Source organism: Molothrus ater, chromosome Z, assembly GCF_012460135.2.
Source record: "Molothrus ater isolate BHLD 08-10-18 breed brown headed cowbird chromosome Z, BPBGC_Mater_1.1, whole genome shotgun sequence".
In the NCBI taxonomy this organism is placed as follows: Eukaryota; Metazoa; Chordata; class Aves; order Passeriformes; family Icteridae; genus Molothrus; species Molothrus ater.
In genome coordinates this window covers 46,934,532-47,006,620 of record NC_050511.2, presented here as the reverse complement: position 1 = coordinate 47,006,620, position 72,089 = coordinate 46,934,532, and the positions used below count along the sequence as shown (strand labels likewise).

The 72,089-nt window shown below is 42.0% G+C and overlaps 2 protein-coding genes across 2 annotated transcripts; one reads left to right on the top strand and one right to left on the bottom strand.

The window, feature by feature from the left end:
* The first annotated feature begins 27,626 nt into the window (after positions 1-27,626).
* LOC118699305 (cyclin-dependent kinase 4 inhibitor B-like) lies at positions 27,627-31,544 on the top strand. Its single transcript, XM_036403239.2, has 2 exons — positions 27,627-27,803; positions 30,109-31,544. Exons 1-2 carry the CDS (start codon positions 27,666-27,668, stop codon positions 30,403-30,405), a joined length of 435 nt encoding a protein of 144 aa, XP_036259132.1. The 5' UTR covers positions 27,627-27,665; the 3' UTR covers positions 30,406-31,544.
* Positions 31,545-39,500: 7,956 nt separating this feature from the next.
* MTAP (methylthioadenosine phosphorylase) lies at positions 39,501-71,738 on the bottom strand. The gene is made up of 8 exons (XM_036404025.2): positions 71,685-71,738; positions 66,655-66,741; positions 59,179-59,237; positions 56,730-56,897; positions 51,505-51,607; positions 46,558-46,797; positions 45,903-46,025; positions 39,501-40,413 (listed from the first exon to the last, which is right to left on the bottom strand). Exons 1-8 carry the CDS (start codon positions 71,721-71,723, stop codon positions 40,375-40,377), a joined length of 858 nt encoding a protein of 285 aa, XP_036259918.1. The 5' UTR covers positions 71,724-71,738; the 3' UTR covers positions 39,501-40,374.
* Between the last annotated feature and the right edge of the window lie 351 nt (positions 71,739-72,089).

Sequence of the window (72,089 nt, the reverse complement as noted above, 5' to 3'; positions counted from 1 at the left end):
TATGGATCCTAATTTCAGTTTATACTTTTTTTATCTTATGTTCCTTTTTATTCCTTCCAAGTCCTAACTTGCATTAAATTTTCTTTTCTAGAAGAAAATTCTTTAGTCTGTAGGGATATATGAGATGCTATTTCAACTCAAGCTGGCCCCTGCTGATCTTCATCTTGTTCATACCCCTCCTTCAGGGCATCAGTGTCTTCTTGTTGAACGCCTTGTTGTTTCAGCTTACAAATCATAGCCACATAAAGATCCTTAAACATGTTAAAAAATCCATTCTTTTCCCCACAAATCAGAGACAGAGTTAGAAGTTAAATAGCCTGAAACATTTTAATCTCTCCCAGGGGCGCTGCTCTGCTTTATGAAAATAAGAACCTGTCTCATTTCCTGATGGAGCCTTTCCTTTCAGTACCAGAGGCACTGTCATTGAACCTAGGGACTGGGAGATAGGAACAGCTAAGGACCTCCAAGGTCTTTTACCTTAACCTCTAAGTCTTAAAAATTTGTAAGCAAGCATCACAAAAACATAAATTTGGCACTGAAGTAACCATGACACCTTACTGTGCTCATTTTCAAATGACAGCCAGCTGGAAAAGCTGGGAAATAAAAGCCAGCTGTCTTTCTGGGAAGGACAGAAACAGGAACACAGTGGGCTGTGTCAAGATGACGTACATCTTCCTCCAGCATGTGTGTTACTGCTTAAGAAAGTCTCACAGCATTTCCAAATTCACAGTTTTCACCGCAGTTTTCACCAGGTTGCAGAAGGCCAAAGAGTAGTCTGCAAGACTTGAATTTCATCCAGCAACAGGTGGACTTTGTTTCATTATAATCTAATTGTTATCTCTTCATGACAAAATTAAGTAGCATGAGCCACAAGTAATAATGATCTAAGCCCCTACAGTATGTGTTGGTTTTGAAAGTGTCTTTTTTCTATTTAAGATGCCTTTCCTGACACATAGAAATATGTCTATGACACTTTAAAAACAGAAAAAGCAGAGAATTGGGATTGTAGGCTCTATCTTCCCAAACTTTATGCTTTAGAGGTGATATATAAAATCTGGAAGTGGGAAACATTGGGCTGGGTCCCTAGCTAGTCTGCATTAGCCTAGGCCTGTGTTAGCTTCCACCACAGTTTACACCATCTGATGGTCTGCATGGCATTCTGTGGGGACACTGCCACTTTCACTTTACCCACGAACACAGCCTTGACACATTTTACTCACCACAGTAACTGATTCTGCTTGGCACACACATACATCAAAACTAGCTATCCAGAACAAGATTGTCACAGTATTTACTCAGCTATCATTGCAATCCCAGGTGCCAATAGAAACAAGGAAACGTACGAGTTCCCATCTCTCTGACTGGGGAACATCAGCTAGTAAGCAACACAAAGGTACACAAAAAGTACCACTCATTTCCACTGAAGCCACCCAAATGAAAAAGAAGGTAGGTTTGGTTAAGTCATGTTGTAATCTGCCCACTGATTGATGCACCTTTTAACAATCCTGGCTGGACTAGAGGTGTATCTAAAATGGGTGAAAAAATGGGGTTTAAGTTGGACTGGGAGATTTTTAAAGCACATGGTAAGGTTGTTTCTCTGGAAAGAAGGGCCAAAACTTGCTATTCCAAATCATATTTAGGGCTTTTTTGATCTATAATCTAGTTTCTAATTTTTGAAGTTTCTCTCCTTCCAGCTGAACCACTATGAGTCCCACAAAAAGAAAACAGCAAAAAGAAGATAAGAAATCATCAGAGAGATAAAAGCATGCAGTTTCAGAACAAGATTGTGTGAGAAGAAAGTTTTAAAAAAGGAAAAGGGCTTTAATACATGGCTCTGAAACAATTTTTTTTTAATTAACTAACGACTTTCAAAGAAAGCATGCAAAAAGCAACTTCTTTCTTGTTTGCTACTCACTGGGACAAATTTTGAGTTCTTTGTTTTCAGATGTTCTCAGAGTATGAATGAGCAAAAGCGAGACAGACTTTTACACTGGGGAATCAGGAGCAAAATTGGTGTGTGCAGCTTTTCCAAAAGCATCTGGTAAGGGTATTTGATCATTCTTCAGAGTGCTTGCAAGGCTGACTTTCCAGGAGCCCTGAGCATGTACAAATCAGCAAAGAATGAGGAAACACAGTAGGATATAATTGCTGACAGAAAGAGAGAAGACAACACCCTGTGCTCTGTGATCACTTAACCAAAGGGAACTCTGAAATCTTGAGGAGGAACCTGCCATGCAGTTTTCTGATGCAGTATCTGTCCTCAACATCTTGCACATTAAATACATTTTTTATGAGCATATTAGCACATGCGGTGGTAACTCCAGGCACTCAGAAAAAAATAATCAAATTCAGCTCTCCCATTCCAAATCGCATTGTGGTTATGGCCCTATGTTAAAAAGGTGTTTGTTATGGATTCCAGCTCCCCTGCTGTCAAATCCTTCACTCTTCCTGCACCTCAACCCCATCAAGGGCTAAATCCAAGAATTACTGCTGAATAAAGCAGTTTTGTGCCCACACAATGAGTATTTTGTTCTAATTGTGTGGGCACAATTTAAGACATATTTTACAACAAATCCTTTCATTATCAGAGGTATTTTAAAAATGTTTCACCTTTAGTCACACTTTGCAGGTACACTATGTATAATATTAAGTTTGGTATTAGATGCACAACCCTTTATTTTTCCTTAAATGCTTAATCATTTTTAAACCACCCCATGTTGCTAAACATTACTAGTCATGGATAAGTAAATATTTTTGTCCACAGCAGATTTTCATATTTAATCCTATTTACTTAGTATGCGATCAATTCTTTTTCAGAATAGAAAGTAAAGAAATTATGTCTGTATGTGTAAATCTGCTTTAAAGCATTGGTTTCTTTATGGCATTTCCCTGTGAATTTTGGGGTTTTTTTTAAGATCAACCATTGTGTATTCTAAATGGGAGCTGTGGCATGCCCTTTTTACTTAATTAATATTCAACTAAGAATCTACCTTTGAGATGCACACAGACCTAGAGATAATTATGCCACTGATCTTGCAAAAAACATTTCCTGCAATTTTTTTTTTCTTACAGTCCTACAAGCCCCCACACATCTTGCTTGCAGAAGCAAGTCTGGCTTGTTGAAACCAAACATGGTACAAACAGAAAGTATTACTTAGACTTCAAAATTAATGTAATTTTAATTTACTTCTCTGCTGAGCTTTGTCTCTTTTGTTACTGCAAATCAAAATAAAACCAAACTCCAACCTAAGTTCCTAGTGGGTGCCTCCTCTAAATTCCATATTGGCCCAGAAGGTGTGCTTGGAAATAATGAAGTGAACTGACCAATGTCAAAATTATCTTTTCTCCAGAAAGATATAGGATCAAAGTAATTGAGTTGAAAACTCTGCCTGCTGATGTAGGACCCAGGATGGATTAATAGAAGGACCCCATTTCCCTGTGTGGAAAGCCTTCCTTCTGTTAAAAAGAGAAAGGGATACCCCAATCCCCCACCTCCCCTCCCCTGCCTCCCAATCTAATTTCTGATAATAAACCTGACCCAGAGATGACTTCATCTGCAATGCCATCTGACAAAGAGGTGCTAGGAAGAAATACGGAGTTGTAGGCACCTCCTCTTCTTCTGATGACTCCTTTACTCATGACTTGACCACTTATCTTCTAAGAACTAAATTTATCCTACATTCTCTTCTAAGAAGTGAATCTGTCACCTTGTCATGCTGGGGAGGCTGCATTTTTCTTCTCTGCAGCAGGAAGCCGAACTTCACATCTGCCCTACACACAACAGAAAACAGACTCTATGCTGCGTACAGGGAGAAACCACTTGTGTGTCCATGCTCTCAGACTTGCTTTACATGGCTTTTGCCTCATATGAGCATGAGAAGCAATGAATACAGCAGAAGAATAATTAAATACTTAGCAATGAAATGCACTTTCACACTGACTTCAGTAGGCAAGCCAGACTGCTCCCAGGTAGTGCAAGTAAGTCTGTGGTCTGTGTGTGCCACCTGATGCTGTGCAGAGATGTTCTAGAATGCCAGGATGCTCTCACAAGGTATCTGCTTTTGCAAGAGCAACTGCCCAATATTACTTCTTGCTGCTGTGCAGTGTCCCAGATGCAGGTTCTTTTGCTGCTGCACAGGGTGATACTGAGCAGCTGCAGATCTGGCCTGCCCCCGTGGACTGTGACCTCATTAAATAGGGCAGAGTAAATTGGTGGGGTTGGGGGGAGGCTGTTTGTTCCCCTTATGCAGATGGAGAAGCTTCATCACATTTGCGCCAGTTAGAAAGTATCATGCACTAGAAGACAAGTCACGAGTTGTCACCTGAGCTTGTCCTTCTGTTTTTGCACCTTCCTCAGCTTCTGACAGTGAGCAAGGGACGTACCTACAGGACAAAGTACTTCACATTCCTTGCTGTTAATTGGTTTACAATTTGCAGTAAACACTTGGAAAATTCGTGGTATCAAACAGTCACTGAGATGTTATAAAGTGTCCTTTCGAACAGAACCCTTGTTGTGAGGTTGATGTCATTCAAATGAAGTCACAGAGAAAACCAAGCCAAATATACACTGATCCTTGTTAGTCATCCCCTAGTATTAGTTAATTATCAGAGAAGTCATGATAGGTTTCAAAATGTGAATAGACTGTACTGCATATTAACTATTATTCAAGATTTTTTTTTTTGCAAGCAATATGGCAATGAGCTTTAGGGAAAATTTTCAGTTCTTTAAAGTCATTGAGTCACAATAGTTTCAATTGAAAAATCTTCTAATGTGACAACAAATTCAGGAGAAAGTTATCTAATACAACAAGCTGTTTGTCTGTTTTTTGTCTGTTGTCTGTTGATTGTCTGTTGATTGCTGTTTTGCAGCAACAATCACAAATTAATTTCACTATGCCTCAGCTTTTACATGTCTTCAAGGAGCCAGTGCTTAGTAGACTTTGAATTAACAAGATCTAACTTCCTCTCTCCTCCTTCAACTTTAATATAAGGCCCCGGGATGGGACAGTTCCTTTAACAAGGTAAATTCATTAAAACTTTGATTGGAAAACATCCAACTGACCTTGTCAGGCAATGACTGCCACTCTGAAACCTCGCTCTGCAGTTGTGGCAGTGCCTGAAGATTCACACCTGCAGTATTTGAGGGTTTCTTACCCGCAGGAAATGTTATGCACATCACACAGATTCATCTTGCTGTCATAGTTGAAAAAGTTTTTGTTTTTTTTTTTTTGCTGCCTTACAAGATCTGGGGTACAGGGAATGAGGTTATGAGGTTCTGTCACCTGCTCTCAAGGTGCTCACACCCTCACAAACAACCATTTCTGAACTTTCTGTCTACTGATGAAAGCTGATACATGCCAGAAGCCTCCGATTGTGCAACATTCAAAAAACAAAGACATGGCAAGAAGGCAGGATGAAATCTAGTTTTGCCAGGTCAGAACTGTTTCTTGCTGCATGCTAGGAACTGAACAGCATTAATAAATGCCAGGGCTACTAAAATATGCAAACAGGCATTCCCTCTTTTACTGGAATAGAAAAGAATACCTCATTCTTAGTGTTTTTTCATAGGGATATGCAAAATCTTTGCACACACAGAGGTATAGCACGCCATTTACTGAGGTTTCCCAAGGGGATTCAGTCGCCAATGAGTGATGGGGGGGTTTTTTGCAGGTTCCCATGTTCATTTCAGTTTGCTCCAAAACCACAGCGCTGCGCGTCCCGTCTCTGTCTCCCCTCAGGCGGCAGCGCTTCCTCTAGATGGCACACGTACCTCTCCTAAAACTGCACTCGCCTCCGACATGGCATTTGCCAGCTTTTCCAGCTTGCGAATTTTAAAACAAATAGAAAGCAGCAGATCCGCCGCCCCGGCAGGGAGTGAGGCTGCAGACTCCGCAGGGAGAGGCAGGCCAGCAGGTGTGGTATGAGGCACCGTGCTGGATATCCCCTGGTAAAAGCAATGATTGCAAAGAGTAAAGGCCTTCCTCAAAAAGCATATGCTTGAAAAATTGCAGTTGGCTTTGAAATCTGGGGGTAGGGCATGGAAACGGTTGGACTGTTAAAGTCAGTCTTACATGGAAGACTGACTTACATTAAAATATAACCACGTGAAGATTATGGGAAAGCCTAGTTCTGCCCTAGAGCTGTCTCAGAGCAACCTTCCATCTCCCACAGACATGGAGAGGTCTGCTTACCATCAGCCCCAAAAGCAGAGCCACGCCTTCTGGAACTGGAGTGTGCCAAGCCAGCACGTGCTTTTACATGTGCTGGTCCTGCCTGGACTATTTTTGCAACCCAGACAGCCCATGGTTGCATCTGACACAGGTATAAACACCACTCATCCATTAAAAACAGTATCCCATTGCTTGCAGGCATTACCCATGGATAAACATCACATTGACCACATGCGCCGTCTCTCCACCACTGGGAGTTCCTCTCTTGCAGTAATCTTGTTGATCACTTCCTCACTGTACTCTTTCCTCTGTGTTTGGAAGTCCTGGTGCTTACTACTGATGTTTGAATATATGCTGTTAAAAATATAGGGGTTCTAGGGGGAGAAGGGGCAAACAAATAAGCAAACAGCCACATTATATTTATTTTACTCATACAGCTTTATTCATACAACACTCACAGTAATAGTGCTCTGCTTTGCTGTCACCTCAAAGGAACACCAGACATATAGTAGCACATAAAACTAGGATGGCCACAGGCCATAACCATCATGGGCCATATAGGTATGCATACAATCAGAAAATGCAAAGGGATGAACTTAAGATTATAAGGTACAATTCACAAAGTCTTCCAAAATTCTCCATTTTCTCAGTGCTGACTGTTAAGCAACTCTTCTGTCTTTTAAAATTTGCTTTTTCAAAATCTGCATAAAACTTTGCTAGTCAGAAGCCCTCACATTCAACTGGGTGGATGGAAAATCTATATTCAGCACACGTGGAGGAAATCACATGCTTGATACACGCTGTAAAGACCTGAAAATGACACCAACCAAAACTAACCCATTCTTGGGAGGCCAGCACTGCACCTGCTGCAGCAGGTGGTACACTCCGGCACCCAAGGTTTCTGCCTCTCAGCTTGGTACAGTCACTGATTTGGAGCAGAAGGGCTGATGCAAGCCTGATGAATGAAGACATGGCAAGCAGGTCCTAGGCTGGGATTTAATGGCTTTCCTCTGCAAAGAAGGCTGTCCTGCCAGCTGCAGAAACCCTGTCATTACTCTGAGGAATCAGACAGGAAGTTGCACTTCAGATAATGAAGTTTTGCTGTGTGAGTAATAGAAGAAGGGATCCTGAGCTGTAGAATGTTAGACTTGAAGGGAGCAGCTAGCACAATCAAGCAGATGTACTGCATTAGTACATTACGGGTCACTGCAAGATTCCACAGCGCGTGGAAGATCATTAAACATGAGAGAAATTAGTAACTGAAAGGGAAGTAAAACAAAAACAAACCCTCAGCTTTCCCTTATTGTAAATAAAACCTTCTTTCCTTTTCAGAAGAAACTTTCAATCAAATTTCGTACTTAAATAAAACTAGGAGTTAATAAATACAGCTTTATAGAGAACTGCACAGTGGTTAAGGATATCTGAGACTTTAGGAATGGTAACTTATGTGCAAGTATCCTATGACAGGAGGGCACAGTGCCATTCCAGAGGCAAGAGAAAGCAAAGCACCTGTGTTTCCTAAGCAGAAGCCTTTTGTGAATATGTAACTTGAAAACAAACACATGTCCAAATGTGCTTGACAGCAGCCATCATAGGCTGTCCCCAGTCCCCAATAAAACAGAATGTGGTAATTCATTGTACCACACACAGCAGCTTGCACTGCAGCATCCACAGAGCATCAAAAGCAGCAGATTAGGTACATACTCCTGCTATGCTCAGCAGCTGCTGCATGGCTAACTACTCAGCCTCTGCAGGAAAGCAATGAAAGAATCAGAAGCTATTCTGCCCCTGAAATGGGATGTGAATGGTTGTTTGGCATCAAAATCACCCTGAGCTTTTTTTTCTTTTCTTTTTTTGTTTTGTTTGTTTTTTTTTTCTCACAAAAAACCGCCAACACAGACTAGTAAATATATTGTCTTTTTCTCACTCTGAGCACCCTCTGTGGCTCACAAACAGATGGTTGTGCTTTTGCTGGATTAATTTCACCAAAGTCTGTGGTGCTACAGTGACTATGTGTAACCAAGATAAACAGAAATATGAAGAGAAATAATGAAATACAGCATCACGAGAAACAAGGCTAGTCAGGTGACTCAGCTTTTAAGAAAGCACCTTAAGGCTGCAAGTAGTGAGGAGTCTGCTATCACTCTTCACATAAAATCTCCAGAATCACAGTGCCTCCTGGACCATGAGAAAACTGTACTAACTGTACTTGTTCATAAACAAAAATGTCTCAACCTACATTTCCATGGGATTGTTCTTTGACAGGTAGTCTTACCAAAGTATTTCTAGAAAATGCTGCTTACATAAGAAATTTAAAATGCAATGTGACACAAGGCTTTCACAGGCTTTAGCACTACAATTTAAAAAAAAATTAAATAGCCAAAAAGGAGTTTTAATGACAGAAATCTTACAGCTTAACCAGTCTAATAAAAAAAAGATAAAACACATACAACAGAGATCTCCTCAGGCAGAAACAGTTTAGTTTGAAACCATATCATACTCTCTTTTTTGTATAAAACCATGTAGTCTATGTATGTCTTACAAAATATGCCATTCTATTTGACGAGATCATATGTGCACAAGAATTCCAGCACTGCCATAAATTTGAGGTTACTTTAAAACATTTGTGTCAAAATACTAAGATTTTACTGAGCTTGCCTTAAAATACTTGATACTTAAAAGACACTTATTATCCCATCTACTCACTGACTGTTTGATGAATTCCAAGGCAAAACTCTTTCATTTTTCTATTTAGAGAAAGCGTCTGTGTTCTCATGTTAAAAATAAACCTACTTTATCTTCAGTCTAAGGTCATGGCCTTTTAGAAACCAGCAGAATATCAAGGTAACTCTTTCCTGATCACATGGTGTCTCCTTGTAGTTTATTATGGATAAACAATAAACTAAAAATAATAAAAATGTTTTATAGATGAATTTTGTGTTTTGAGATTCTTGTATAGAAAACAACATCAGTAAATACTAAAATAACTGTACACGTGTAACATCAGATTTGATTGCCTTATTAGTCCTGTTTTTCTGTGGAAGATATTAACTTTCACCACCAGTTGTGCCTACAGACACAAACATAAACAAGCATCCCCTGAAATTGTTAAAGAGAAGAAAACCTTACCAATAAAACAGAGTGTTTAACAGTTGAAACTGTAGAACCCTAGAAAGGTTCTAGAAAGCAATCACAGAAAGGATACACTTCAGGTCACAACACATGAATCAGAAACACCAGTGAACACATTAAAGTGGAATACAGACAAAGACTAAATCGTGTTTTAGAAATGTAGAGAAGATATCTTTCCACTGCCTGATTCATCCATCATCAACATTTCTGCAGTAAATACACACTCTACAAAGCACATGTTAAATGGATCAATACTGCACACAAAAGATGCACTCACCATTTTACTGAAGATTATTTTATTTGTGTAAACACTTTGCAAACAAATTATCTGGATAATGAGTCCTCCTGGGTGGTGCTGTACATAAAAACTGCAGAATAATAAAGAAATCCAAACTTCAAACACCATTCCATCATCAGTCCTCCTAAATACTGAATGTCTTCAATCAGATCTACCATATCCCTAGGTTTGGTCTTGGTCCAGGTTCAGACCCAAAACTCATCCCTTGACACTGGAGCTATCTGATGTTACTTTTGGCAGCATATCCTGAAGCTATAATACATATTTTTAAAAAAAACAAAACTGATAAGAAAGTAAGGAAAAACTGTCCATATTCAAAAGTGGAATAGATAGAATCTAAAGCTAGATAGAATCTAAAATTCCAGCCTATGCTTCCTTTTCCAAGGCAAAAGAGATTTGCCTTGTAATTTATCAAAGAGTCAGTTAGTAGGTGGAAAAGTAAGTGTATTTTAAGTATCAAATATTTTAAGGTAAGTTCAGTGAGATCAGAGTGCCTTGACACAAATGTTTTAAAGTCACTTCAACAGTACCATCCCTTTTGCAGCACAGAAACTCATACCTTTGCCTGCCTAAGAGTGAGGTTTGATTAAAGCCTCAGGCATCATCTGCATATCCATGTTTCCATTTTCTAGCTATTGCAAAAGGGCTTTGAATGGCAAATAACAAAAGACCAAGCTAGTGGGAAGACTTGGTTTTGATGTCTGAGAGACATCAGGTAAAGTTGACTTATCAGAGTAAACACCTCCTTTATTTTGGAAGACTGTATGAAGCCTGATGAATAGGGGAAATTATGACATGACAAGAAGCAAGAAAATTCAATATTTGGAATAAAACTGCTTATGGATTTGAAAATACTCTAGTTTTCAGCTAAACACCTACTTCCAGCACTTAATGAATGTTCTGAAGAAAGAATGCCATGGTTATAATAAAGCCAATGCTTCACCATTCTGGTGAATTTTTACATGCTTTGGTGTGACCAGTCTGTGTGGGAAGAGATAGGAGCTGTGCTGTGGGGCTGTGGGATGCCTCTTCAGAAGCATCTGGCAGCACAAAGGAGCACACAGTGGCACAGAGAGGCACCTGGCAGCACAGAGAGGTCTGTCTGCACCTGACCTTGGGGGGAAGTGCCACTGGGCAGATCCCCATGGGAGAGCCGCCTATCCAAAGGTGACAGATGAGTGAAGAGGGCATGATCACCCCATAGATGGACATTTAGAAAGCTGACGTGGCAACATGGGATAGATCACGTAGTGAGAATTACCATGTAAGGAAGTATTGTGCCTTGAAATAATGTATAAAAACAGGTTCTGTCTATCAATGAGTGATTCAGATGCCCTGCCAGTCTGAGTTCATGTCTCAGTTGCTGACAAGTCTGGGCAGTGACATTATCCTGTTTCCTGCTTTTTTGATAGTCAGTTTATAGGTCTGTGTGATTAGGTAAAAGAAAGATCCTAGATTCATGAAACAGGTTTGAAAACATGACCACAGGAGATGATAAAATTAAGAGAAAAGCTAAAGATCACCAAAATTGCTGGGAGTTATAATGTGATAATCTAAAGCATGTCATTTAGTGACTCATACCTTGGGTTTTTAATACCTGTACTGAATAGAGACTCCTCCTCTCCTCAGTAGTCTGCCAAACAGGTTGGGAAGATCAAGTTTGGTATTCCTAACAACTAATGTTCTAGCTGACCTACAAAGCAAATTGGGCTAGAGGGAAAGAAAACTCCTAATGCTTCTCTTTTTCTTCAAACTTCATGGGCCTTACAAAAGTGGGACGAAACTAATTTAATACAAATTCTTTGCAGGTCAGCTTCTAAAAGATATCCTAATCTTCTCCCTGTGTTCCTTACTTAAGCGTAGAACAAGCACAGCTGCCAAAAACTTCAGAAACATTCACTAAACACTCAGCCAGCAAAGCTCACTTTGCAACCAGCTGACATATGGTCTGGATAAAGATTGAAAAAAGTAAGTAATCCTTGATGTCTCTTGGCTCAAGTAAATAAAATTTCTGTATAGTGTAATAATGTACTAAATTGCTCTGCCTCTGACCCCCCCAGCCCCATTTGGAATAATTCAACATGAGCTGAATACAAGTTGACTGTAACTGGGAAATCTTTTTCCTTTGTTCCCTGTGGTGATATAAGTACATAGCAATAAAGATGCAACAATCATTAAGGATAGTTTACTACCAGATTAAATTGAATCTACAGAATCTCAGTGTGCTTGTATGCAGCCCAACTGTAGTGAGAAATCAATAGCTTTTTGCTGATTTTGGCCACCATACTTTTGATCAAAATGGAAAAAGCTTGTGCAATGGGACTGATTCTCCAATGCAAGCTGATTGGTGTGTTGCAGCTTTGGCAGAAGTCTTAACAATGGTTATACCAGTACATACACTTGGGGAGCTGATTAAATGCTTAATTCATGCTAACTGTGAATTTTATGTAACTTTGAAACATAGTTGTTGATTATGGAAGCTGCCTGATACCTGCCTGAAGCTTGGCTTAGCCCTCAGCACACTGCCTGACTCACACTCTTCTTCAGACAGTGGATGACTGTTCCCTGGAATTGCAGAATCACAAAGCCCATGGGCAGTGTGTATGGAAAGTTTTAGTTTTACTTTTTATATTGAAAACATATAAAATTCAGTAGTTTTTCTCCCACTGTCCTTCAGGTCTATGACCACAATCCTTACATGTATATGTGAGCCAGAGACAGAGGGATTTGCTCAGCATTGTACAGTTAAAATGACGGGGACATGACAATTATTACTTAGATTCTAGGAACTTTTGCTGTAATTGCCACAGATGCAAAGCTGGGGGTGTGCAAGACTTGGGGAACTTAATAATGTGTCCTAGATTCTGCATTCATGTCTTTCTCTGCAGCCAGCTGAATCTCTGAATGTGAAGGCATATAAAATGAAAGCAAGTGATAGTTTACAGACAAGGTAGCTGGCTAGAATCTGGTTTTGGTGTTTTGGTAGCTTCCAGTTCTTCAACATAAGAAAGTGATTCAGGTTTTTTGTTTGGTTTGGTTTGGTTTGGTTTGGTTTGGTTTGGTTTGGTTTGGTTTGGTTTGGTTGGGGTTTTTGGCTGCATTTGTTTGTTTGTGTTGACGTTTTTGTTGGGTGTTTTTAGGGGTTTTCTGTTTGCTTTTTTTGGGAGGGCGCCATTGGTTTTGTTGCTGTTGGTTTTCTAACAGATTACTTTTTCTACCACTGATTAGGCTATCCTGGGAGAATATTTTAACAAAGAGCCACAAGAAAGCAAATTACATATCCAACATGATAAGCAAATGTGGGAGCAAGCTTCAAGGTAAATTTGAAAAAAACTTTCATCTGTGAAACTTACAATTTCAGTAATAGTGCACATAGAGGGCTCATTGCAAATACAGTTGGGCAAATAGCCATAAAATTTCCAAAAGGCTTTCTATGCAGTGTTTTGTAGCACTGATGTCCACTTCCTTTGAAATAAGATAGAACAACATAAAGAACAACTGGGTAAGAAAGAGAAAATAAACTTCCAAAACACTGTCAATACTATAACAAAGAGACAAACTAAATTAGAGTTAATGATTTTATGCTTCCACTTGAAAGAAGTGCAAAACAGGATGTTTTTCTGTTCTGGCTTATTTGCATATTTCTTTTGATCCAGAAAAGGAAGGTTAGTGTTGTCTATTTTCCCACTTCCCAGAGAAAGAGACCCAGCTAAGGGAAAAACAGAGCCTTCTATTCCAAATGTAACTACTTAAAAGGTGTCAGTTAGAAGAAAATATATGTGGGACAAACTGCCAATATTTTTTTTCCTCAGCAGGAAAAATTAGGCTGGTATTTTTGAGCAATACTAAGTTGATAACACATTATGTGTACTAATGAGCATCTTCTTGAATCTCTCAATGTGTCTCTTTCCTGTGTTTGATTGTAGGAAATTGTACTGTTGCAGTGCTTGCAAGGTCTTTCTACTTGCCAAGAGATTTGTATTTATTTGGCATTTTGTCACTCTCCATATACATAACTAATAATCCTACAGCACAGAAAGGTGTGATGCCTCTCTAAAGGATTGTTTTGAGGTCATGATTGTACAATTTACCTTTCCAATATTAACTTTGAAAGAGGAAGACATCACTTCCAACTGTGTGCAGCTTCTTTAAAGCTACTATCAACTGGACAGTGAAATTGTCCTTCAGACAGTAAACGCATATTCAGAACAAAAGGAAAACTGTCTGAAATTCCAGCTCCAAGGCAAGCAGTTTCCAGCTAAAATATCTAATTTTTTGCTAATGGACAGGGTTTCCTTTCTTGGTCAGGAAAATGAATATTTATGAATTTACAAAAGGGAGAAGGGAACATTTATGAATTTGCTGGAGGGAAGTCTTCCCTAATGGCACAGTGTGGGTTTTTCTGATCTGCAGGAAAAATTATGAAGGAGTCCTTAATTTGTCATTCATATATATTTGACAGTGCTACCTAATGAGGTTGGTAGGAAATGCCACCCTTTTCTGAAAGCAATGCAAAGGAATATTTTGGTTATCTTATTTACCACATAGTTAAACAAATCAGTGGAAAAACAAGTTAAACAAATAAGTAGAAAGCTTATCTTTCTTTAGATATAATTTTCATGCTTTTACTTTGTTAAAATAAAGTGCCCCACCTAAATCTTTCACACAATTCCAGTACACATGAACCGAATTTTTTTACCTTATGGATATATCACTGGCATCAAAGCCTTGTAGGAATCCTTTTCCTTTATTGTTTGTCCTGTAGCTGAGAATCAGGATCAATACACTACCTCTGTAAAACTGATTCTATAATATTGCTCTTTACTGCTGCTGCTGCAAAGATCATCTTACAGTGTTTTCAAGGCTTAACTACACCGCTCCCAGCTTGGGTGTTTCCATCATACGGTGATCTACATACTAGGGTGTATAGATTAAACTATTCCACTTGTTTCCTTTTATATAATATGGAGTTCTGAAATATCATTATTTTCACATTTGTATGGTATCCAGTATTTGAATGGAAAACCCATTAGTAAAGAGCAAAAAAAAAAAAAACCAAAAAACAAAACCAAGCCAAACCAACCAACCAACCAAAAAGCTAAACTCAAACACAAGGAAATCACCAGACCGTGTTTAAATGCTCAGTTATTTAACCTTAGAAGCAACAATTTATATCAATAAGCTCTTTATTGCAAGTGAAACTTCCCCCATTTCTGAGCAAAGTGTAATGATGAAGAAGAATTTGGCACGAGGCCGCTACAGTTTTAGGAACATGCCGGACGCGGCCCGACATCGCACTTGACTCGTGCGCACATGCGGGGCGTTTAGAACGGCCGCTCTTAGGGACGGGTCCGGAGGCGGGGGTGCCGCGGAGCGAGGAAGGGCAGCAGCGGTGGGCAGCGGGCCGGCGGCGGCGGGAGCTGTCCCTGGTGCTGCCGGCACCCCCCGCCCGAGCGCTCCGCCCCAGCCCGCCCGTGCCGCCGGGAGGCGGGCGCTGAAACCCTGCCCTGGCGGCGCAGAGCGTGCTTGCTCCCAGAGGCCTTTGTTTGGCTTGTAACTTCTTTAAGGAAAAAAAAAAAAAAAAGAAGAAGAAGAAGAAGAAAAGGGGTTTAGGCGGTAGGGTGAAGACGTCGCAGCCGCGATTCGTGTCTCAGTGAAGGCTGTGGGCACCGCTGAACTCGCTGTCTTTCCAAGCGTCCCTGCCAACTAAAAAAGCAGAGACAGGAGCTCGCAGCTCACCCAGGGGAAGGGAAGGAGGGGAGGCCACCTCCGCCTTCTGCGCCTCGGGTGCCGATGGGTGTCCCGAGAGGGCGAGGGGGCAGCGCCGGGGGCCGGGGCCCTGCGGACATTAGGCCGCGGTCCTGGGGCCATTCTCCTTATGTCCCGCTCTCGTTAAAGTTTTTTGCTACTTTTGCTCCTCCCCTTCCCCTATCCCTGCTTCCCTCGTGGCGGTCAGGCACTGGTGCAGACGCTGCTGCCCTCAGGAGAATAAAATAATAGACGAACATAAAAGAGGAGAGAGAGCCCGTCCCGCGGCCCGCCTGGGAGCCCGGCCCTCTCTGTCGCCGAAGAGCTGCGCAGTCGCTCCGCCTCGTCAGGGTGAGGCCAGCGAAGATACCGAGATGGGCCGGGTGGCACCAGCTGGGTGAACAAAACGGGAGCCGGGAGCCTCCGCGCATCCTGGCAGGTGGAGGCGGCCTCGGTGACAGCACCGCGCAGGAACCTCCGGACCGGGACCGCCGCCAGGGGCGGGGCCGGGCGCTCCCATGGGCAAGGCCCTCGATTCCCATGGGATCACCGCCAGTCCCGGGCACCGCGGGGCGGCCGAGTGGCGGCTGCGGCGCCGTGCGGGGCGCGGCGGGCCGGGACGTGGCGCGGCAGCGGATGAGCTGGCCAGCGCCGCCGCCCGCGGGGACCCGCAGCGCCTCGGGGAGCTGCTGGACGGAGCGGCCGACCCCAACGCCTGTCCTACGGCAGGACCCCCATCCAGGTAGGGAGGCGGACTGTTTGCAGCTGGGCGAGGGCAGCGGCCCTCCGTGCCCTGCCCGAGGGGGCGGCGGCAGCCCCGGGCAGCAGCGGGCCCTCCGGTGCCCCGGAAGCGGCCGCCCCCCGTCACTGTGCTCGGCCGCTGTCGAGGTGGTGCGGCACAGGGGTTTTTCTCGCCTCTCTGGGAATGAGAAAGTCTTCTTTGCGGTGACGGCCGCAACAGGGAGGTTTTAGTCTTAGCAACCCTTTACTTTATTTGAACCAACTGAGATAGGATGACTCAAATCCGAGAACTTTAATGCTTATCAAGCAATAAACGTGCAATAAAATGTAACAAGTCACGTTTGTAGAAATAATCTCTCTTTCGTTATTCCTTGTCTTCTGCTTTATATGACTGTATGTTTTGTCTCCTCTCCTGTGGAAAAAAAAAAAAAAAAAAAAGAGAAAAGAAAAAGATATTCGGTGGCTCTCACGAACAGAAATACCCGGTCGCGATAACCTTGCCCAGGTGACGCTGCAGGTAGACAACGAGCAATCCCTGTGGGGCTCAGTCTGCTCACATTTTACACTTCCCTGAACGTGTGGGTAGACGTAGCGCCCGGAGGTGTAGTAGACGTTACCTTTATAAAAGGTGAGTTCGTTTTCGAGGTTGTTCTAGACAGCTTTTTCTTAAAATTTCAAAATAAAACGAAACTGGAATTATCTGAGAAGCTATATTTAAGTTTTGCAGCCAGTGCTTGCAAAACACTCTCCGACTCAAAATGTCGGTGAAGCATTTCGCTCGAAACAGGTATTTGTTGCCGTCCTGCAGTGCTTTTTCTTTTTTTGTTTTGGGGATTTTTTTCCCCCAGTCTTCGCGGCAGGGACTTATCCCTTGTGCTGAACGCACTGGTGGATGGGCTAGGGAAGCCCAGCTAAGAAAACAGCGAGGCCGATGGGGAGGGCTGCCGGGCACGTTCGTACTGCCCTGGACACGCGGGTGAGGCTAAAGGTTCATTCCGTCCTGACGGTGAGGGAAGACGTGGTGGGTTCCCTGCATTACGCGCTCCCCTTGCCAAGGACACTCTAGGGAAGTGTCACGATGCCATCGGAACGACGGCGGCCCCCGCGAGCCGCTGCACTGGCACGGTTCCGCGGGGACCGGTGCAAAGCGACTCGGGACTTGACCTGGGTTTCTCTGGGAGCGCTCCGGGAGAAGGGCGAGCCCCTTCGCCCGATTCGTCTGCTCCGAGCATACCGACGCTTCTGTCGCGGAGCAACCCCAGTGTGCATCCAGACGCCCCGACCGCTACAGGACTCCCGCACCTCTCTGCCCCACCTGTTCTCTCCTGTCCCCTAGCATGGGTAAAGGAGAGTTTTCCAATGCGGCACAATTCCCCCGACGGGTGCGTGTTCGTGACACGTCCAGAGCCGATCTCTACGCCTCGCCGGCGGATTTTCTTCTCCTTTCCATTGTGGATCTCCATTCCTTCCGGGCCGAGCGAGAAAGCCTAAGCTCTATGGCGGGCGCTGACCCTGTCTCTCCCCGCAGGTGATGATGCTGGGCAGCCCGCGGGTGGCCGAGCTGCTGCTGCGGCACGGAGCCGACCCCAACCGCCCCGACCCGCGCACCGGCTGCCTCCCGGTGCACGACGCGGCCCGCGCCGGCTTTCTGGGGACGCTGGCGGCGCTGCATCGGGCCGGGGCGCGCCTCGACCTCCCCATGGCCGCGGCGTGGCAGCGGGGCGGTACCTGCGCGACCCCTCGCCCTGTGCCCCAACCTCTTGGGGAGGGCCATCCCCTCCCCAAACTTATTGCCCGCGCCCAACTCGGGGGACACCAAGTGGAACAGCACTCATGCGATGTTGTGAATAACCCCGGGTCGCGTTTCCCTGCTGGATGCACGAAGGGCAATATTCTTTGCTCATGACTGTATATTATCCTGCACTGGAAATACTATGGCCGTCCCCAGGCCCCTTTTTTCACACAAGAGTCCAAACACTGAAGAGAAATATGAAATATGAAGTGAGAAAGTACTAAATGTGAAAATATTAAACAGCAGATATTGAATATTAAATATGAAGGAAAATCCCCGCAAAGAGATACGGTACTATAAACCTTTCCTCTGTTCTGATGGGGCTGCATCTGGACTTTCTGCTCCCCCGTGGCTCCCTGCTCACGCTTGCTAGCCCTCCATCTGAAGAAGATGGGGGAGGTCTCAGGGTCTCTCTGACCTGACAGCTTCCTGTTTGATTTTGGTTAAAGCGATCTGAAGGAGTGCTGAAGCCAATCTGCTTTTCTCTGGCAAATGCTTCCTGGTGTGATTGCAGCTTTGGTAAATACCTTATTAAAAGCACGTAGGATGCTGTGCATGTCTGTACACGTACTCACAGCTCCATATTAGTAGTTTTCCTTGTGTAGGCTGCAACTATAGGAGCTGGAAAGAGAAAATAAAGAGAAATTTGTGTCTCTGCAAGCCTGATACGACATGTATCCTCAGTTGAAGTATCCTCGTTATTTTAACAATTTGCAAGTGACCTCTTCTGAGTTATAGTACTTCTAAAAAATCACGTGATTGTGAAACCAAGGCAGCCATAAACGAAAAATTAAAAATCATACATCTGAGCTCAACTCCAGTGCTTCCCAAGATGCCCGGAGTTGACATATTTGGTGAAGAAACAAGGAAACCTTTGAAACAGCTCTGCTGCTGGCAGGGGAACGAGGAGGGGGGCTATCTGCTATTTCTATGACAGCCGATACATGTTTCACTGGCTGCTTCGGCGCGGGGGAATTGGATACGAGCACCCCAGGAAAAAGATACGGCGGCAGCCCAGGCTCTGCCGAGGTGAAAGGAGGAGGTGGTGAGAGCCGATCTCACGGCAGCGAGTCCCCAGGCCCCCAGGGAGGTGTGCTTGCGGGAGCGCACAGACAGCAGCGAGCCGGGCGGTGAGGCAGGGACGCTGCTCCCAGCCGGTGCGAGACAAGAGATAGACCCTGCCTCCCTCCATGGAACACAAGTGGGGTTGTGCTCACACGTCCTCCGCCTTAGGGGCTGAGAAAGAGAAGCCAGGCAAAGCAGTGACAGAGTTCAGGTGTCGTACCCCAGCGCTAATCCTGGGCACTTTGCAGAGCTACCTGTAGAAAAGGTGAAAAAGATTTATCTTGGTTTTGCATTCCTACTGAGTATCCAACCCCTAGGTATCTCATATAGAAACAGGAAAATAATGTATATACCTTTTTTGTAATATGTTGTTTATTATAATGCAATTTCATACAATGCTTGCTTTATAATTACTTCGTGTCTGTTGTCATGCTATAAAATATTTAGTTATGTCATTCACGTATATAATGCATCTATGTAATATCTATATGAAATATACATGATACACATATAGAACACACATATATAAAACGTTATGATTATGCATCAACGTGATATATTTGATTATTAATTATTTTTATATGCAATATGCTTAGTTGTTTAACTATGCTTCTTGGTTTAATTAAAACAAAATTTTACATATATAAAACATGTACGAAACATTTATGTTACCTTTAGTCTATATTCACACTTTTTCATTATTAGAATGCCTAAAACATATATTTTATAAATATCTATAAATAAAAAACATGTAACCTTATAATAACAACATATAATATGTTATTATAACACCTTATTAATTTGCGCTGCACTCTGCCCTAGATCATGGCATAGCTGAACCAAGGACAACACTGGGGATATAGCATTTTTGTGCCTGCATCCCATGCCTGTGGGAACCAGAATGGAGCTGCGACCAGATGTGGAGATGGGGGAAAGCTAGAGCCTGACCACATTCCTTACAGAACAGTAAGGTTCTGTTAAACTGTACTTCCGTCTTCAATTGGACTTGTATATCTGTTTTAAATCGTCATTTTCTTCAAGAACCAGATTTTATTTCAATTTTTTAGCATTTCCATTAAGGCTTATGAAACTACAACGACTAAAATAGTAATATTATATAACTACTGTTACTGTCTGTAAAGTTGGCAGGGAAACAGCACAATTTGCTAGGCTGACCGCACCAAATAAGCAGAGTATGCCCTCAAAACTCAGCAAGGTTAAATACCTAATTGTTATAAATCTGCCTCACGGAGTAGGTCCGGAGCCCCTTCCCAAGACAAACACATGGTGGGGAATACTCACTCCATGGAAGGATGGGGATCACCGGCGAGGTCCCACTTGGCTGCAGGAGCTTCCACGGACACCTTTTTTTCTGGCAGCAGCAGCGGCTCCAGGGCTTGCAGTCCTCCTTGAAAAGAAGAATAGTAACAATTAACAACAAACAGCAGCAGCAGTACGCTTTATCAAGAAAGCCCTAAAAGCATTATATTTAAGATGGCAGAGTACTTATTTTTAATATTGTCGCTGTAACCGAGTACATGTGTGAGCACACCTACACCCTTCTGCAGCAGGGTTTGCACCCTGTGCACGACGAGCCCCGGATCGGCCGTGCATTCAGCGTTGGTGGGTATTCGGTTTCTATTGCCAAAGCTGTCGGTCCGTCCTCTCACCACTGCTCCGACACCTGCATCCCACAGCCAGGTAGGCATTCATTTCTCTGAATTTTGCCTTGTCGGTCAGGAAGCAGAAGTCATCGCAGGGGAGAAGGGGAGGAAAAAATAACTGGGGGAGGGGAAAAAAAAAAGCTTCTCTCGAAAGGTGCTTTCATTTCGAAATGGCCGATTCCGATTTTGCTCATCCAGTTTCCCAGGCTTGAAATCGCACTTGAAAAGAAACGATTATAGGCTTTTCCTTATCAGCATTGTTGTTAGGGTTACTCCGAGCCGAGGCAGGAGAAACCTTCCGTTGACATTTGGACTTTTTGCCCATCTGAGAGGAGGAGGCGTTTGTTGTGAGAGGGTGTTGCACACGCTTATGTTCACCATCCCTCCCCTCCCAGGCGCTGCCACTCTGCGTCCCCACCTGGCGCCTTTCCCGCGGCTCCCCGCAGTCCCGGAGCTAACCCGATCCCTCTCCCCGCCGCCTCCAGCCGTGACCATCCGAGCCGGGCACCGCCGTGCCCGGGGAGGGGGAAGATGCGCCAGCAGAAATGACGCTCTCCCTGCCCATCGCTCTTCTCACTCCTAGCACGGAGGTACCCCGCACCCGGGAGGGGGGCAGCGCAGGCAGAAGGATTCTTGGGGTGGGGAGTGAGACGGGGAGGTAGCAGTAAGCCCTCCACCGCCCAGGGCGGCAGAGCCGGCTCAGCACCCGCTGTCGCGGGTCTCGGCAGCTCACCGGTGCTTCCTGGAGCCGGGTGGGCAGGGGAGCGCCAGCAGGTGGACTGGGGCTTCCCAGCGACCCTCCGCTGCTCCCCCCACCCCTCTCCAAAACCTCACCCTTCAAAAGGAAAGCGAAGAGGTCCGACACCGCGGAGCACGGTCGCGGAGAAGGCCCGGGGCTGGGCGGGAACCGTTCATTACACGTTTCGGTGTCCGGCGCGGGGAAATAGAGATCCTCTTTTCTTTCCTCTCCCCCCTCCCGGCGCCCCCCCTCCCCCGCCTCGCTACGCAACGCTCCCGCGTCGCGTTCAAATGGCCATGTGACAAGGAAATAGCTGCTCGCCCGGGCCAACAGTGGCCCGCGCTTTCCAAGCGGCAGCGATCCGCTAGCCGGCTCTCACGAGTGCCAGCGCGGCGCTCCGAGCCGCCGCAGGCCCCCTTTCCCGTCGGGGTTTTCCCGGGGGCAGTGCGGTCCGGGAGCAACTGAACAGCAAGAAAAAAACCCAAACGGAGCGGGAGGCGGTGTGTTTGGAGGGACAGAGCGGGGGGAGGGCAAGGAGATGTCGTCAAGGCTTTATTTGAAAGCCTCGGAGCGCCCTGCGATTGGCCGGTCCCCACGCCCGTCTGGTGGCGGTGCTCTTCCCCGGCGATCTTCTCCCTCCCCCCCCCTCCCCCCCCAATCTTCCTTTGCCCGCTTTTCGAGGCGGGAGCCATCATCGTGGGAGGAGTTTAGAGCGGGGTGTAGGGGAGGGGGGAGAGCGGAGGGGGTGTGAAGCGAAATGGGGAGTCGAAATTAGTTGAACGGAAAAGAAAAAAAAAATGAACGAATAAAAAAGAGATAAATAAAATCTTCTCCAATGAATGGAGGCTGAGAGGGCCGATTCACCGGTGGGGCCCCGCTGGGGAGGTATTTGTAGCATGACGCGCCCGCGGCTTCCCCGCACCCATGTCCCCGCGGCGGATAAGGTGCACCATCCACTTTCGGCGCGCCCGCAGCCGACCCCGGGCCTGGGCGCTGGGCTGGCGCATCCTCCGCCGCCTTCTCGGGGCGCTGGGGCGGCGCTGGCCGCGGCGCCTTGCCCTGCAGCTGGTTCTGCGGCGGAGGCGCCGCGGGAGCCCCCGGCCCAGGTAGGACGGCGGGAGCGGGGCCGCTCGGGGGCGGCGCGGGCGGCCCGACGGGGCAGCGGGAGCGGGAGGCGGCGGCCCAGGGCCCGTGGCAGCGCCGCGGGGACTCCTGACCCCTCCGCGCCACATGCTCAGATGGCACCGGGAAACACGTTAGGTTTCTACAGGCAGGGTGTCTCCGTGCTGGTGGGGTTTTTTGTTTGGTTTTTTTTTGTTTGTTTTTGTTTTTTTTTTTACGCAGTAGAAAATGTCCAGTTCTTGAAAAGTTACTGTAACTTATTTCTGCCTTGCCTCCCACTTTTTGAGGCGTTTTCTGTATAGTTTATTGCGAAAATATAAATCCACCACCCCTTCCCATCCTTTTCAGACAGTTTCTTGCAAACAAGGAACATAGCTATTGCTCTGAAGAGAGAAAATGGCCACTGTTTTCCGACCGTGTATTATTTCCACTCTTGAAAACGACAGTGAAATACAGTGGCGTACTTTTCCTTCCCTTGCTGTTACAAAAATATGGGAAATAAGGGTCAGAGCAGACGAGCAGTGTCAGAAGGAGTAATTAAAATACACTCGTATGAAGGACCTTGAAAGACATCCGAGGCTCGGGCAGTTTTAGACATTTTCCTTATTGCAGAGTGTAGAATCAGATTGTTGTGGCATTGATTATCACACATAAAAAACAACAATAATAATTAGACATGCACTGAAGCTAAAGTGAATATTAATTTTGCTGAGAATGTGAGGATTGTTCTGCAAAATCCTCGTAGAAAGTTATCAGAGCATTCCACAACCTCCTTTAATACACAGCACAGCCTGGAAAGAAGAGAGGTGGAAGAGAAGTAGAAATATTTGCCTCAAAATTACTTCAAAAATAGACACCATTTATTTTATACACGTATAAATAGATGTATAAATTTTTAACCTTTCAAGCTCTAAGACTCAGGGTGTGGAGATAAAGTAATTCAGAGTTTTCTAGCTCACACTCTGTTGAGATTGCTTCCAGTGCTATTTTAATAAAAAGTGTGGGGCATACACACAGATATACGCACATGACTTATGCGTGTATATATATATATATATATATATATATATATATATATATATAATATTATATATATAAATCAGAAAATATAGACAATTTTCCTTGTTGCCTTCAAATTGCCTCATTTTTTGCATTTTTAGTAGGCCTCATTTTTTCATTCTATACTAAATGGGGGAAAAAGAAACTATAAGCTCTGTCTGACCTGAAAAACATTAATCTCAAATGCAAACATAAGTATGAGGGTGCTAATCACCACGAAGGTGAAGTACGAGGGTGCTAATCACCAACTCTCTGTAGCAAGGAAAAAAGCCCTCATGGATCCAAAAGTATGGCTATTATTTTCTCACTCTATTTCCACACTTGCCATAAATAATTCTTTTTTTTAAATTCCCTTCCCCTGAGCTTTTAATCAGGCAGAATAAGCTTTTATAAAATGCCAGTTAGCTCTAGACTGCAAATCGCATTTTAAAGGTCTTGGGATGGAGTGAGACACATGTGTGTGTTAAATTTAATTTAAAAAAATAAAACCACAAAATGAAACCAAAAAAACTCTAAGGAAGATGGAGTATCTAGGGATAGTTTTGTAACTATAAGGGTAACACATAATGGAGTGGTGGCTGCCCCATCTCTAGAAGTGTCTGAGACGAGGCTGGATGAGGCAGGGTGGGGGGCAGGATTGGAAGTATTATCTCTGACGTCCTTTCCAACCCTAAACAATCTTTGATTGTAAGATATATTCTGTGAAGTTTTTATTCATTATTACCACAGTTTCTCTGAGATATGTTTGAGCTTTTGTGTGCGGTTTGCTTTTGGCATTGTTTGTTCAGGATAATTTTTCAATCATTTTTAAGTTCAATAGAAACTCCCATGGCACAACTTCTGAACGACTAAAATTAAGGTGATAGATTTTCCCGGTTTTAACCAATATGTGTAATCAGAATAAATATCTTTACAAATATCTGACATTTTAAACTGAAGAAAAGAATGATGTTAAATGATTTCTGTAAACGGTATTGCTTCATTTTTTGTGTAACTCGGAACTACTCAGAACTGTTTCCCCCACTCCCTTTAGATATAAAAGAGGTTTCTTCCATGCAACCTCTCCATTGCACCTCCTACCCCTGCTTCTCTTGTGTGCTTTTTACCTATTTACAAGCTAGGAAATCCCAATATTATGTTCTTTATAATTTGTCTCTTTATAGTATTTATTTAACCCCTGAACCTATTATCCAAATACTTGTTAGATAAAATGTAAATATTTCCATTTTTAGTTGTTGTGGTTATTGAAAGTGTAATACTTGCTAAGCCTTAAATGGGGCATAAGATGGCTGCTTTTTTAACTGAAAGTTACCTCTTCCGTCCTTTATGCTCTTATCAAAACATCTCAGAACAATTTGCAGGATTGCTGCACTGTAGTATTAAAATGGATCTCTTTTCAGTGTCAAAAATCTGTACGGTTGAATAATAATTCTAAAATTAAATAAGAGCAGAAATGTAGGATAGGGACACTGCTTAACATGATTCTTTATATTTTTTTACTCCTTCTCTTAAATCTTTGCTTTTTTATTCTTAACATGATTCTCTTTTTTTTTTGTTTTGATTTTACTTTTATACTGCAAAAAAGATATTTTTAATGAAAATATCTTTGCAGTAAGGTTTGCTGGGGGGAAAAGGTGGATTCTCTTCCCTCCCCCCGAGATACAAGTGCAATACAAGGTTCTTTCTCAAAACACAGTAGCATAGGCTGTATTATTATTACTCTAACTTCAGATATGACTCCGTATTGTTATGTTTTGATTAATTTGAGGTCTTTTGTTGGTACTAGAATTGTATAATATAAGATTTGCTTTTAGAGGGGGAAGAAATCCCATTATTTCAATCATGTAATTTGAAATGTTGTGAGTTAAAAACGTTCTAGTAGTTTGATAAGTGATTTGGGGGGTCGATAATGTTGGGACATACTAATGGGACAGTATTTGTTGTTTTACACTATTAGCTTTTAACATAATATAGTGGAGATAGAGATGGAGATACAGACAGGCCCTCTGACTTGAAGTGACATCTTTATCTGCAAACACATTGACATGTCAGTGTGCATTTTTTTTTCTTCACAGATTTAACTGGGTTGGAAAAGACCTTTAATTAAGGTCATTGACTCCCACATATTTTTATGCTTATATACTCAGAAAAAGATATGTATTCCTGTACTTATACATACAGATGCATAAAATCCATGATCAATACTATTTCACAGAAAACAAGGCTAGGCAGTGATACCTGCAACCTTGCTGTGCATCACTACCGATTTGAAATTTTAAGACACCTGATGGACATAACCAATGAGGTTTTCTCCTTGGATTTATCTCTGTGTGGCTATCATTAATGTCAGAGAGCACAAGAAGAACTGGAAGATAGTCTGCCTTTTGGGTGGGAGATCATCTTACTTTCTTAGACTTTACAGACTTCTAAAAATCCACTCTTTAAACACTATTTATTATTTTTTAATTTTTTAAAATTTATTTATTTATTTGTTTGTTTTAAACTGCCTATCTGTCCCGAGGGCTGCTTTGCACCATGCATTGTAGAAAAAACACGATGTGGTGGGAGTTCACCACCGGTCCCCAGCAAGCGAGGATGTCGCCTCAGATTTTGGACCCTGATCCTGCAATGCCACTTGCCTCAGAAACTTCGCAAGGGAGGCTCCAAGAGCCACTAAACTAAGACATTTTAGTGAACCTCTGACTTGTCTACTCAGGGATAAATCTGTGTTTATTTCTCCTCATCCGAGGATGTCTCTGCTTTTGGCTAATAGTAAATGTAGACATTATCACCGTTTCTCTTTTAGCGATGCAGAGCTCTTCGGGGGTTGTATCTGCACAGCGGATACTTCTACGGCGTGGCACCGGCCGCAAATAAAAAAAAAAAAAGGAGATTAGGGAACTGACATTGGGCGGGGGGCGGGGGTGGAGGGGGTGAAGGGAAAAAAAGGAAAGGACAAACAAAAAAAAAAAGGGAAAACAAAACCCTGAAAAACACCCTTATTCCCCCTGCCTCCTTTGTAAGAGGCAGGAACTTCGAGGTAGCAGAATAAGAACTTCACGGCGCAGGTCGTGGGTGCCGACCACCGCTCCCACTCGGCAGCCCGGGGGCGTCTCTTGGGCCGGGGGGGTGTGTGCAGGCGTGCGTCTGGGCCTGCAGCGGGAGACGCCTGGCGGAAAGCCAAGGGGAGGAGCAGATGCTTGGATTTTGAGGATCTTTCATAGCTGCAAGGCGAGATTCTTCTGCCTAGCCTCCGGCTGCGCGGCTGGAGCTGCACCTTACCCTGCTGGGCTCTCGCCGCGGTTTTCCTATTCCCGGGAGGCTCTGGCAGGGCCCGGCTGAAGCGATCCTCTTCTTCTATGCGCTGCCATTAGGTTGGTCGCAGACTCGCTGCGGGCACGGCTCCCTTCCTCACCCGGTCTGCCAGGTCTCGGCAGGCACAGGTCGGAGGGAAGGACCCCCGACCCACCGCTCGGATGGGCTCGGGCAGGGCAGGACCCCTTTCAGAGACAGAAACTAGAGCCATCACTCGCACAAAGAGTCCCTCTCTGTTCCGGGAAAGTTCAGGTCCTTCGTCCCTTGGTCATGTCGCCGACCCACCTGCCCCACCCGAGGCAGCTGCCGTAGAAGCTGTTTGCCCGTGGGTCTGCGCCCCGCGCCCGCGCCTTCGTAGCCCGGCCCGATGTGGGGAGAGGTTGGGGGCGCAAGGCCGCCGCCCCCACCCCCTCTCCCCGGTGGGAGACAAACCCCGCGAGAACCGCCCGTGCTTGAGGCAGGGATGAGACCAGGCTGCCCTCCGAGGTGCCGTGCTTGGGGACCAGGCTGCCGCCATCCCGCGGTCCTTGGCCGCCCTGCCGGTGCCCCTCGCCCCGGGCGGGTGCGCGCATTTCCCTCAGCCGCTGGAAGCCGGGGCAGAGAGAGCGCGGACACCGCAGCGCCGCTCCGCTGGAGGAGTGCCCGGAGCGGGGAGGGGACGGGCGGGGCGGGAGGGGGAGTGGGTGCGAGGGGGGGTGCTGCCCTCGGGAGAGGAGGAGCTGGGTGATAGTGACGAGCTGGGTCGCAGCGACGGGAGAGATCGCAGCCAGGGGAGAGGGAAAGCCAGCGGCGGCCGTGCGGCTCAGGTCGGCGGGGGGCGATGGAGGGGTCCCCCCGGAGCGACGGCGACCGCCTGTGCAGCGCCGCCGCCCGCGGGGACCACGAAGAGGTGAGGAGGCTGCTGCAAGTAGGCGTGGATCCCAACGGGACCAACCGCTTTGGGAGAACCCCGCTCCAGGTACGGCGTAGGCTGGGTGGGGTGGGGGCAGGGGGGAAGCTGTGCTTTGCCACGTTGGCGGGAAAGGGTGGGCATTTCGTGTTTAGAATGATTTTTTATCGCTATGATCGGAACCGTACTCCAGCCGCAGCTGTCTGAATTCAAACGTGACCTTTATTTTTTACTAAGTCCAGCCGTCCTATAAGCACAAGATGGAGACTAGTGGGGAACCGCTGGCAGCAAACGAATTTTTCTAGAAGATAGTCTAAAGGAGAAGTTGGACTGCAAAATCCGCTTCCAGATAACCTATCCAGATAGGTTTGGGGAATGATCTGCACTTCGAGCAAATTTCTTGATTTTTTAAATATAGCCCGAACAGGTCTTTTTTTCCCCAAGGAAATCGAAGTGGGGTCCCTTTCTAGTACATTCATGAGCAAAGAACCTAGAAACTGTGCTGATAAAAATTGTTACTTGAAACTAGGTATATATTAGTAGTCACCTCTTTTTTTCTTTTAGTAGTAGCAATTTTAACATTCTCTATCAATCAATAGTGGCAGTATTTATTGATAGATGTTAGAAGTACCAGCATGTAGAGTTGCTTTCCAGGCAGTCTGAGAGTTAAAAATGTGTTACATTTATCGACATACTTAAGTAGACACTTTTAAAATGTTCATTGAACGATTAATATTCTGTGATTTAAATTAGAGTTGTGTAACTCAGGAAGATTTTTCGAGTTATTATTTAAAGATATATATTTCATGATTAATCTAATGTTCAGCTAAGCTGAACAGCTATTTTGGTCCTTGCACTTTACATTAATTAAATATTCAGAAATATTTTTCTGAAGTGTATTACCGAGAAAAGCTCTCAGAAAGTTATTCATGTTACTTCCATTTTACGTTCAAATTGCAGATGAAAAGAATCTCCAAACTCTTATAAATTATCTCTTTCCTTTCCCCATTTCAGACTAAGTTCTCTTTCTCTTGTCAGCAACTTGCAAAATGGCTGACACTCGACTGTGTGGACCCTCTTTTTCTTTCTGGAAAAGATTAATATCGGGAATTTAGATATTGTGACATTCATAAGTATTTCACACTTGTACTATAAATAAACCAAATTATTTGAAGTGGACAAACCAAAGTCCGGAGATAGCAATTGATAGAAAACCCTATTGTCTTAAGATATTTTTCATAGTATTAAGTCACAATTTATGGTGGTTAAAATTCCACTGAAAATCACCAGAACAGTAAGGGAAGTAAAACCCCATGTACAAATTTATTTTGGTTTTTGGTTGATGGGGGTTTTTTTGTGGGTTTTGTTCAGTTGTGTATGATCAAGTATTGCCAGAAGTTTTTTTCTGCTACTGGCAGAAAAGCAGACTGTCATTAGGAATTTGCCATTTAGACATTATCATTCGGAATCTTCCATCAGTTAACTTTTGTGCATTGCTTGTGAGTGCTCAGCAGCTGCTCTCACACCTCTGAGAAGAAGACAGAGATGAGAGAGAAAAAAAAAGAAAGAAAAAACATCTTCGTCCGAAACTCAGGAAGGGAAAATTTTAAATATCCACACCGAATGCCGAAAGGAGCCACACCCAGCTGCATTTTCCCATTGCTGTGCTGACCGTTGATTAATCGATAATGCATTCTAAGTGACGACAGCCTTAATGCAAGATCCCTCAGGTCCTTTACTGCCACAAAATACATGCTGTGTATAACAGCATACAAATATTTACAAACTCTTCATATGTATAAATATATTTAATATATTTTTATATATGTGTATGTCTAAATATATTTATAATATAGGTACATGCACTATTTATTATATAATTACATAAACGGTGTCTGTATTGCGTGCATATATCTATACACACACAGAGCTGGTCTGTATCTGTGTATAAATGTGTGTGTACATATATGTGCTTATACACACACCAAAAGTACCATTTATACCATGATGTATATAAATTATATAAATTATATAAATTATATAAATTATATAAATTATATAAATTATATAAATTATATAAATGTGAAGCAGAACACACACATGTGTTATACCTAGTCTGGAAACCACTAGCTAATATTTTTAATTTATCATCTAATCATAGACTATCTCGAGTTGGAAGGGATCCGCACTGATAGTGGCAAACGGCTGTCACAATGTATGCGAATACAAGGAGCCGACACAGCAGAATTACTTCCCAAAAGAGAAGCCGGTCCGGCCGCCGCCAGCCCCGGCTGCCCCCCGGGCTCTCGGCGGAGGCGGCGCCCGTCGGTGCTCGGGGCTCTGTGGCGGGCGCTGACCCTGTCTCTCCCCGCAGGTGATGATGCTGGGCAGCCCGCGGGTGGCCGAGCTGCTGCTGCGGCACGGAGCCGACCCCAACCGCCCCGACCCGCGCACCGGCTGCCTCCCGGTGCACGACGCGGCCCGCGCCGGCTTTCTGGAGACGCTGGCGGCGCTGCACCGGGCCGGGGCGCGCCTCGACCTCCCCGACGGCCGCGGCCGCCTGCCCCTCGACGTGGCAGCGGGGGGCCCGCACGGAGCGGTGGGGCGGTACCTGCGCGACCCTCTGCCCCTGCCGGGAGCCGGGGGGGCCGCCGAGAAGGCTGCGCGCTGACCCGTCCCCGGCCGTCCCGCCGGGTCCTTGTCCCCTCGTCCCTGCAGCCCACCTCCCCCGCGAGCATCCCCGCCGCCGGTCATCAGCGAGCCATCGCGGATGGTGGCGCTCCCGATGTCCGTCTGCTGCTGGCAAGAGTGCTCCTTTGTCCCGTTACCTCCAGGGCTCCTCCCGTGCCCTTCCGGCTCCCGCTTCTGCGAGAAGACACGCGCCGAGATTTTCTCTATTTCCTGAGAAAAAGAGGAAAAAGGTCCAGAACACAATCACGACTAGCGCTCTTGCTTCTCCCTCTCATACTCTTCGGCAGTCAGAGCACAAGCACCAGACGGTCCTTTTGTGCTCTAGTGGGGAGGGAAAAAAAGTAAATGTTCACCTTTTCCTCTTTTTTTTTTTTTCTTTTTTTTACAATAAAGCTGCTTAGAGAAGTGAGAACGCTATATTTCCCTTACTGGCTTGCTCACTGCCCTGCAAATCTTTGTATTTTAGTCATTCCTTGAGATCCTTTTATGTTGGAGTATCCTATGCACTCCAAAATAGTGAAGGCTATGTTTCCCTTACTGGCTTGCTCACTGCCCTGCAAATCTTTGTATTTTAGTTATTCCTTGAGATCCTTTTATGTTGTTGCACTTGAAAAGACTGAACACTTTAACCATATAATTTATAAATTTAATTAATCCCCAGAGCTTCTCCCCTCACCAACCCACTCAACATATAGTTTTAACACCAAGGCGTAACAGTAATTGAATGGTAAAATTTTTAACGCTGATGAGCATTACAGTTTGGGAACTACAAACATTTTGTGTAGCTGTATTTATGGAAAATCGTGTGAGAAAACAATTGGCAATCAATTAGTTACTGTGTAGCTTTTTGCATTTGGAAATCCCATTTGCTCAGAAGATATAGACAATGAGCTTCTTATTTTTAAGACAGCTTTCTGGCTCTCTAAACCAGATATTTGGAAATAACAACAAATGACCGATTTGGGTTATAAATATGGATTTTTGCACTCCTTTTGGTTTCTGTTTTCTGTTTTTCCTGTGCAATTTCTATCATCTACCCGATGTTCATACCACTTATGTGTGATTAAATACCTGCTATTATTCAGTAATAAAACATGAAAAAGATTGGCTTAAAAATAATTCACTTCTCGTGTTCGAGTATTTAATGGCTCTGCATGCAGCACTACTTAGTTGAGTGGTGCTATTTATTTCAGCTTTGTTCGTTGCTTTCAATTTTTGTGTGTGTGTCTGCATGAATAAATATAGATATACACAACACAATCACGCAGGTCAGATACCAGGACTTTTTGTAGATATGCATTATTTAAGCACATACACACAGAGTTTAAAATTGCCAAATCGTTTATTTCATTCTTGATAACAACACTTAAAGTACAAAAAAAAAAAAAGCTCATCTGTAGTTTGTACCTTCTTTGCATAATTTATGATCTATTTTTAGAAGTGGGAGCGTAGCAGGGATGGGGAATTATTTTCCTCGAGGAAAAAAAAAGTGGTTCTTAGCCCTTTGGGGGACAAATGGAAATTGGAGAGCGAGCGCCATCACAGAGCATGTTTGGCGTCTGGGAACAAACTCTTCTGAGGCAGGGCGAGTGGGACAAGTCGGACCCAATGGTGCTGGTGCCTCTCTTTCCAACTCAGAATAGCCTGTAATTCTGAGAAGGAGCTTTTCGTTTTCTCTCCCGACCCTCCAGGCGGGCGGGAGTCCAGTTCAGCTTCTCGAGCTGGAGCCTGAGGACAGTGTTTGGCAGAGCTCGGCTGCCGCGGCGGCAGCGCATCCATTCACACACCATCCATCCCAGCCGATGGGCTCGCTGTCCCGGTCCCTGCCGCCGGCCCTCCCGCCTGCAGGCTGCCCATCCCGTGGGAAGGAGGGCCAGAGCTCCGGGAAGTCCCCTCCGAAACATGGCAGGGGGAGTGGCATTCACACCGGGATGCCCACGGGGTTTTCACCAGCCTCTCCCCACTCGGGAAAAAAAGCTCAAAACTTCCCGAAGAAGATGGAAAGTTCAAGGCATGGAGTTATGTATGGCGATTTCAGAAGTGGCGAAAATGTGGTTCATTCTTTGGACAAGGAGCCAGCACTGCTGCGAGCTACAAAAAAAAAAGCCTCAATTGCATGTAAATGCCAGCATCTGAATAATTTGACAAGATATTTTTAAATTGTACTCTCCTCTGTGAAACCTTAATAAAATACCTTCAGGTATAATGGCACTTAGAAATACAGAGTTTACTATTACACACTACAAAAAATTACTCTTTTAGAACATGACTCCCAAGCTTTAAAGCAGGAAACATCCCCCCCAAATTCACCCAGGTTTTTGTGTCTGAGTTCACAGGCTTTAAATCCCATGTTCAAAGTCTTTGAAAGCTTCAGGGAAAACAGGAAAAATAAAAACTGTTTTAGAAAAGAAAGTCATCATCCCACCTAGCCTGGAACAAAGGTGTGGAAATAACATTAACTTCATTGCCTACTTACACAGAAAATAAGCCTCATGTACTTTAAATCTCAGGAAGAAAATAGAAATGCTCAGAGCCCTCACAGAAGAAAGTGAGGATTTGAAGATGGAAAAGACAAGCAAAAGTACCAAGTGCAGGAGACATTTGTGTCTGATGGGGCAATCACTCCCAGGGAAGAGATGATACACCTAGTTGTTCTGTTTTTATAATTTTTAAATCAGATTTCAACCAATCCTTAACCAACACTCACTGAAGTAATTAAACATTTCTTTGTGGGTTTTTTTGTTGTTTGTTTGTTTTTGGTTTTGTTTTTGTTTTCTCAAACTCACCGGAGGAAAAAGAGGCAGAAGTAGTTTAAAAGTTAAAAAAAAAAAGAAGACAAAAAAGTATTTTTCTTTGTGGAAATGTCCCCAGAGGACCAATATCTCCACATTCTTGTCTCTTACTAGGTATTTGTAACCATCTTTATGCTTTTGGTAGAAAACCAAAAACACTTGCAAACGAAATGTGAAACTTGACTTTCTGGAAAAAGTCCAAGAAGGTGTAGTGAAAGGAGAGGCAGTCCTTAGGAGTTGAAAACTAAGAATCTTGTAACTAAAGGTGTCAGGCTGCCTCCCAGAAAGGTACACAGATGACTGCCACTGGATCTGGCATTGCTTTTGTTATTGAATGTTAGTTCAGGATTGAGAGTGGGCTCTGAGAAGCCCTGTTTACATCTACAGCTTCAGGGAAATAAGGACCAAAGGGACAAAACACCTAGGGTTTAGCTAGACCATCAGCAGAGGTCATGATATTAGATACACCCTCCTTCCTACAACTGAACTAGGTAGCTTTTGCTGCCATTGATATAACAAAAAAAACAAACCAACCAACCAAACAAACAAAAACCCCAAAACAACAACAAAAAGAGCAAAAACAAACCAACCAATCACCACAAACAACAAACGAAAAACCTCTCCAGCAGGAAGAAACCTGCAACCTTGCCTGCTTACCCTGCCTGCGCGAACTGCCGTACAAACTACCGTGCCATGCCCGTTTGCCCGCTCCGGGTCGCCGCTTCCCTGCTGCCCTCCCTTAATCACCCCGCCGCTGGCCGAAGGAAAAAAAAACCCGCCCTGAGCCTGGGTGGCTAACAAGAACCAGCCACTCCTTTCAGGAAGCAGCCTCCCTCACGATTTCTAAACAGAAACATTCTTACTTGAGGAGTTGCGTGGCAATCTAGAATATGAGTTTGACCTCCCAGGTGGGGAAAGTGCCAGCATCAGCAACTTTTTCTCTCCATGGTGCCGGTTGTTGACAGGTAAGAAAACAGGCATGCTGTGACCTGGGAGAAGGGTATCCAGAACAGGGGAGAGGAGACACAGGTCCAGCTCAAGAAAGAGGTGCCTGGGGAAAGCAGAGGCAAAACATGGCTGCCCGTGCCTGAAAGGATGCACCAGGGACATATATCCCTATCCCACTCCATGTCAGCCTAGGCAATGGTTTTGACTGGCCTCTTAAAACTCATCCTTGCAGAAATCCAGTGCATGTGGCTGATGAGCAATGGCACTTAAAATCAGACAGCAGACCCTGCTTTGTGGCGTGCGTGAGAGGGCATTCCTTGCCTATACAGAACAAGCACTTGAACACCGCTGGCTTTATGGTTTTTTTTGTTTGTTTGTTTGTTTGTTTTTGTTGTTTTGTTTGTGATTTTTTGTTTGTTTGTTAGTTTGTTTTCTTTTGGTTTTTTTTTTGTTGTTTTTTTACATCTGTTTTCTCTTTAGATGGTGAGCAGCCTAAGGGCCAAAGAAGAAAATGAGAGTGAACCCAAGGTACCAGTAACAACGTGGAGTGGAGAACTTGTTCTAAACTGATCCAAGGACAGAGGTTATTTCGCTGTCCTCACATGCAATTAAGGAGAAAGAAACTCCTACCACCACCATTCTCCTACTAGCTTATCTTGCTGGTTTACCCTAGAGGCAGATGCAGAAAAATGATTTTAATGTTCGACTATGTTATGAAAACACAAAAAATGTATTTCAGAACCTTCTTATACAGTTGATAAAAGCCCATACAAAAGTTGCTTCCTATAAAGCACTAACTATTAAGATTGTAAGGTCAAATTAAAAGATTTCAGATTAAATGTCTTCCTTCTTGTGCTGAAGGAATCACATTGTAGGAAACCAAACAACAGGAGAGCATGTGTCCTCTAGAATATGTTTCACTTACAAGAAGCACTATTCTTAGTTCCAGCTGGGTCTAATCTATGACATCCCAATGTTCAGATTGAAAACATACTTTCAAGTATGCTTAAACACAGGCCTTAGCACCACAAATTGCCTGAGCCAAGTCAAAGCAAAGGTGGTGGAGAAATTGACAATCATCTAAGTAAACAATGGCAAACTTCTGCAAAAGTGCGATCAAGTGTTAATTTCAATCCTTTTGCACTGTCCTGCTTCAGCCAACACTGCAATGACAGTGGGGAGAAGAAGCTGTCGTTAAAACAGTTAAGCCAGAATTTCCGTCTTAGAAGGCTGATCCCGCCCAGTACTGAGCACCTCTTGAATTAATTTCTTCTCTTACTGATACTCAGTTGCTTTCAATAGACAAAATACTCTCTTGCTGGTTCATTCTGGGAACACCAACTGCTCTCAGATCTGTTTTGAATACTAATACAAAAACTCAATTCTGATGTCATATGCCACCTCCAAATGCAAATTCTCCAAATGCTTTGGATATTAGCATGAAAGAGTTTTAAGTCTTAGATAAGTGAAAATGAGATATGAGTGGGCAATCTCATGTTAGCAAGATAGATCAGTGTTAGGCCACAAAGAATGCTTTAGAGAAAACAAAAAATGAGCAAATGAATAAATCTAATGGCCTGCCTCCTGGTCTGGTTTGTGCCATATTTGAAACCACAGTATTGGATTGCCATCAGTACATTATACTGCTAATATGCACACTGGAGGATGCTCTGAGCAAAATAAAGGGAGATCTTATCCAAGGTAAAAGGACTTCAAAAGCCATGGATAGCTTTGCTAAGCAAAATACAACATCCAAACAATCAGTGAAGAGTGGGGTAGGATTTAAGAGCAAGTCCACACTCAGAGAGGAAGTGCTCATGATACAAGTAAGTGTGGGCTTGGAATATAGATAGGGAGCTGAATCCTACTGAGTCCAAATAGAGAAGTATCTTCACTCAAAGCAGAAGGTGCTCTGTTGCCTGGGACACCTGTGCCAAGATGAAGCAGAGCTCCCAAAGAACATCACTGAAGAGACAGTTGGACAAAAGCTCCTGTGAGTGGGTGTATGTCTTCTCTTGCATGTCATTTGTGTGTTGAACTTACCCTGCTGTGACAGTTCTGCCTGTGGTCTGTGTAGATCTGGATGCTTAATAAAGTTCCAATCTCTGCCTTTGGATGCCAGCTGAAAATCCAGTAAGAAATCAGTTGGCTATTTATGGTGTTTCCTGGTCCTTGCTTAATATTGGCATGCCTCTTGCTTTGTGTATCTGTGCTATTTGTAAGCACTCAGGTCCACTCAGTCTCCCCTCTATGTATGTGGGAAAGAAAATTAGGCTTTGAGCATTTATTTCTAACATACCCACTGCTTCCCAGCTGCATTTCTCTATTCCCCCAAAGCATATCCTGCAGAGAAGCATGTGAGACTGATCTGTTCTTCATCAGTTCCTGCAAGGTCTAGGGGTGTTCTCTTCAACTCAAAGTTGAGACAGCCTTCAGGCCATACAAATCAGTAAGTTTAGGACAATTCTGCGGGAGAAGGAGAAGCAGACCTGGAAAACTTACAGTAAAATTCCACTAGCTAATACTTTATTAGGCTTTCCATGGTTCTAATCCATGTAATTTATGCACAGAGAAGCTACTTCATTTGCTTCAGTGCTCACTATTATGTAGCTGTCTTGAAGTGAATCATGTTTAGAGGAGGTTTTAAAGTGGTCTGTGAAACATACACATAGAAAGGAGACAGGTTTCCTGCCGAAAGCTTTGTTAATTTTTCTAGGAGACAGCATTTGTTGTAAGACATGTTAGTGTAAAACCAGAAGTGTCTTACTTAACAACCCAAAACCATGAAGTCTCTGTAAGATGAGTAATATCAGTCAAGCTTGGAGGCCACACTTTGGAACCTGGAATGTTTGAAAACTAGGCAACAGCCACAGTTTACCACCCTATATCCTGATAAGCTATTTACCAGCTAAGATGCAATTTTCTAAGAGCCTCAAAATGATACTTGCTAACACTGATTCTGATGTTATGATATAGGAGCAACATCAATACTCTGCACCAGAAGGCAGTACCCCAAATCCTTCAAAGCAAATGGACTGAAAAACGCAAAAAAAAAAAAAAAAGAAAAAAAAAGAAAAAAAAAGAAAAAAAAAGTAACGGAGAGACACAAACTGAAGTGTGGCAACTTTTATCAGTGAAGCCTCTGCCCATCACTGTCTCATTCTTGTGAAACCAGACATATTCTGAGTCCAAGAAAGGGCCATGATTCCTTGTTAGAATGTTTACTTGGTTTTAGTAATGCAATACATACAATTTGTGTCTTCGTTCTATTACACCTGCAGTTCTGCCTACAGTAAATACATTTCTTAAGACTGTTTAGAAAGACCATTAAAATCACTTATATTTGGTCCCTTCTTTACATAATTAAACATTATCCTATGCTTTTCTTGCCAATTACCATCTCTATCTGTAGTCCTATGGATAAATTACTTGCAGAACATTTCAGACTATAAAACGTACACTGAACTTTGCAAACAACACACTATACACTACCAGAGTTTTATAGACTTTATATACAAATTCTGCATGAGAGACCATTAGGTACCAAGCCTATGTTGACAGAGCAAGTAAATATGATGGAAAGGTCTCTTCCAGCCCAAACCATCAATGACATATTGCCCAATCCTCCCACCATGGGCAGAGACACCTTCCACTAGTCTTGGCCGAACTCTGTCTATCTGATTCTGAATACTTCTAAAGACATCCACAACTTCTCTGAGCAACTTGTTTCATTGTCTCAGCAGCCCCAACATAACAACTATTTTTACATCCAATCTAAAAATACCCACTTAAAACTGTTGCTCTTTGTCCTGCAGTGAAAGGACAAATGTCTCTCTCCCTCTTCCTCATAAGCCCCCTCTATGTTCTGAAAGGCCACTCTAAGATGTCCCTAGAGCCTTTTCCTCCCCAGTCTGAAAAACCCCAACTCTCGCAGCCTGTCCTCTTTGGATAGGTGCTTCATCCCTCTGGTCATCTTTGTGGTGCTCTGCTGGACTTGCTCCAACACATCTTTCTTACAAAGTACCCCAAAACTGGATGCAATACTCCAGGTAGGGTCTCATGAGAGTAAAGGGCAAAATCACCTCCCTCAATCTGCTTTTGATGCAGCCCAGGATGCAGCTGGACTTCTGAACTGTGACTGCACATTGCTGGCCCATGTTCAATTTTTCATCCACTTGCACACCAAAGTCCATCTCCACTAGGCTGATCTCAACCGCCTTCACCTCAACTCAAATGCAGCACCTTCTGCTTGGCCTTGTTGAACTTGGGCCCACTCCTTGAGCTGTCAAGGTCCCTCTGGATGACATTCCTTCCTTCACTCACCACCTAGCTTGGTGCTTTTTTCTTCCACAAACTCAATCTCACTCTCTTACTTAATTGATGAAAATACTACACAGTGCTGGTCCCAGACCTCCGAAGGAAACCATCTGTTCCTGGTTTCCACTTGGACACTGAGCTATTGACTGTAACTCTTTGGATGCAGCTATTCTTATCTATGCTCTCACCTAGCTTCACATATGAAGAATATGTAACAGAAATGTGTAACAGAACCCATTACCTATGGACGTGCTCTGTGCCACTCTCCTGTGACATTAAGTACCCAGTATATAAACAAAAAAAATAGCATAACAATTACCATTATATGTCACTACCAAGTACAAAAAGAGAAACCCAAGGGGATTGAAAATGAACACCCAGAAAAAAACTTTATCTTTATAACACATAGATCTGATCCATTCCACCAGAGGTGCCAATGGAAGAAAGATAAAAATGGAAACCATTCTTAAGGCCGCATATATGATTTGGCTTAGTGGAAGGTAATGCAATGTATGTTCCAGCTCTGGCTCCTGCAATCCAAATTTTTAAAAAAACACCATGAAATAGAAAATTGGGTAAACTATTTTCCCCGGTACCTGAAAAGCACCTCTACTGGTTTTGCTAGAAAGAATACATCCAGATCTAAAGGATTTCACAGCAGGAGACCGGGTGTCTAACAGAAAAAGACAAGGAAGCTAAAATGCTTGTGTACCTGCTTTCTTCTATTTTCCTTTGGATTAGTATATTTTTTTTACAGTACTATGAGGATCCTTACCATTCATGTTTCTGATCTTTTCCTTACACCCTGATCCACTTCTGCCTCAGCAATCCCTGTTCAGGGACTTAGAACCTAAAGTTCTGAGCAGCAGAGTATTTTCTAAAAAGTGTCTTTCTGAAAGTGTTGTTTACAAGGTATCATCACCAACCTGTTTAATGAATGGCAAAAATAATTGAGATACATAATGACTAGAAGCAAATACCCCCCCCACCCCTGATTTCCACACATCTTGGAGAGGTATATGTTTCATTTGTTTTATTTACTAGACAAGAAGTAGCAGGTTATTTTATTAAAATAAAACTGTATTAAAAATTGAAATGCATACATTCAAACCACTCGAGCACATTCATCACTTAATACAGGAACTAAAACTGCTGTTCAATAAAGCAGAAAATGGGTGTGTTTGGGACACTGTCAGCAAAGTACTTTTTCTGTACAGTTCTGTAAGTCATGTAAGTACATCTTCAGGCACAAATTTGGTTTAGGCATTACTTTGGTCTCCAACACTAACTCATTACACACCTGCTGCTGTGACAGAACCACCATAATTATTAAAACAGGTCTTCTAGCACACAAAACAAATATGCTGCTTAAAAAAATCACTGGAATAAAAAATATGGATAATGTATAAAAATAGTATAATTTTAATTTGAAATTGTTCAGTTTTTCTGTTATGTTTCTGAAGTGAATTGTAATTATGTGCCTCGTTGAAGGAAAAGATGGAGGTAGAAACAGCAAAACAAATAGCCTGTGAATCTGCTTTCGTACACCTTATTTTATGAAACTGCAACAACAATATAACTTAGACTTTGCTTCCTATCACCAGTTAAAAGGTACCACTGAATAGAGGATACTGACTTTTTTTCTCTGTCAGATACAGTTTGTCAGTAGGGCTATTTATAGTTGAAAACATATTCAAAATCTAATTTTAACCATCTTATATGTGATCAAACCGACAAAGATTTTAACAGCAGCCTTACACATGATCATTGGTCAATGTTTAGTCCATTCTTTTAAGCTTGTAGCAATTTTTGAAGATATTATGACCTCTGAAAGCTCGAAAGTGATCCATTCTTCCTTGAAAGCACTGAAACTTCAAGGTTCATCCAGGTTGTTACTGCTTTGGCAGGATAACCGAACACTGCACCGTTGTCTGAAACACAAAGTCACAGGAGATAAGTGCTTCTTTTGCCAATGCAGAGAGAATTACTTTTCATTGTAAAGGTAGATTATGTAGCTTCCATTTGGGTACAAACGTGTAAATCCTTTCATGTGCATAGTATCTCCAACTTTTTCAACACCATAGAAGTCAGTATTATTACAAGGAGGGCATACACACACAATGAGATGTCGTTACAACTTTTGCAAAGCTATGTGATAGGATTATTGATATGGAGAAGAAAAACCATATTGCAAAACCACTAATTTATGAACTTTGGGCTTACAGACTGCAAATGAAAAATTGTGCAGCATGCTTTCTGTGACTTTTACATGACTTTTATCAATTCTGAAGTACAGCTATCAAGAACAGAAACCAGCCAGATGGCACTGACTGTGAGTGAATGAAATACTCAGGTTATGTAGGGACAGGCAACTTTGACATGGGCCACATTCAAGGGCAGGGTCTAAGAAACATTTTAATCTCAGCTTTTGTGAGAAGTTCTTGGCCTGCAAGTACCCCTGCATGTTGTAGACCAGTGCAACTATAGTTGAAGTGAAGCCTTCATGAATTTTCCTCCACCACTTTAATCACCTGCGCCAATATACTGTGATCACACACGTACATTCACTGACCAGTATCACAGATGAGATATTTTTTGAGGAAGAAAATTACTCGAAGATATTTACAAGATTAGAATTCTAAATACAGAACTTAGGAATGTACATTTCAGTTTGAGATAGACTAGAAAAAATTACTGAAAAAAATACTAAGCTTTACGCCCTTCAACTTGTTACCCGTCAAATCACATAAATGCCCAAGTGACTCCCTGATGAAGTATATTGAAATACATCTGCAGTTAGCTTACCCAATCTAAACTATCCTAGAGTATTCACTTACCACAACTCTCAAAACAGAGCACTATTCCTTGTAGCAGAGATCTGACAAATACATTTTTCACAGGCTAGTACGGAAGTTCAAGAAAAAGGCAGGTAGTACAAGCAGGTTTCCCCAGAGAGTAATGAAATTTACCTAAGGAGCACTCACAAAAGCTCTGACACCTTACCACAAGCTGATCTTCTTACAGACACACTGTAAAAAAAATCAGTTCTAACAGGCATTATAGTACAGATTCTCTCCAGACACTCATGGGGTTAATCCTTTTTGTAATGTAATAAAGGTACAGAGCTCAATTCCCAGTTATGATGAGCTAAAATTCTTTTCAACGGGACAGTTTTTTTTTTAACTCATACTTTTCTTAGCAAAGATTAAAAAAAAAGTCTTGAAACAAATGAAATTGTTTGCTGCCACCCATTCGCTTACTTTATGGACAATGAGCCCATGTTTTACATGATAAATTTTTGTTATCAATGCTTTGGCTGCAGTCCTTGCTGCCTTTGACATCTCTTCCAATTGTCAACTACAGACAAGCTCCCATTGTCCTGAAAGCATCCCTAACATACCTTCACTTCCATCTGGGTTCTCTCTTTGCAGCTTGTTTCTGCTGCCAATCCTTGATTGCTGCATTTCTGCACTAGATCTGTTTCCTGTTCAGTCAAAGTATTTCTGTGGATCAGAATGCTGCCCTTAAAGATCTGCCAACATTCTGGAGCTCCTTGACTCTTCAGAAAACAAGTATGGTCACCTGAACTCCAACCCTGCTCATCTGAACCTGTACTGTTAATTGCGTTACTTGCTCGTCACAGGATTTGGAATGCCACAATTTCATGAAGATTACAGCAACAACTGTCAGTAATTATCACCTCACTAAACAACTCTTCTCAGTTAACAGCATATCCAGCTGTATATCACCCATGACTGACCCGCCTATCCAGAAATTTCCTTGACACCAACCAGAAATCACTTGGACCACTGTCATCAAAAGCATCATCTGTGTTTCCTGACACTTGACATAAACAGCAGGTGACATAACCTGTTCTGAAAGAGTGAGGGCTTTAAATTGACACTGGAAATGTATCTCTTTACAGCAAGAAAGCCATTAAACACTGGCCTAAATTCATCTTAGACTTTTCAAGTACACTTACACTCACTGACATATCAAAGATTAAATGATACAGTAAAGAGAAGTGATGGCAAGCAGCCTATCCTTTATCCAAAAAAACAGCCCTTGGACATTTTGTTTCAACACCAAAGTCTCTCCTTGAAATTACAGTGAGATTCAGAGATGACACCACTGGCGTGTGTGTTGATCTGGGATTAATGCTTCCACACAAGGAGACAGAGAAATAAAGGTGGACAGAGACTGACAGCACATTTTCTCCTGCCAGGTGAAGTTCTTCCTGTCAAAGCAGACAGATTACAGATCTTGGAGAAGAAAAGCTGTGTCTACGTAGAGCTTTACTGTTTCACAAGCCGTCCCAACACTAAACCAGACATTTGCACATTTCATATGCACAGCTATGGCTTGACTATATTCTGTCACTGAAAGGAGTGTACCAGCTGCAGTCTTACTCAGCTGGCTCCTTGTCTGTGTTCTTTAACACATTTCCACAGTGCTGCAAGAGCTGCTGCCTTCAAGGTCTAGGAAAAAAGCTCCAAAACAGTTGAAATAGTCCATCATCTGGCCTTCAAAACTCACACTATAAAATATACTGAAGTACAATACAAGACAATAGATTTTAAAAACTCTTTATGGTTCAATTACATACTTGTACAGAGGCACATACATGTATGTTTCTCTTTGCTTCCCTGCAAAATTGCCTCTCTCATTTGTTAACATCAATCCTTCCTCTGCTTTATCACAACTGAATTCCCCAAACAGGAACATTTGTAGCCTTCCCTGATGTTCCTATGTAAAATTAAAGGAAGCCTCCGAAGCCTTTGGAACTTATTTCAGAGTTCTTGTTCTTTCAAGTCATTAATCCTCATGGCACCTACTTTCTTGATATAAAATTTCAATCCCCACTGCCTCTTTCCAGCTCTTCCAGAGCCTTTCTCAGTACACTATCACTCAAACCTGTCTGCAAAGAACATAAACACCTAAGAATTGTAAGTGAAACGATTTCATTATTCATCATTGATATGAGGCAGTAGATATTTAAGAGGAAAAAAGTTAAGAAGCAACACTAGGACCAAGTAACCCTTCCTCTGGTGCATCACATTTTCTTCTTCCAGTACTTAGGGGACTGAGCTGGAAGAAGTACATGACAATGAACTGAAAGAACAGCTGGTGTTCATTAAAGGGTCGTGTTCATTGCAAATGTAGTGCCAGCTCTCTTTCACTCCCAATGAAGATTCAAGACAATCATGAAAAGGAACACAGGAGGACACTGCTCACTGAAGTATGCCTGCCAGAAACCAAGGCAGATTCATCAGTACTTAAGCAGCATAATATACTTGGAAACCATTTCCTTTCATGCCAGTATGAAAAAAAAGTGCCTGAGGAATATCTAGCACATTTTATATTATTTGTTCAAACTCTTGAGTTTGTTGTATAGTTAGGCATCTGTATTAAAAAATGCAGTCCTATTCTCTGAAAATGTTTTTGGTGGATTAGAGGGAAGAAGCAATAGCGATTTTGGTGCCTCCCTTATCCATCCAATGATACAACTTCCTAATGAATGCAAAAGGTAAAGGAAAATGTCAGTTACCTCTCTCATATGTACAGAGGGAACATTAAAATAACTGTTTCAGATAACCAGGTGAGGAAGATTCATAAAGATAATTCAGGCACTCCTAAAGAAAAGTAGGTTTTTCAGTAAAGAATTGGCAAGAGTAATTGCAAGAATTTGGGTTAGAATTCTACAAACTTGACCTGGTCATTTATGCTTAAGAAGTGGCTGAGGTGCATTTTATTGAATATGCCTTCCCTTCATGACATTGACTAAACTAGAGATGAGAATCACTGATATGACATACTGGGTTTGCATGGCCTGGTTTTGGTAGCAAGGGTCTACAGGGCAGCATGGCAAAAGAGACCCCTCCCTAAGCAAACTGAAGATTTTTAGAGGTGACAAACTCTAAAACTAAAACCCCATGTTTTGTCTCTCTTTGCTGTTGGTGGGAAGGAAAGAAGGGCTGGGGGAGGGGAAGAAAGATGTTCTAAAGGTTTTAGTTCTCATTAACCTCTTTTAATTCTGTTAATAAATTTTTCTTTATACCTTTTAAAGTTTTGACTCTGTTTTGCCCTTAGAGTGTTTATTCCTAATCCTTATCTCACCCCACAAGCCTTTTAATTTCTTTTTCTTTCCCTCTCCTCTGCTCAACTATAGCAGAGAAGCATGAGTGAATGGTTTTTCATGGTGCACTGGCATTTGGCCAGTCTCAATTTTTGGTGGAGAATGCAGGCAAACATGAGGACTTTGAGATAAGGATATTAATTGGGAGAAATAACAGACAAAACAAGTATTAAATCACAAAATTAAGTAGAATGATAGTAGGAAATTTGAATTGCAATTGTAGTGAAAATCTAGGGGTAGATTTTTTGTGTAATTTGTCCTTTTGGTTCTGTGTAATGACTGTACCTTAGATTAAGTGTAGCGATTTTTTTCTTCTGTTTAGTTTAGTAGTTTTTTGTTGTTCTAGCTAAGTGTTATATCTTGAGTGTAATTTTGATAATAATTCTTAAATATTCATAGAAGCCAGGGGTGGAATTATCCTGCTCTGATTTTGTTAGTAATATATTCAATTAATATGTCTAAGCTGAAGCTGAGCCTGTTTTGTTCATGACAGTATTTGATGAACAATCCCTCCTGGTCCTTATCTCAACCCAGCCAAAAAAAAGCTCGCTGAGAAGCTGGATAGACACTCCAACTGTTTTACCATTGTTTTCCCCCTCTTTGTTATATCCACAAATGAATCTCGAGTATGCCTGTGAAACACAGATGATAAAAAACACAAGTAAACCTTGTCTAAGAAAAATTCTCCCTAAGAACTCCCTTGCCAATATTTTCCTTAAGAACTCCCTTGCCAATATATTTTGAAATATATTTCTTTCTTTTCCATATTTTTTTCATGTACCTTGGACTTAAAACCTACAGAGAACACAATTCTAGTAATTCCAAATTGGTTATTACCCATATGCTTTAAGACTCTTCCAGTTCTACATATTAAAGTGAGCATAATATTTTTGGTTTGGTTCAGTCTCTTCCAGTTGATGTTTCTTTGTGCTAAGATCCAAGATCAGGGTTTCATTTGGATATTCACATATATTTGTATCTTACTGTGTATCTCATTTATTTGTATCTTATGAATATCTTATGGTTGATGTCTCACTTCTTCAACCATATACAGCTATCTGGTTTTTTTAGGCTTTTCCAAAACTTCTTGTAAAACTGAAGCTAGATCTTGGCAACAAAATTTGCAAGAATCATGTAGAATCTGTCCGCCCTTCTTGAATGAATTTAGTTTCTTGAAGCATTTACTCTGAAACATTTTGATTTAAACAAAAACATGCTGTAACATACACCTGTGCACGCACATACGCTGTCCCTGGTACTCATCAGCCTCGATCGTGTACTTACTTTCAGAGTGTGCAGGGTGCTGGTCCATTCCATGGAGCCTATCTGAGGTATGGCAGAAAGGAGTATGCTTGTAGCCTTATTTGCATTCCCTTTCAGCGTCTTTAAAACTTTATCCACTGAAACCTAGAAATACAATACAACTGAGTGGTGTCTCTCCATTTTGATGGCACACATTTTAAACACCCAAATAAATTTAACTCAGAAATGTAAAAGTGAAGTCTTAGAATATCAGTCGTTTTAGATAGTGCAAATGTTTTTTCCTCTGTATGTTTATGGTTTATACTTGTGTATTGCAAACAAATAAGAGAACTAAAGCATATAGATTGTTTTGTACAGAGCTGCAAAAGTAAAATCACCAGACCAATCACAGTCACAAAGAAGACAAGTCACACAAAATTCATGAGCTTCATACTTACAGATCCCCTGATTCGGACTATAGGAAACAAAAGGTTTGCTAGTAGTGAGGCAGGTTCATGAAAATGAATGTAATAGCAGCAACTGACTCTATTTTTACCTTCACAATAATTCATCAAGAATAACTCAGGGATTCTAACACAATTAAGAACAGATTTAGTACAGAATGTCATCTCTGATCAAAACCTACACATTCTCATTCAAATTCCTCAGGGCAATACCAGAGAAAAGTTTCACTCACAGCTTCTTCATGCTCCTTCCAGCAGTCATAATCTGTTGCCATGGCAATACTAGCATAACTCATTCCAGCTTCCTTGGCAAGAATCACTTCAGGCACTGTAGTCATGTTGATAACATCAGCTCCCCAGCTGCGAAACACACAGCTTTCTGCTCGAGAGCTGAAACGTGGGCCTTCAATTGTGATCATTGTCCCCTTGGAGTGACACTGGAGGCCCAGCTTCTTGGCAGTCTCAATAAGAACCTGCAAAACATGCCAATGTTGAAGACAGGAAATAATTCCCTTCATGCACTGCCTTTGCATTCCATCACAAACTTGCACAGAAAAGAAGTTAGCTTTATACAGAGTAGTCATACTTCATATGACTACAGCAGTCCAAAACCAAAGATAAGTTTTGTTTTTCTCACCCAACAAGAAAAATTAATAGTTCTACCAACAGGGATGAACTTGAATTCATCTGATTTTATTAGTATCAGTTGGATTACTTCTTTCAATGCAGACCAAGAAGACTGGGAAACAGATTTTTTTGCACATTTAGATTGTGCCTACATTGCAGGCAGAACTGCAAGTAAAAGCATTCCACTGAGCACTACGTTATCACATGGTGGAGCAGAGACAGTGAAAACAATAGTAAGAAATTTATATTTTGAAAGTAAGACTTTACAAGCACATACTTCAAAGAGTACCCTGGGAATCTGTGCAGAAATTATTACCACGTTTTCCAACTGCAGTGGCTGAGCTGTGTACTGGACATATAGCATGTAGTCTGTTGGGGGTTAGGTTTCCTTCCTTTTCCTCCTTTTTACTTACAGAATTTTCCCCATAAGTTGCTAGGAAACTGTAACGACTGAGTACTTAAGGAAAAAACAGAGTACTGAAGAAAAACAAAAGAATTGGTCAGGCTCAGGGGAGTGGGGCAGGTAAAGCAGGGCTGGGGCAGCTGCTAGCTCTCCTGCTCTGTGACTTTGCTCTGTGGCTTCAGAGCAGGATGGTCCGAACTGCTGCTTCGGGAAGGCAATTCGCTGCTGCCGCCAGAGGCCAGCTCGGTCCTGCTTCTTCTACTGTGGGCTCGATGCTCCCGAGAGTCCCGCTGGGCCCCGGGATCGGCGCCATGGGGTTTATGGATCAAGGCCTCTTCCCCGTCCCTGCCCGTCCGGGCCGAGCCGCCATCGCTACAGCGCCCCCTGCAGGCACGGGGGAGGCACCGCCCCCGCCCCGCCCCTGGGAGCAGCAGCGCCCCTGCCGGCCGAGCCCGGAACTGCAGCAGAGGGAAAGCGCCGCGGCCGAGCAGGCCGGGACTGGGCCCCGTTTGTGTTAATGCTGTAGTCATTGTTGTTTGTTTGCTTTATTACACACACCAGTAATGAACTGTTATTCCTATTCCCATTTCTTTTTGCCTGAGAGCCCCTAATTTTCAAAATTATAATAATTCAGAGGGAAAGGGTTTACATTCTCCATTCCAAGGGAGGCTCCTGCCTTCCCTAGTAGACATCTGTCTTTCAAACCAAGACAACTTCCCATCAGCTTTTTTAGTTCTAACAAGAACCTCATATATGGCAGAATAATCCTGACTTTCTCTCTTGGTAATCAGCCTGGATAATGCCAGTTGATATAGTTGGAATAAGAGGATACTTGCCTAGATAAATGGGACTAGGATGCCAATCACTGTCCTGAGTAGGAAAGTGAAAGGAACCATGATGCCATCTATTTAAAATGGCCATCAACAAAAAAATAAAAGATATAAAAGAAAGCAAAAGCACTTCCAAAAATTGTGGTAGGCCAGGAGGCACCTTCATAACACAGCAGCAGTGAAAAACCTAGTCTGACACCACTAGGTGCAACTTAGCGTCATGACTTACGCCCTGTGGAGCTGCTTCCCCACAAAACATTGCGAGAAGCCTACACTCAACACAAACAGATGCAACAAGCAGCAAGAGCTCAAGGTGTTACATGACCCTGTAGGGTGCCTTGTACCTGGCATGTCGGTCAGTGGATTGTGTGGAGCAGTGATTTTGTGGAGCAGCACAACAAAATAAAGGTGGACCACCTGCATCTGTCACTGCAGATGTGTGTAAACAGGTAAGTCTGCACTGTACCTGGGTGGCAACTCCTGACACACCTGCAGGTTGGATGAAGTGATTTAGAGCAGCCCTGCTAAGAAGGAATTGAGGGTGATGGCTGATGAAAAACTCAACATGACCCAGCCATGAGCACTCTGAGACCAGAAAGGCAATAGGATCCTGGGCTGCATCAGGAGCCATGTAGGCAGCAGGGCGATGGAGAGGATTCTGCTCCTCTGCTCTGCTCCAGTAGGTGACCCTACTGGAACACTGCATCCAGCTCTGGTGTCCTTACTGTAAGAAAGACTTGGAACTGTTTGAACAAATCCAGAGAAGGGCCTCGAAATTGGTAGGAGCAGTGGAACACCTCTCCTATGAAGACAGGCTGAGAAAGTTGGGCCTGGAGAAGAGAAGGCTGCGGGGAAACCTCATAGCAACCTTCCAATATCTGAAGGGTTCTACAGGGAGGTGGAGAGGGACTCCTTGTCAGGAACTGTAGTGATAAGACAAGGAATAACAGCCACAAGTTGAAAGAGGGGAAATTCAGGTTAGATTTTAAGAAGACATTTTTTAATGTGAGAGTGGTGAGACATTGAGACAGGCTGCCCAAGGAGGCTGTGGATGCCACGACACTGGGAATGTTCAAGGCATGGTTGGATAAGGCCTTGAGCAACTTGTTCTAGTGGAAGGTACCCCTGCACATGGCAGTGGTAGCTGGGGCTAGATAATCTTCAAGGTCCTTTACAACCCCTTAATATTCTGTAAATCATTCTGTGCTCTAAGTTGATCTAGTAATAATCACACCTAATATTTAGGTTTATTGATGCTATTAATTCTGAATATATGTTTAGAAGAATGCCAGTTAATTACATTGTTAATAAATCAACTGACCAGCTGACATGACATAACCACAGGTGAGCCACAGTATCTTTCTGAAACTCTTTACTAAGTTCCAACTTTACTGCCTATAGGATGTTGTGCTGAGCCTCAGTTTCTAAAAGCAGCAATACCCAAGATATCCTGTATTATTCAAAACTTCTGAGAGAAATAGATAAAACTCCATTTAGATTCTCATTTAACTTACAGTGCATAAACCAACTAAACCAGGTAATTTTTTGTATTTGCATAAATGCAACATATGAAGGTTTCAGATATTTTGTTGCAAAATTCCTTAAATATGTTACATTCATGATTTTGGCTTTTTTATTATTGCACTTATCTATGAAATTCCTTTGAACTGGGATAAACTGGGCTGAAATTATCTCAACAATTTGCAGACACAGTTTCAGGAAAAAAATTAAATCACTTTTATCTGGTATTTTCTAATGAAGTGAAAATACTCCTTCTCAGTCTCACAAAGAGCTCAAACCCACACGTTCTTTAAAACATCTCTCAGGCTGATTAGAATGCACAAACTAACGAGATAATGATCACATGTGAGACTGGGAAGTACCTAAATGTTTTTTCTCAGTTTGAAAAGTCACATTTCTCTGCGGGCTTTTCAAAAAATGAAAAACCCAAATAACATCTCTAGCTAGTTAACAACCGAAAGAAAACTGCTTCCTGCAGTCTCAGGAAATGTGTTATGTATGAGCGCTTGCTTTTTTTAAAAAAAGGACAATGTGAAGTACTGCCAATCACCAAAGTAATAACACTTTTTAATCCATTTCTTAATAAACTCCTTGCATCTGCTGTGACGTGACATTCATGCTTGCAGTAGAAAGCAACTAAATACCAACTAATCTTTGCTAAGAGCATGTAGCTAGGCTCTTTTTGCAAGAAAAATGCAAAGTATTTTGCATAATTTGCTGCTTATTGAAAGAAGGGCAAAAGCATGCACATGTATAATACGCAGTGGTTTGTTTCTTCATGAGACTTAGAATATCTTTAGGTCACTGTAAAACACCTTGATTCCCAATGCGGATATGTCTAAACCACTGTGGCCAATTAACAAAAATAGCACAGGACACTGAAGTGAATTGGTGACAAAAGCAGAATAGCTCAGTAGTCCAAATGTTTGTACATGTTCTGGTTATTTGTGCCACCTGCTTCACAATTAGCTTTGTCTTGATTGCAGACAGCAGGTCTCTTAGATGACTATGACTGATTCTGTAAGTACTCCTGTTCCTCTGAAGAATGTACCTCCTTGCAGCTACTGATCAGAGCATTCCACAACACCACAAAATATGCAGTTCAATCTTCACTTTCCTTTTCCCTCAACTCTAGGAATACACTAAGGTGACATTTAATCAGACACACACCTCCCAGAAGCTTATAAAGGTGCTGAAAAATAGAGCAGTGTTTCACACTCTCTAGTCCGAGAAGCCTGAAAATCTCGAAGTGACGCAACTGAGAGCAACAGCTAAGAATAAATGGCAAATAAAATTTGGCTTGTTCCAATGCTTAACATCCTAAGCCTTGACTCTTCACCACCACCCACCTCTACAATACACAAAAGTGCAAATGCTAATACTGCTATTTTTGTGAATGTGAAAGCACTACTTGTTTAAATATCTGAGTATGTAGAGTGCCTCTACCATAGGTGCAGCTTTATTCAGAAAAAAAAATGGAACTAATTTCTAATTCTACCTGCTTTGTTCACTTCATCGCTTTCTTGGCTGGTTACTTGATTAAAATAAAGATCTTTTGTCCTGTAATTAAGATTGTAGGAAAATATGTTGCCAATTGCCTTAGGAAGACAGACACAAGATCTTTAACTTCCCGTGCTTTCTAAATGTTACATTCATCCTTAATACCATGATGTATCTGAGAAACAGGATGAAGCGGTGCATATTACCTCTGTATTCTAAGAATGCACAATTAGACTAATATATGACAAATAAGTGCCATAAAACCAACATTTCTTAATACTATTACAAAATTCACTAACCTCTCTGGTTTTGGTGCAGAAAGGCTCAGCCATTGGAATATGACATACTCCTGAGAGAGTTGAATGCTGGCCATCATATAAAGTACAATGTCTTTTAGTTGTCCTAGAAAAGCAGAAAACTTGCTTAGAGAAAACAAAAAGAGAAAGCAACAAATTGATACAAACCAAAAAACAGCATCCCTAGGAGTGGAAGGAAAAAAAAGGATGATATTATGACCACCTGTAATCCTGTTCTGCCTCTGTACAAACCTTTGAGAATTGAGCTAGAGACTATAAAACTGTTACTCCACTAGTCCATTGTCAATTCATTATGAAAATCTTTTGTTAACCAAGACAGTGTAACACTGATTTGTTCCTAATAAACACCCCTACTGTGATGCGATTCTACTGCAAAACAACCAGCTAATTTATTAGTCAGGGATGTAACCTCTGGAAAAACCTATAAGTAATCTTTAAGAAAGGAAGGAATAAAATCTCAACTACCACAAGGCCAGTCAAAATAGAACTTGTTTGTATCACTGCATTCCTACATTCCAAAAGATAGGAATTTACAGAAACAGCTTCTAGGATGAAAGAAGTATGAATTCAACTAGAAGAAACCTTGGAACAGGATGTTCTGAGAACCTCATGCTCTCAGAAAGATTACACACTCCTGCAGTGCCAGCTTCCAAGTAAAAGAATCCTTTTTCTCTCTTCTTTCAATGGATTGAAATGGTCAAAAATTAAAATTACCATTCAGCATGCCATTTTGGAACACATGGAACTGCTACCCACTACCACTTTACCCTCAAAAGCACTGCCTCAAGCTAATCCACCCAACTGGATGGTGCAAACCATCTGGAATAATTTTCTCAGACACTCCCTTCTTCCCTACTGTGCTTTAAGCAGAAAATAAAGACAATAGCCAAATTCAATCTGCAGTTGAAATACAAAGTATCTGCTGGTAATACTTTTTATTACAGGTCCCCAGTAAATTTACTAGGGAATATTTAAAAGAAGGTTTTAAATACAATTTATATGTTAAAAGTAGGTTTGGACAAAAAAAAAGCATCAAAAATGCATCAATAGGATGCGTTAAGAATGCAAAGTACTGCCAATCACCAATTCTTAAGAATGAGATTATAAAACAGGAAACGGACAAATTAAAAACATCTGGAAAATGTACAGCTGTTAAAATCAGTTGAAACACTAAAATTAATTCTTCCTTTATGGGATACTGAAAAGCTGCAAATAGAATATATGCAATTTTCCCCACTTTTCTATTTTGTCTGCTAATGAATTATTTAGAGTGGGAGGAAATGGTAAAAGCCACAATCCATTTCCTGCATTATGGTATTTCAGATGCTGTTAGCCAGGCACTTTCAATCAGAAAATCCCAAGGAAAGATTTCATGTGCAGAAATATTAATATCTGACTTTCAGATACTCTGTGTTCTTTGAAGAGAACAGTAACATCATTACATGGCTTCATAAAGAAATCCAGCTATGTTTAGCATCATTCTTACAAGCTGCACGGGACTAAGTAACAACAATAAGACCTATAAATGCTTTGATCAATAGACCACATGTGTTCCACTTACATAATTTCTCTTCTCCATCTGTTGTAGTTTAAAACCACCTGGAAATTAAACTCCATTATGCCCCTGTACCTGCAGCAACAGTTACACTTTTAATCTGACAATAAGGTGTCTTTTGCTCCTTCATTTTGGTTTTATCACAGTAACACAGGATTTTCTGGCAATTCTGACTGTGACTGATTCTAGGAAGCAAAATACACCTAAACAAATGAACAAATCAGTCATTTCCATCTGTGACAAAGAGCCCTCTATCATTTCCATCATCAACTTCATTCTTCTTCCAGTAGGATTGAATTATCAAACTACTGGTAATTAAAGAACAAAATGTGAATTCAGACTGGCATAAGCGCATAAAAAGCAATCTCAGTATGCTCTGCATCTTCAAGGACACTGAAAGAAAATTCTACAAAAAAACTTACAAGGTGTGACAATGTTGCAGTAATTGTAGTTGTGTTTGTGACACAGATAACCGAAACAATAAAACTCACAGCTGTTACAGGAAGCATTTTTCTGCATCTCCCCGAGTTCAGTCATTCAAGTAAGTAGTTACTGTCTTGCACTTCTCTTCCTACCAGGTATCAGCAGCAAACCAAACAGAAAGTATTCTAAAGCCCTAAATTAGCTGATGTCATCAGTTGACTAATAGTGCTGCAATTAACTAACAGGAGTCAAAGGTGGAAAAAAATTATCCTATATTTTTAAAGTACCTTTTTAGAGAAGAGAACAACTTTTGCAGCCTATAGTAGCAAGTGCTTATTTTTGGATTTGGAAGCAAGGAGAACACAATAGATATACTTTTGTATTTATTTAATAAAATGTATATTTTATTGTTTAAATACACAAAATAATAAGTATAAAGGAAGCAGAGACTATATATGGAATCAAACACTAGGTGAGGTAATGACCTGCAGAATTAGGCTCTCAAAAGTTTGGAAATCTTATACAGTTCTAATTACACCTATTCAGTGTTTCATACTGAAAATCAAATCTGTGCTAGGCAGAAGTCCTACACAACTTCTTATATTGCAATCCTGTCATTAATTTCACGGTGCACATGCCCAAGGAGAGCAAATTACAGTAGCTGCCAACAGTTTTTTGCTGAGTTCTAGCTCTTCTTCAATTTCTATTCACTATTCCTTCTTTTTGCTTCACACCTATAAGGAGAATTGAGAATAGGAATTCTCCCTATTGAGAATATATATAGAGAGAGACAGATACTAAAAGGTACCTGGACACCAGAAGGCACTGTTTTAATAGTGGCCTGAGTAAAGCCTTGCCACCTAGACCATGACTTCTTTCCTATGTACTGCCTGGCAGGGGTTAACCACTATATAGAAGCCAGAGTACCTTTTAAGAGAAATAACTGACTGTTTTTGCAGATTTAACGAGTACCACATTTCCAAGACTTTTAACATTGTTTGCATGACCCTGATCTTCCATGAGAAGGTATTTCAGAAAAATTCCATATTTTCAGACCTTGGTGGACAACTAAAATATTCTGTCCCATGAAAATATCTTCCAATCAGTAGGACTGTTGGCATAGTGACTTATATAATGCAGTCCCTCTTGGACTACTGTGAAGGGCTAAATGCAGACCCTATCTCCAAAGACCTGGCAGTCTAACACTCCCTGGCACAGAACTTTATAAGAAAACGACTTGACATAGAAATTCAGCTGTAAAAAGAGACAGACTACTACAATGTATCAGTTTTATGAATTAAACTGCATGTTGGGGATGATTTAAAATTTCATATTACATATAATTTTCCACACTGAAACATTTTCACATGCTTTTCTGAGAAGCTTTCAGGTTTCCTGATGCCATTAAACAAGTCAGAACAAGTTTCCACTCGCCTACATCAAAACAGAAACTTACTTGCCCAAACAAAACACTGTTCATAAATAGGCTACACTATTACTACTGGTGACCATCTGAATAAACTCTAAATGAAAACAGAACAGCTGAGGGTATAAGTAGCCTCTGAAGGTCCACGTAGAATGGGTTGTCCTGTTCCATATCCAGATGGCTTTGAGTATCTCCAAGGACAGAAACTGCCACCTCTCTGGGCAACCTGTGCCCGTACTCAGTCACCTTCAGCAAAAAGCGTTCACTGAGGCTCAGAGTGACTCTCCTGTGTTTCAGTCTGTTCCTACTGCCTCTGATCCTGGGTGCTGCTGGACAGAGCTTGGCTTCTTCTATGAACCCTCCCTTCAGGTATTTCTGTACATCAATGATATTCACCTTGAGTCTAGTCTTCTCCAATCTGAACAGTCCCACTTCCTCAGTGGGAAGTCCCACTTCCTCACTTCACTCTCCTCTTAGGAGAGATGCTCCAGTGCTTTAGCATCTTCATAGTCCACTGTTGGGCTCTCTCTACAATATCCAAATTGCAGTGTAGAGCCCATACCTGGATACAGTGTGGGCTCCAGGTGTGGTTCACCAATGGCAAATAGAGGCTCCTGTCACTTCCCCAGGAGTCTGCCAGGTGATAATGCAGTCAAAATAACTGGTGCTTGACTCACAAGCATCCAAACCATGTTCCCAAGTCTGTTTAACATCTTTCCTACATAAATCAGTACCAATACTAAAAAAAAAAGAGTATTGTCAGCAATAGAGCTCATATTCACCCATAAATTCACTCTAGTAACAGGAAGCATTTTATATGGGGCTTGCCCCTGCAGGGTACTTAGTAATTTAGATACACTGTACCTAAAACCTACTCTTACAAGAAAAAAGGAATTTCAGTTACACATGCAAAAAAAAAGTTAGTAAGTCAAAATTTGAATAGCACTGCAGTGCTATCCCCACTGCAGTGGGGAACAATCTAGGTTTACATGTTCAGTTGGCAATTAAATACTACCAGCAGCACCACAAATGCCCAATGAAGCTGCATAAGCCATTTTAAATACTTCAAACTATGTGGAATTCCAAAATAAGACTTCAAGATATAATACTCCTCCAAGTATTAAAAGTAAATTTACCTTTTAAATGTGCAACCAGATCTCTGAATTATTGGTGTTGCTGATGATCTTTAAATATAGTTTTATTTTGCCCCTAGCTTTGCTTGAATTTTTCTAGTCAATGATCAAGAAGGATAGGACCAGCTGGTGTACAGAGACTTTTGGAAAAAAATTTACTTCCTTATGTTTCTTAACAAATAAGATATGTAAGCATCTATTCTTGTTTTAAAACAACCTCCTCGTTTTTGCTACTGTGCTGCATTTATCTCTCTTCTGCAGGATCTCACTATTATGACATATATTTACCTAGCTGACTCCTACTATGCTTTCTTGTACCACTCCATCTCATTTCAGATTCTTCATAAAGCTTGGAATGGCCTGTGCTTTTATTCATGTTTCTCTCCCACATCTGACAATGGAATATTTCTTTTACTTCTGAACAGTCTTCCCACAGAGCTTCACTTTAGCTCATTTATGGCCATTCTTCAAAGCCTAGTACTTCTGTGTCTGTTAGAATGGAACTTCTTATAATCACATTCCCATTTCCTATCATATTTTCTTGAATGAATCTTGCTTTTTGACAGAAGAACTGGGGCTATAATCTTATTTTACAAAAACTTAATTTAAGATGAACATGTTATTATATGGTGTAACCCCATTTCTCCTCTTTTTCCTCCTTCTCACTTACCTGTCAATGAACTGGTCAATTATGACGAGATCACCAGGTTGTATTTCCTCTCGTAATGAGCCACAGGCAGTAGTCACTAATACATGGGAACAGTTTTCCTCTTTCAATGCCCAAATATTGGCACGGTAATTGACGTTTGATGGCATAATTGTATGATGCCTTCCATGTCTGCAAAGATACATGAAGTAAGAGAGTAAAATAAATCAGACTCAAATTGCCTTCCTTCTTCCAAGTAAGAAGAATTTCAGGAAACATATTTCCCCTAACAATATTGGATGTGGAACTGACCATTTCTGCTACTTCTGCTATATTTTGTTTTCCTAAATGTATTGAGCTTCTCCTGGAATTCAATTTAAGAAGCAGTGATATCATTTTCTTTTTAAATGCAAAACTTTAAGTTCAAGACTGTAATGAAAATAACCTTAAAAATACAATTCAAATATATTTCAGCAGCCTCAAGAATAAAATGAGCATTTTTCTCTGAATCTTCTAAGTCAGTTCCATAGATTCTGAAACCCCTTTTCCAAACACTACAAGGAAGATTTATATGCGCCTCCATGAATTTTCTGCCCAGAAGCATTGCTTGTATTTTCCTACACAAAGAGTGGCACATCACAGAACACTGTGTTCTAATCTGTCATCTTTCCAAAGAAAACAGTAGAATCATCACATTTTTCTCTTTGATCTTTAAGTGATCTGACAGCTTTCATAAATTAAAAGTATGACTTCACACTGCTGCAGTATTCTTTTTCACCAAGACAGGAAATACTTGGTCTTATAAGCACAAGCTTTTGTGCTATCTCTGTCTTTGCTACAGAAGCACATCATTTACATGATGAAACACATTAGAAAATTATTTTCAACCATGTAAGAGAAAAGAAGGAACTTAATTTTTCAACTGATTTTTTTCAGAGGCCAAAAAGCCCTAAGAATTTGGTCATTCAGGAACTACACATAACATGATCAAGCACTGTCAGTCAGGATTCCCATGCTGTCATTAGCCTTTCTGATAAGCCACTAGGCACACAGATCTATTGCTTTATTGCAGTTGCTGTCATAATCTTCTTATGGGATATATATGCCTTTTCTTTTCCAATCTGATTCAGAAGCCAAAACACAAAGAAAAATTTGCAGGTACCTTAGCCCTAAAAGTAAACTCAGGAGGTTTCTATATGAATGGTCATAAATCCCAGGGAGAAGGTAAACCACAGCCAAGTTGTTCAGACATCTGTCATCCAAGGTCTAGCTTGAAACAGTACATCAATCAGAACTTGACTTAGCAGTTCATTTGAGAAAATGAGAAAAATGTTGTCCAGGTGTAATAAAATACATGAGTAAAGTCCATGAAAGATAAGAAAAGTAAAACCACAGACAGAAGTGTCATAGAGATGGTTAGCAGTCAGCAGCTTTAATGCAAAAACACTGGAATGAAAAGAATCAGAGCCCTGAGTGCACCACTGGGACCTAAGTGCCCTGGCCAGTCTCACCCTGGGCCTCCACAGAAACTTCTGATGCCTGTGAGCCTGGGTGCTCCTGCCTCCAAGCTCAGGCCTCAGTCTTCACCCCTGGCCTGAGCTATGTCACAGTGTGCCAGTCCCCAGCCCAATCTCCCTCACAGCCTTCAGACCTATCTGTACTTTGTCTCCAGAGCAGGATGGGCTTTAGACACACACTACAGCCTTGTCTCTTACCTCCTAAGGCTCCTGCCTAGATTCCCTGGATGGATCCTGTGCTTGACTAATTAACTTGACTTGGCCTGCTGAGAGATGCTGTCATCAGCACCTGCTCTGTCCATTCTGACCAGGTGCCATGAACTGTGTTAGTACTTTTACATTTAATCCAATAGCATGTTGGTCCCAGACATCCATGGTTACACCAGTGGGAAATTTCCACACACTCATCTGCAGATCCTGCTTCCAGAGTCTCTTCAAGTATAGTAAAAATGTCTGAATAAAAATTATACAAGGAGGGAGAACTGCAGGGGATGCAGCTTCCTAAGCAATAATAGTAACAGCAAGAGGACTCAATAACCTAAGGGAATGATTTGGAGAGTTTACAGTGGTGCCAGAGACATAGTTCATCTGGAAGCTAACATTTTCTCTATTTCACAAAGGAAATCTGCAAACATAGTGAGCAGATGAACTAATTAGTAAGGTTATCAGCATCACCTATCCACCATCAGAGCAGGTGGCCCTGCAGACCACCATTCTTACTAGGGTAATACCTCCCACTAGATTTTTTTACCTAACCTAGACAGCATTTTTAATACTCTCAGTCCTTGCAGCATCAAACTTGCTTATGAAAAAACCCAAATCTGTGCTGGACTTTGCCAGCAACAATACAAAGTAAGATCATGTAAGCATAGAAATTCAGTTCACCTAATGAAAAGAAAAAATTCTGAGAAGACTTTAAGATGTTTAATACAAACGCACTTAAAATGCTCATTTACCTTGCCAAGAGCACACAGTCCACATTTTTGATCTTTCCCAAAATCAGAGCATCTGATGGCTGCAGAACAAACACATAAGAATGAGTTACCATCTGACAATCCCATTACAAACCTTTACTACCACCTAAAAATAACCACAATAGTTACAGAAGAAAATACTGGTTACCATTGTACTCTCATGTTTTCTTGAGCTCAGCCCTGTATTTTGATATGGCTGGTTAGTAAAACAGCCTGGAACAGGAAGATCAAACTTGAAACAGGAAGGATAACTACAAATTTTCTGTGTTCATACAAAAATTAACATTGCAACTCTTTACTTTAGGGTTTGAAACTGTAATACTTTCTAACATATCAAAAGAGTATTTCAAACACAAAAATAGTAGCATGCACATGTTACCATCAAATTGGTTAGCATGACTCACTCTTTCCTGTAAACTTCAGTTTCTTTTTGCTAAATAGGTGCCATTCTCTACTAAAGCCCTCTTCCAACATAAAAACCATTTAATCTGTGCTTTTCCATAGCACTCACCATTCTCTTCTCTGTCCCCTTTCTAACTTGGGCTCACAGTAGGGTGTGAAGAGGTCTGGATTCCTCCAACCCATCCCTCATTCAACCCCACCTTCCTGAAAAACTCGCTCTTCCCAGCTGCTGGGAGTCGTGCTTTTGGGAAATGAAATGTGATACAACAGAGAAATTCTGGTACATAAGTGGCAGAAGCAGTGCTGTATTTGCTCTGCCCAGGGATTTCTCTTACAGCTATACAACAAGAAAATACAATCTTCCTGACTACCAACCACCCAGAACAATTGAACATTTTGATTTTAGCTGTCCAGCTGGAATGTGTACCTTGCCACGGAGACAGGTCATCGTGCCCACGAGAGGCAGCCTCCAAGTCATCAATCACCATTACAATAAATTAACTGCTCTATGGGCTGTGTTCTGCTCCGGGCCTTCGGGGATCTGATATATACTATACCATAGCTTTCCTTTTTGTTAAAACAGCTACTAACAAAACCACGGTTTATTTACTGATCACAAGTTTGCAAGTGTCTTGACTCACACATTTGCATTTACAAATGTTCTGCTGCCAGCTATTTGATAGAAAAGAAATAAAATTATAATGCTAGATGCAAGATTTCAATTACCATTTATTTTACAGCTGTTGATTTTATTATACACTTGAAAATTTGCAGAGGTTGACAGTGAAGTGATATGGGAGTCCCATGTTTAAGATACCCATTTCTAAAAAACCCATAATCTTCTACTTCCTATTGCACTGCTCTTTTTGGTAATTATTCATTTGAAAGTTCTCTAAAGCACTATAACTTACTCAATCACCAAGGCTGAAATTCTGGCAGACACTTACTACTTCCTTTAAAAAAAACGGAATATTCCAGAAAATTTATGTTTAGAACAGTAGTTATTCTGACTTCTTCTTCTTCTTTTTTTTTTTTTTTCAAGTATCCATTTAGTATTAAACTATTGATATTTAAGTGTTTAATCTTTACCTGACATACACTCTTCTCAAACAAACATGGCTTTAAGAGTGAAATTTCACACAGGGCAAAAGCTTTGCTGTCTACTGGCCACAGCAACTTACAATTGCAACATTCCATAACAAGGAAGGTTCACAAAAATTAGCACTTGGGATTTTGTTTTGTTTGCACACATTCGCTGTGTTAAGTTATAAGCACTTATTACAATTGGGAACTTAAGACCCCAAAAGACTACAAAAATACTCTTAAAAACTAAAGAGGATTTCCAGCAAAAGTTCTTGCCTCCCATTAAAAAGGTCAGCAAACTGAACACTGTGCTCTTTGCTTTATAAGTAACAGATTAAAATTTATTCCAAGAGGTAGATTTAAGTTTATACCCATTTTCAAAAGACTTAGGGTAGTTTGATACTCATTCCCATTACAGAACTCCCCTAAATTCTGGCATACATTGACGATGCAGAAAGAACATAACAGCTTTGAAATTCACAGGCTTCAAAATCTAGTTGCTGTAGCCAGGGTTTCCTTCCCTATCTGCTCATATCCTAGCACTTCAAAAGGCTTCAGGATGGTTGTGTAACAGTCTGGCTGACACCTTTGCATGGATTTCCACAAAGTGCATTCTGCACACATTTTCCACATGATTTACTGAGTATCTTTCTGTCACATGATTTCTAGAAAAATGGAAGAGAAAAAGAAACACTTGGAACAAAGACAGCACTGCTAAATGATGGGTGGACAGTTTAAGCAAAGAATTGCAGATACTGCACCATGCCTCATTAAAAGACGTTAAATAAAGATGACACAATCACAGAATTGTTAGGGTTGGAAAAGACCCGTGGAGGTCTGCTAGTCCAGCCTCCCTGCCAAGGCAGACTCGCCTAGAGCAGGTTACACAGGGATATATCCAGGTGGTTTGAGTGTCTCCAGCAAGGAAGGCCCCATGACCTCATTGGCCAGCCTGTTCCAGTGCTCCGCCACCTTCAATGTAAAGAAATTCTTACTCATATTGTGTTTTAGTTTATGGCCATTACTGCTTATCCTGTCACTAAGCATCACTGAAAAGAGTCTAGTATCATCCACTGGGCACTGACCTTTAAAATATTTGTATGTGCTGACAAGATCCCCCTCAGTCTTCTCTTCCCTGGACTAAGAAGGCTCAGCTTCCACAGTCTCTCCCCGTAAGAGAGACGCTCCAGACCCTGAATCACCTCTATGGCTCTGCCAGACCCTTTCCAGTAGCTCCTGGTAATTCTTTCACTGAGGAGCCCAGAACTCAACCCAGCACTCAGATGTAGCCTCACCAGGGCCAGGTGGAGGGAGAATCACAGCCCTTGACCTGCTGGCCACACTCTAGCTGCTGAACCCCAAGACAGCATTGGCCCTCCAGACTGCAAGGGTGAACTTGTCATCCACCACCCCAGGTTCTTCTCCAAGAGCTGCTTTCCAGCAGGTCAGCCCTCAGCTGTGCTGGTACTTGGGGTTATTCCCACCCCAGGTGAGAATTCAACCCCAGGTTCAGGATTCTAAACTTGTCCTTGTTAAATTCCATTATGTTTCTCTATGCCCACTTCTCCAGACTAAGGTCCCTCTGAGTGGCAGAAAAGCCTCTGGGTGTCTCAGCCACTCCCCCCAGTTTTGTATCATCTGCAAACTGGCTCAGGGGTCATTCTATCCCTTCATCCAGGTTGTTTGTAAAGAGATTGAATAGCTGGACCAACTATTGATATGTGCATAATGTTACAGAAACAGACATTTCAAACCATATGTTAAACATGTAACATAGCTAATGTATACTTCCATTCTGCTTTCTTTCTCCCACTACTTCTTTCCAAGTGCTGTACCTCTCTACTATTATCATGGTCATAGCCAGGAGTGATGATAAAATAGTAAAAATTTTCAATGGTACAATTTGAAATCAAAGCTCTAATACTGTATTTTTAAAGGATGATTTAATAAAAGGTCCAATAAAAAGTTCTCAAACATTAAAAATTCGTAAATGTCTTCCCTCTTTTCACAAAATATAAGTATGATATATATTACTCATTATTGCAAAACAGAAAAGAAAGAATAAAACCCTGGGCAATTAACCTCAAATTACTACAATAACTAACAATCGGAAAAAATCCCCTTTGTCTACAGTGTAAATATGCATAAAGTACCGTTCATGTGTTGTCTACAGAATTAATTTTTCCCTCGGTCTCCCTTCTCAGAGGCTAGTTTGAACAGAAAACAGAATGAATACAGAACACTAATGATGAAAAAGTACTTCAGAGGTTCTGCAAGCCTCTATTCAACCTGTGAGCTAGTTTAGGAACCAAACAATGTGCATTGTTTTGGGGAGGTAGAACAAGAACTTAAGTTTTATGTTACATGGTCAGGTTTTCCTGATGCATCAGGTTTTCCTGATGCAAGCAAAAATCACTCAATTGAAAGGTGGAACTACCCCCTGTTTGTTTGCCAGATATATTTATGACCAGAAAAAAACACAGAGCCACTACAACAATTTTCTAGAGTGGGAAGATCTCTTGCCCACCAGGGAAGGTGATTCAGAATCAAGATCTGTCATCCAGAAAGGAAGAGAATCTAACTGAAAATATATTCTGAAAAAAGCTTTTAGGAGCTTCAAAATTCAATGATGAGGATAAAATTGCTTGGAACAGCCTCTATTATCCTGTAGGAGACTAATATTTTCCATATCTGGAGATAGAATCTCAAAAGGTTTTGGGATATTTTCCATATCCCAAAGATATAACCCATAGAATGCTAAATTTTTGATGTAGTGAAAATGGAGGAAGCCAAGGAGAAAAGACAGCAGTAATATTAAGAGCTGTAAGTAAGTATACTTAGTTTTTTTAAAAAACTCTTGTTCTGCATTTTCACTATTACTAATGTAACTTGATAGATCATAGAGGACCAACGTCAACATAGAGAACAGCAAAAAATTGTCATAATAGTTTCTTTTAAACCTTTCCATATTTCCCACATTCCCTAATGCTAAATTTTGTAGTTAAATGATTCTTAGGATTCAAGAAGGCCAAAGCAGAAGACAATTCAAAAACTCTCTATAAAGAAAAACTAAGCTATTATTAATCTTTTAAAAGAAAAGAAAATAGCAATTTTCATTAAAGAAAAATGTATTTTGCTGCTGTCAAACGTCAAAGGTGCCAAGGAACATCTACCCCAGAAAGCTTTTCAGTCAAAAATCTTTTCTTGTCTAGAAACTTAAGAATTAAAGATTTAAGTGAAATGGAATTATACACTTTGCATTTTTACACGACAGAAGGAAACAGACATACATTCTAGTAACTATGCCTTGCAATTTCCTTTTGACATTCATTCATTCATTCTCATTCTTCCTAGTTTTGCTTGAACTAAATAGGTTGATGTTTCATGTCTGTTTCTCAGGAAAACAAAGGCCACAAAGTTCTGAAGTTTATTTAAATTAAGCCCTTTACTTCTTAAAATTTCAGGCAGATTATGTCTCCACTGATTTCACAGCTCTATGAAAAAGTATCTTTATGGCAGAAAAGTCCCAATTTGGTTGGAACAGTAACAATCGAGAACAAAACATACCTTTAGGAAACTATAAACTTCTAAACTTTTCCAGGCACACTTAAATAAAAATAAAACTGCCCTCTTGCATTCAGCAATAGCTGTTCTCCTCAACTATGTAGATCTAAAATGAATGGTAGGTTGTGTAACACCTCCTTCCTGAATACTAAATAGTCTCAGCAGCAAAGTAAGTGAATATTGATTCACCTACTTATAATTAATAATACTAATTGAATTTGAGGCTTTTTTTCTTCAATCAAAATCCACTGCACTTTGTGCAATTGTAACTTGTGGACTAAGCTCTGCACATCTTACAGTAAGTCTGAATCATCAGCTGAACTGCAAACTGCATTTAGTTGCTGAAATTAATGTGATTCTATACAGGAGGAAATCTACATTAAACAACTATCAGGTCAATGGCCTGATTATCAGAAGTTCAGATCAGAGAGAAAGAAGGAAGACAGGCCATTACAGGTAAAAGGATAAAAGCTTCCTGTTTGGCTGTGCTGTCTTTCTTTGACTGTGTCCTGACTCCATTTAGGTCAGTTTAAAAGGCCCAGTTCAACTCAGGACATTATCTCAAATTCAGGCTTGGATTCATACCATGGTATCTCAGTTCTATTCTCATCCCCCTCACAAAAAGAAAAAAATTTCACGAGCTCTTATGTTTTAAGTTCAGCCTATGCTAAATATGTAACATGCAGGTTCAGACACAGGCAGTCCATTGATCAAGGTCTCTCACAATCCACAACAGGCACCAACATTAATTTTTTGCTATTTATGTTACATTCTGTGAAGAACACAGAAAAAAAAACCCAAACCACTAGATAAGCTACTTATTAGTTAAAAGAAAATAGTAAAAAAGCCCTCTGTACTGACCAAAGCTGCATGGCCGATGAAGATTATCTCACTCCTTCATGCAGGAGCCATCCTGCAAGTATTCCTACTCTTCCCAGGAACACTGAACCGTACTGTAGGCCACTTACTGCACTGCAGAATTTGCATTCCCCAAATCCTGTGACACCTCAATGCTGTGACAGAACAGATCTTCAAATTACATGCTGCCACTGTGCCCTTAACTCTGATCTGAACAGAACTCTGTGAGGGAGAAGTGTTCCATCTGTCCTAGATAGGAAAGCTTCAGTTTATATCTGCTACAAGCATAGTATTACTTCTGCTTTGTCAGCAGTCTCCAAACACATCCATGCTGTGATGAACATCCATGATTCTCAAGAAACAGGAAATGCAATGGCAACTGGTTTGGTTTAGCCAGTGGATTCTCCTTCAGACCAAAGCTGGCTACTTTTGGAAGCCAGAGTAAAGAAAACAGAGGAGGTAAGTTCCCTTCATTCTGCTACAATTTGTTAACTAATTCTGAAAGAGGATAGAAAAGTCAAGTGCATTCTTCTGATTATGTTTTCACTTCCTTTAATATACTTCCCCTTCCTAATGGTGTGGATACAAACTCCTCTTGCTCTTTATACTCCATTTTAAAGCATTTTTGAGTGGAGGCATGGATTTGGTTTTCAATCACATACCATACCACTGAGTTTTCTGGCAAGCTTCCAGTAACAAAATAGCACTTGCTATCAGATACCAGATTTTTTTGTATGTATACCAGCATACACTGATAGATTGCATAAGATATAATTCCAATGGCAATTATAAAGCACCCAGACTCCCCATGTCCTATGACATGACTACCTAAGATCCAATTCTTCTATGAGCTTCATGTGACAACTAGAACATCCTTCCCCCTTGACTTCCTGCCTACAAAACTCCCTCATCTTTTGTCTTGCCTGGTTGTACAATAAATGCCTTGTGCCAGGAATTGTCCTTCAAAATGTACCCAGGGCTGCTTATAGAGCAACAGCCCCAGCCACCACTCCCTTCTGCTGAGGAAAAGGGCGGAAGCAATGCAAAGGAGAATTGTTTAGGTGTACCAGCCTCACAAACACCATTTCAGAGCTTAATTTTCAAATAATTTTCAAATTATGTGGGTATAAGCATGATCTTACATTGGCACGTAAAACATAAGTCATTAGTTACAGGGAAAATGGTATCTCATATACCTCAAAGGAGAGTTTTCTGCAATTCAGAAAGGTTCCTGGACTAATCTGATAGATAATACATGTCATGCATCAGTACAAAATTGAAAGAGAGAGATTATCCCTTGATTGCAAATTCAGCAGTGAGTTTCTAAATTCATCCAATCTACAAATGAGAAGAGGTACAGTCTCCTTTGCACATAATCTTTGCAATAATACTTTGTTTTAGCAAACTAAGAATCCCACAATACATAGCAACTAAAAATAGTTGTGCCAGCACCTTTATACGTTCATTTACCACCCTGAAAATTCTTAAAGCATACAAACATCTTGAGAATTGGCAAAAACTTTCAGTAATAAATAAATAGATTATACAGACCTTGCCATAAGGAGTGTCAACATATTTTTCTGTTCTTCCTTCTAAGATATCCGGATCATCCAGGCCAGTTCCACCAATAATTCCAATCTTACACAGAAAGTACATATTAGTCTTCTTGCAATTCACATTTAACTGCATGCTTGAAAAACTAAGGAAGCTACAAAATGTATCTTCTTCTCGGGATGAGGATAGACAACAGATCAACAAATCATAATATGCTCACCACATTTTTCCAGAATGCAAATTTCAAATACCTGATTTTAAACAACTGTATTTAGCTTGCCAATTTCTTACCCCATGATTCTCTTCTTTAAGTACCACATTAAAAAAGCTATGAAAAAATGCACAAAGATGTGCCATTAAACATTTATTTCCAATATATAAATTAAGACTATTTGGGAATGCCTGTAATGAGTGAGAAATGCATGTAGAAAGCCCATTAAAACAAAGGGGTTTTCTTTATATAGACAAAAAGTCTTACATATAACCACCATACTGAATATCAGGCTGTCATAGTTTTAAGCCCAGCTGGAAGTTAAACACCACACAGCCACTTACTCAAACCCCCCTTCTTTCCTCCTGCACTCTGGTGGAACAGGGAGTGGAATCAAAGTAAAACTTAAATGTTGATATAAGAAAAGCTTAATAAGTGAAAATAAAGTAAAACATTATAACAAGGGTAAATGATGTAATAATAATAAAAAAGGGAAAAACTAGCGATGCACAACACAATTGCTCTGCACCCACTGACTAATGCCAGATCCTATTCCCAAATCCAGAATGGCCACCCTCTGGGTAACTCCCTCAGTTTATATAGTGGGCATGACATTCCATGGTGTAGAATATCCCTTCAATCAGTTTAGGTCACCTGTCCCAGCTATGCTCCTTCCCAGTTTTGTTTGTGTACTCCCTCCACTCCCTCCCTGGCACAGCATGAGACAGGGAAAAAAGAAGTCCTTGATTTAGGATTAACATGACTCAGCAAAACCCAAAACATCAGTGTGTTATCAAGACCAATCTTATTCTGAATCCAAAACAGAGCACTAGAACAGCGACTGAGGGGAAATTTTTACTATAGCCATAACCAGAACACAGGCATTTCTATATGGTATTATACCTCCAAAAGAAAGAAAACTTTGTGGGGGAAAAAAAGAATAGTTTTTTGTGCTGACTCGACAAAATCTAAGTGTTTTCCCATTTAAAATCCCATTTGTGTTTTTATTTGCCTGTGATTGCATATTCCAGCTAAGAAAAATGCATCTGATTTTTCTTGTTTCTAACTCGTCATTGAAAAGTAACTTGTTTTTTGTCTCTCAAGGGATAATTAGATTTTCAATAAAATGAAGATTTTTCTGGAATTCAGAACACTTGTAACTCTTCGGACGGAATTGTTATTGTCAAGCTTTTCACAACTGAAAGCTTAGTAATGGTACTTAAAAGTTACGTCACCATGTATCACACATAGAGAAAAAAAGAGTGCCTCTTTTTTTTCTTCACTGTGATCAGTTGTTGCAAAGTTTGTATCACTTTCAAGCTGAATATATATCATGACTGATTTGCTTCAAAATCTGAAACCATGACTGATTTGCTTCAAAATCTGAACCTTTGTGACGTAACTTATTACCACAAAGACTGAAAATTTCCCAAGTAAACCTTCCAGACTCCAACATACAACCCCTCCTTCCACAACACGCAGAGAGCTGTCTCTTACTCCAGCTTTTTCTTACTTTCACAATCGTAGAGATCCCATCTGTTCAACCACTGTATTAGCTGGCTCATTAAGCACTTCTTTTCAACAATGAGAGGCTCTGTGGTCTTGGTTACAAATACCTCTTTAACAAAGCTTTCTACAGCCGGCGGTGTAAACGCTGATACATGAAACGGTTTCAACCGGCCTCCCACTTCCTTCTGCTACCCCCCTGTGGAGCACGAGAAGAAGTGCAAAGGAAGACAGCAGTGCTAACCCACACACTCCGACCCGGAATACACACACAAGCTTAAGGGAAGACCCAGACCACTGTTTGCAGTAATATTGATGGGTCTGTTCCCGTGTTACTCGTGTTGTTTAGCTATCACAAAGGTTCTGATGTGGATTTCTCGTGAAAATCCTGAAAACTATGTACACTTTAGGAGGAATAACAAATTGCCTTAAGAATTGTGAAAGGTCTGTAACAGGAACAACCACAAAAATCAAAATCAAGAAAAGACTATCCTTAACAATGTTCATGCATATATTCAGTAAACACTTGCTACATTGCCAGAGGACAGGACCAAAATGGTGCCTTTCTTATTTTTTTCAATCTAGGAGGGGGAAAAAAAGGTTCCTTCAGTCACTTTACTGGTTTTAGCTGGGTATAACACTAGTGGCCTATGACTTAGGATACAAAAGGGAACTGAACTTTTACCTCTAGCAAAGTGAAAATTGTTGGGACTGAGGAAAAATGTGCAATGCTGGAGAGAGCAGCTACAGATGCACACATAAAAGTTACTTTGGAACTGCAGTGCTTTAAGGTTATTATAAACACACAGATCCATCACAGTAACAGACTGCTCCTGTACAGAAAGCAGCACGCCTGGCCTGTGGCAGCATAGGCCTGATGTGGCTGCTCTCATATTTGCTCTCAGGCTCCATAACTCAGGGGCTGCAGCGGCATCAATACGTACTTTGGCTGCACTGTTCAGTTCCTGCCCAGGATTTTACACCAATAGCCCTGCTGTCAGAAATTGCAGGCTGCAATGAGCTTGCAAAATATTCACAGCTCCCAGGGCGCAGAACCCAAAGCACAGACAACCTAGACTATGTTGAGCTTGTTGCGCATTCTTACCCACTGCAAACTTACCACAGTGGCAGTCAGGCTACCTGAGGCAACCCTGGATAGAGAAATGCTGGGCTCACTTATAATTCACTGGAGAGTTACTTCAGTGGAAGGAAAGTTAGGCAGCAGAGATTTCTGAAGTAGCTGCTTCTCCAACCATGTAAGGTCAACTTGGAGCTAGCAGCTCTAATCCTAAAATTAATTTTACCTGACAATTATTTTTCCGCCAGTTCACATGATCTCCAGAAATACTATTTGTATCTGGGAACTAGACAGAAAAATCTGATTCTATACTAAATTTTGCTTTCCAAATCTCCTAGTGAATTATCAAAACGAATGCAAATGCTCTAGGCTCAGTGGGAGAAATACCCTACATCCTGGCTCCAGCCAGGATAGGATTAATTTTTGCAGTAGTCTGGGAGGGTCGTGACCAGGACCTGGATGTTATTCTACATGACCTAGTATCATTTTCCAAAAACAGGGGAAGGGCCCGGGGTCAGGGAAGCATTACAATTGAGTATTTTTGGGCTGTGCATAGTGGTGAGCAGTTGCATATTAGCTGCTCACCTCTCTCAATTATATGGTTGTTATTACTGTTTTTCTTATCTTGTTGTTTCCAGTAAATTGTTCTTATCTCAACCCATGAGCTGCACCTTTTGTGCCTCCAACTCTCCTCTCATTCTGCTGCAGGGGATGGGGAGATGTGTGGTTTGGAGTGGCTTCAGTGGGAACACTAAACTGGAGAGCATCATGTCTAAACCACAACACCCCGGGCAGGGGTGCTGACTTCCAGCTGCCAGCCCAGGAGCTGAACACATGGGAAGGCAGAGAGGATGTGACCAAGGAAGAAGAGTTTCACCTTTCCTCAAAAGCCAGAGAACTGACCTCACACCTAGGAATGACTTCAAGAATGGAAAGATGTAAGACTGTATTCTCCATTTCAGACTTTGCATCCTACAAAGGGACACAAAGGATATAACTTGTAAAATTTAATGGAGCCTGTATCAAAGGTAATCTGGAATTAAATCTCAAGTAAAATGGCATTACAATAGAGTGAATCTCAAACAGTGGGGTGAAGGGCATCAGAACTGAAACCTAACAAAAAGTTATCACAACAGTAACTACAAAAATCAAACCCATTTCTCATCAAAGTCCAAGTAACAATCACACTAAAGTGTGTATGCCTTTCTTCATGTGGTGTTTGGTGAACTTCTCCAAGGTTTAAGTGAAAGGCATAGTGCTATCTCTGTAGTGACAGCCTACACTTGTTCATCTGTGGGTCTTAAACTAGTACATATCATGATCATCTATGGGTCTTTTTGACAACTAACCACACACAAATCCTTCTGTATTCCTCTCTTCCATTTTGGGGATATTGAGAAAGGGATGAGGATGGCATTACAAATAATTTTGCTTAAAAGGAGACAAACATCAAGCTGAGTATAAGTTGTACCTAAGAGAATAAATCCGTACACTAGGAGACAGGCTCTAACTGTTTTCTACATCCAAAAGGACTGGGATTTTTTACTTCGTGGCAGAAGAATAATGCACAGTTTGTGAAAACTCAAATTTCAGCCTGGGTACCGGCTTGCTCACCCCTGGTGCCATCACCGCTCTAAGCAGCTCTTCAAACCCACAAGAAATGAGTCTTAAGAGAGGAAGTTTTGCATTGCTTACTTCTACCAAAGCTTAGAGTTCCATGCACGTTTAAAAACAGAGCCCAGAGCTACAGGCCCGCCACGATCCCTCTCACTGACAAACCCAACACACCGCACATGGGTCAGATAACCGGAAAAGGCGATTTCTCTGAATTAAAAAAAAAAAAAAAATAAAAAAAATTGTCCCTTCCGGGACGGCCGCGGGCGCCCCTGCACGGGCCTTGGCGAGGAAGCGCTCGGGCGGGCGCCGCCCCCCAGAGCAGCGGCTCCCCCGCGCTCCCGGGCCCGCTCCCGACAGGCGGCGCAGCAGGAGGGTGGGAAGGCGGCGGGAAGCGGGAAAAATGCAGGGGGCAGGAGGGAGAGAAGGAGGAAGGAAGGAAGCAAGCAGAGAAGGCAGCGCCTCTCGGCACGCGGTCGGCAGCGTGGGAGGGCAGCGGCACGGCCTTCGCCATCTGGCTCCCGCACCCGCCCCGAGACGGCGGCGGGGAGGGATTGCGGGCGACGATGGACGCCACTCCCTCCCTCCTGAGGCGCCGCTGGCCGGAAGCACGCTTACCTTCACAGGCACGGAGGCGGCAGCGGCGGCGGCGGCCATGCTGGCGGGAGGGCGGGGCGGTGCCGCGGGGGCCGCGTTCAGCCCGCCGGGGAAGGGCGCTGCGCGCCGCTAGGGGGCAGCACCCTCCCGCGCTGTGGCCCGGGAGCGCCGCGGGCCCGGGAGCGCCGGGCCGTGAGGGGAACGGGAGCCGTGCCGTGCCCAACGCAGCAAGCCCGTCGTGCTTGCTCCTTAATCCTTCCCACCTGCAGGCTCCGCGGCGACTCTGGGAGCCTCCGCTGCGTGGAGCCGGAGTGGTGCTACGGGAGGTGTGATGGAAATAGCTTGTCTACCTAAAGGTGCAACTGTGTGCTCAGATTGCCGAGCCCTGGCTCTGTCTCTCTGAAAACGTAATTGTCAGAGGGTCTA

Excerpts from the sequence above, each read along its gene's own strand:
- LOC118699305 (XM_036403239.2), top strand. The coding sequence starts at position 27,666 with ATGGAGGGGTCCCCCCGGAGCGACGGCGACCGCCTGTGCAGCGCCGCC. Across the intron at positions 27,804-30,108 it reads TTGGGAGAACCCCGCTCCAG|GTGATGATGCTGGGCAGCCC; the intron begins GTACGGCGTAGG and ends CTCTCCCCGCAG.
- MTAP (XM_036404025.2), bottom strand. The coding sequence starts at position 71,723 with ATGGCCGCCGCCGCCGCTGCCGCCTCCGTGCCTGTGAAG. Across the intron at positions 56,898-59,178 it reads GACTGTGTGCTCTTGGCAAG|ACATGGAAGGCATCATACAA; the intron begins GTAAATGAGCAT and ends GTATCTTTGCAG. Across the intron at positions 40,414-45,902 it reads GCACCCTGCACACTCTGAAA|ACAACGGTGCAGTGTTCGGT; the intron begins GTAAGTACACGA and ends TTTGTGTTTCAG.